The 72089-nt window shown below is 44.2% G+C and overlaps 2 protein-coding genes across 6 annotated transcripts in view; one reads left to right on the plus strand and one right to left on the minus strand.

The window, feature by feature from the left end:
• Nucleotides 1-23274: 23274 nt before the first annotated feature.
• Nucleotides 23275-55792, plus strand: LOC112263872 (microtubule-associated protein 1A). The gene is made up of 6 exons (XM_042314715.1): nucleotides 23275-23381; nucleotides 40805-40887; nucleotides 41092-41232; nucleotides 41522-49151; nucleotides 49425-49651; nucleotides 50894-55792. Exons 4-6 carry the CDS (start codon nucleotides 41684-41686, stop codon nucleotides 51047-51049), a joined length of 7851 nt encoding a protein of 2616 aa, XP_042170649.1. The 5' UTR covers nucleotides 23275-23381; nucleotides 40805-40887; nucleotides 41092-41232; nucleotides 41522-41683; the 3' UTR covers nucleotides 51050-55792.
• An 11591-nt stretch (nucleotides 55793-67383) lies between these two features.
• Nucleotides 67384-72089, minus strand: part of LOC112244410 (inositol hexakisphosphate and diphosphoinositol-pentakisphosphate kinase 2) — a gene marked incomplete at its 5' end in the record, with an annotated part of 14122 nt that continues 9416 nt past the window's right edge. For all 5 annotated transcript variants that reach the window (XM_042314720.1, XM_042314718.1, XM_042314717.1 and 2 more), the window contains 3 exon segments: nucleotides 67384-69139; nucleotides 69809-69922; nucleotides 70091-70228. In XM_042314720.1, the coding sequence (XP_042170654.1) occupies nucleotides 68499-69139; nucleotides 69809-69922; nucleotides 70091-70228 (893 nt within the window).

Below are 72089 nucleotides of genomic sequence, written 5' to 3' on the forward strand. Positions count from 1 at the left end.
GAGAGGGGGGCTTTGAGATTTACTTTCTTTGCTTTGGTTCCGTCCAGCCCCTTTTCCCCATATTACCGTGTAAAGGAATAAAGTCCTTGTAAACGGTACCACATTCTGCCTGTTGTCATTCTTACTTGCACCTACAGTCCATACCTTTTTCGCTTCATGGAGAGTTTAGTTGTAGCAGGGTGTTGCGTTCCCTCTTCATAGAGGCGTGCGTAACAACAGGTTTTTTCTCATTGAGAACATCTCTTTTCCAAGAGAGACCTGGTCCAATAGCAGCAGGGGGGACAACGTTTCAGACACTAACACAACATTAAACAAATCTATAAACACACATGCAGTACAACATACTGGCGGGCAACGTTCTTATCCCTTGCTTGCTAGCTAGCCAACTACGGCTAACTTTCGGCTACGTCAAAAAGTGCAGCCAGAATATCAGCAAAGTAGACTCATTTGCGTTTGTTTAAGCTGTTTTCTAGTGACATGTTTTGAATATATCCATAACAATGAGCTAATGAGGCGTGATTTTGCCCGGCAAAGACAATGTGCTCCCTTGTCAGTACACTGTTGTTCAGAGGAGCTAGCCAACAACACAGCTAACACAATCACATCAAACTGAAATTGGATAGACGTAAAACAACCTTTGTTTCGTTTGACCTTTTTTCAATTGACATTTCTTTATATATATATGTATGTATATATATATATATATATATATACACATATCTCCATGAAAAAGATGCCAGCTGATTCATGATTTCGACTGGCTGAGAAATGCTGCCTGCCTGTCTGTCTCGTCCCGACATGTTCATTACAATAGATCGAATTGAAATTATTAAACAATGTTGCAAATGTCAAAGAGACAGACAGCAAGGTTTATTCTCTGCTGTTGAAAACTAAATGTTAGTCTAAAAGAAATGTGAGATAATGTCTAGATGTTTTTTATAGTGGAGATCAAGTTTATAAATTGCCTGGCTGGGCTGATGAGACAGTGGATTGCGCAGTCAGATGGAACAGAGAAAATAGGCATTTTAAGGTCAGATTTAACCAGTGGTAACTTGTTGAATGGACACTGGCTGGAATGCAGTTTTAACCAATCAGCATTCAGAATTAGTCCCACCCAATGTACAATGTTACACACACTGGATAGGTGCAGTGAAATGTGTTGTTTTACAGGGTCAGTCATAGTAGTATGATAGGTGTTGTTTTACAGGGTCAGTCATAGTAGTATGATAGGTGCAGTGTAATGTGTTGTTTTACAGGGTCAGTCATAGTAGTATGATAGGTGTTGTTGTACAGGGTCAGTCATAGTAGTATGATAGGTGTTGTTTTACAGGGTCAGTCATAGTAGTATGATAGGTGTTGTTGTACAGGGTCAGTCATAGTAGTATGATAGGTGCAGTGTAATGTGTTTTACAGGGTCAGTCAATAGTAGTATGATAGGTGTTGTTGTACAGGGTCAGTCATAGTAGTATGATAGGTGCAGTGTAATGTGTTGTTTTACAGGGTCAGTCAATAGTAGTATGATAGGTGTTGTTGTACAGGGTCAGTCATAGTAGTATGATAGGTGTTGTTGTACAGGGTCAGTCATAGTAGTATGATAGGTGTTGTTGTACAGGGTCAGTCATAGTAGTATGATAGGTGTTGTTTACAGGGTCAGTCATAGTAGTATGATAGGTGTTGTTGTACAGGGTCAGTCATAGTAGTATGATAGGTGTTGTTTTACAGGGTCCCTTGGCTACATTACTGTTGTTCAGTTAGAAGCTTATTCTATCATCTATATTATGAAAAGACATGGCATCTAGGCACAGCCTTTTCCGAATCAGCCATCAGACTCCACTCAATTAATTTGTTAAAAATGGTATGTCCTAGCTCAAAACAGGGCTCTGACCAGGACTCTGACCAGGACTCTGACCAGGACTCTGACCAGGACTCTGACCAGGAACGTTGCAAAATGCTTTTTAACTGTGATTGTTAATGAGTTGGGCAATTCTGTTTCTTTAAAGCTTTGTTAGTTCCGTCGGTTGTAAATTAATAGGTGTCCATCACTTATCAGTCGAAGATATAAAAAGCCATTCAGGCTTACCACTCCAGGAAGAATGAAGCAGGTTGAGCTTCATGTTGTATTGTATAAAAATAAAAAACATTTCCTTGGATCCATGTGTCTTCCTCTTCTTCCTCCGACAAGGAGGTGAGGACACGAGGACTGGACAGTCAAGGAAAGACTGTTGCTCCAATGTCCGTCCCAGTATCAGGCCTCATAGTTCCCCTCAGACACATACATGTCGAGGGGATAGTAACTGTCCTCTGGGGCCTCAGATCACTGTCAGGAATCACAACACTGGCCCCTGGAACACTGTCAGAACACTAGGAAGTGTGACTAAACATGCCACAATTCCTTCAGAATGTTAGCCTAAGGCAGGTCCTATGAGTGAAAGTAATCAGGAAGTTACGTGATGTAATCGTGAAGTTAGTTGGAGATGGGGTTGTGGTTGGGCTAATCTGTGAGCTACGGCTTCAAACATTGTGTGTTCAATCCCCAGCGCTAGGCACTTCTATTTTAAACCTAACCCAAAACCCTAACCCTTAAACTTAATCCGCAAGATTAATTTCGGTTTCACGTTTGTGCATTTTGAATGACAGCTAACAGACGGCAAAAACAATCTATAATAAAAACGGTAGCTCACTCTGTAATCTCTGTTGCCTCCAAATACAGCTACCTTCTACGTCTGCATTGAAAAGAAACATCCCAGCATACTGTTATGGTGTTATGTGTGTGGAAAAGAAAACCCCGTTGAAGGACTTCTGACTCAAACAGTGGTTTGTTTACTCAAAGAAAATTGTAGAGCCTACACACGGTTAAGTGGTTTGGATCAGACATCATGTACAACTACAGTTGATTATTGATGTTTCATGTTACCGTGTCTGTTCAGTGGAAAATTATGAGTAAAAATGAGTGAGGACATCACTTCTCGAAAACCTTTTTTGGGCTTGATTTATTTATTTTTTTAAGTCTAAAAGTATTTGGTTTTTACATTTACCCAGAAAAATACTACTTGAGTAAAAAAAAAGTGTAAACATATTTGGTTTTTATATTTACTTATCAATTATACACGTAATTGCAAAAAGTATAAATAATTTCAAATTGCTTAGAAGATCAGACGGCACAATTTTTGTAGCTTTTTTTAACAGATATTTATTTACGGATAGCCAGGGGCACACTACAACACACAGACATCATTTACAAATGAAGCATTTGTGTTTAGTGAGTCCTCCAGATCAGAGGCAGTAGGGCTGGCCAATAATGTTATCTTGAACGTAGCGAAGTAAAAGTAGTCAACAATGTAAATAGAAAGTAAAGTACAGATACCAAAAAAACTATTTACTTTTAAAGTATTTTTACTGAAGTACTTTACACCACTGGAAACAACTGCTAATTAGGGAAGAAAAGGTACTTGACCTGTTTTATTAAGGAGTGCGGTCAGGTTTGCATCTAGATAGAAGAGAGGGGAGAGGGTAGAGAGAGGGGAAGAGAGAGGAGAGAGGGGAGAAGAGAGAAGAGAGAAGAGAGAGGAGAGAGGGGAGAAGAGAGAAGAGAGAAGAGAGAAGAGAGAAGAGAGAGAAGAGAGAGAAGAGAGAGGAGAGAAGAGAGAAGAGAGGGGAGAGAGGGGAGAGAGGGGAGAGTGAACCCATTGGATTCTCCGATTCCATTAAAGGAACCACAGGACAAAATACAAACTCTCCAACCCAAAAAGACCTGTGGTGTGGATACTATCCCAAATGATATGATAAAATATACTGACCACATATTCCATTTGGCTATACTTTAAACTCTTCAATATCATCCTCAGCTCTGGCATCTTGGCCAATATATATTCAACCCCAATAATTACCATGGGATATGCGTCAACAGCAGCCTTGGGAAATTCCTCTGCAATATCATTAACAGCAGACATATATTTCCACAGTGAAAACAATGTCCTGAGCAAATGTCACATTTATTATGGATCCCCATTTGTTCCTGCCAAGGCAGCAGCTACTCTTCCTGGGGTTTATTATGGATCCCCACGAGTTCCTGCCAAGGCAGCAGCTACTCTTCTTGGAGTTTATTATAGATCCCCATTAGTTCCTGCCAAGGCAGCAGCTACTATTCCTGTGTAACGAGTGTCAGGAAGCAAGTTCAGGGAGTGAGTGATTTAATCAGTAAATGAAACAAAATAAGAAACAGAAAATATGACGCCTGGGGAAGGAACCAAAGGGAGAGACATATATAGGGAAGGAACCAAAGGGAGTGACATATATAGGGAAGGAACCAAAGGGAGAGACCAAAGGGAGTGACATATATAGGGAATGAACCACAGGGAGAGACATATATAGGTAAGGAACCAAAGGGAGAGACATATATAGGTAAGGAACCACAGGGAGAGACATATATAGGGAAGGAACCAAAGGGAGAGACATATATAGGTAAGGAACCACAGGGAGAGACATATATAGGGAAGGAACCAAAGGGAGGGACATATATAGGTAAGGAACCACAGGGAGAGACATATATAGGTAAGGAACCAAAGGGAGGGACATATATAGGTAAGGAACCAAAGGGAGTGACATATATAGGTAAGGAACCAAAGGGAGAGACATATATAGGTAAGGAACCAAAGGGAGAGACATATATAGGGAAGGAACCAAAGGGAGGGACATATATAGGTAAGGAACCAAAGGGAGAGACATATATAGGGAAGGAACCAAAGAAAGGGAGAGACATATATAGGGAAGGAACCAATGGGAGGGACATATATAGGGAAGGAACCAAAGGGAGGGACATATATAGGGAAGGAACCAAAGGGAGAGACATATATAGGGAAGGAACCAAAGGGAGAGACATATATAGGGAAGGAACCAATGGGAGGGACATATATAGGTAAGGAACCAAAGGGAGAGACATATATAGGTAAGGAACCAAAGGGAGGGACATATATAGGGAAGGAACCAATGGGAGGGACATATATAGGTAAGGAACCAAAGGGAGAGACATATATAGGTAAGGAACCAAAGGGAGGGACATATATAGGTAAGGAACCAATGGGAGGGACATATATAGGGAAGGAACCAAAGGGAGGCACATATATAGGGAAGGAACCAAAGGGAGAGACATATATAGGGAAGGAACCAATGGGAGGGACATATATAGGGAAGGAACCAAAGGGAGAGACATATATAGGTAAGGAACCAAAGGGAGGGACATATATAGGGAAGGAACCAAAGGGAGAGACATATATAGGGAAGGAACCAAAGGGAGGGACATATATAGGGAAGGAACCAAAGGGAGGGACATATATAGGTAAGGAACCAAAGGGAGAGACATATATAGGTAAGGAACCAAAGGGAGGGACATATTATGGCTGCAATCCCGATACCGGGATCGATATGACAACTACCACTGAAAATAGAGGGTGCCAAATTCAAACCACAGAAATCTCATAATTACAATTCCTAAAACATACATGTGTCTTTTATCATTTTAAAGTTTTTCTCGTTGTTAAAAAAAGTGTCCGATTTCAAAGTGTCCGATTTCAAATAGGCTTTTCAGCAAAAGCACTACAAACGATTGTTAGGTCTCCACCAAACCACAATAAGCACAGCCATTTTCCAGAAAAATATAGCATTCACAAAAAACAGAAATAAAGATAAAATTAATCACTAACCTTTAATGATCTTCATCAGATGACACTCATAGGACTTCATGTTACACAATACATGTATGTTTTGTTTGATAAAGTTCATATTTATATCAAAAATATCTCTGTTTACATTGGCGCGTTAGATTCATTAGTTCCAAAAATATCAAGTGATTTTGCATAGCCAGATCATTCAACAGAAGTACTAAATGTAGATGATAATATAGTTATACACATGGAATTATAGATATACCTCTCCTTAATGCAACCGCTGTGTCAGATTTTCAAAAAAACTTTACGGAAAAAGAAACGCATGCAATAATCTGAGACGGCGCTCAATTTAAAAACACAATTTAAAAACACCACAGCCGCAAAGATGGCGTCAACATAAACAAGAAATTACATGATAAATATTCCCTTACCTTTGATGATCCACATCAGGAAGCACTCCAGGAATCCCAGGTCCACAATAAATGTTGTTTTTTTCCAAAAATGTCCGTTATGTATGTCCAAATACCTTCTAATTCTGGTCAGCGTTATATCGGACAAAAAGTGATATTACCGGTCAAAGAAACATTTCAAACTAAGTACAGAATCAATCAATAGGATGTTTTTAACATATAGCTTCAATAAAGTTCCAACCGGAGTATTCCTTCTTGTCTTCGTGAGCCGTGGAACGCAAGTGACTACCATGAGGAAAAAGCGGGATCACAAAATGGCTGCTTGATGGACAGCTGATATATTCTGCTCCCATTCACTCCCACAACAACATAGAAGGCTCATTATTATGTATATTGATGGTTGACATCTAGTGGAACCCCTAGGCAGTGCAATATCATTCATTTCATTGGGGACTCTGGTGAATACATACAAGCTCAGATTTCTGACTTCCAGTTTTGATTTCAACTCAGGATTTTGCCTGCCAATATGAGTTCTGTTATACTCACAGACATCATTCAAACAGTTTTAGAAATTTCAGAGTGTTTTCTATCCAATACTAATAATATGCAAATATTAGCAACTCTGACTGAGGAGCAGGCCGTTTGATATGGGCACCTTTCATCCAAGCTACTCAATACTGCCCCTGCTGCCATAAGAAGTTAAGGGCAGGTAACCAAGGAGGTGATGGAGTCCAGGTGAGTGTCATAATGCGCTAAAGCGTAACGATGGTGACAGGTGTGCACCATAACGAGCAGCCTGCCGACCTAGAGGCCGGAGAGGGACCACACGTGACAGTACCCCTTCCCCGACGCTCGGCTCTAGCCGCAGTACCCCCTCCCCGACGCTCGGCTCTAGCCACAGTACCCCCTCCCCGACGCTCGGCTCTAGCCGCAGGACGCCGAACAAGATGATGATCCCGGGATCAGGAGCGGACTAGTCACCTCTGCTAAGGCGCGGGATCCTGCCGATCCAGCTGAGGCAGCTTGAGCCCCACACTCTTTAACAAATATATACTGTAAATTAATTGGCGAGGGTACTAGAACTGTCTGCGACACCCGGCCACCCGGCCGAGTCAAATGTCTACCTATGTCTACCTATATCTGGTGATCTGTTGCGTCTGTCCCCAACCCAAGGAGGGCCTACAGCAGCACCTAGATCTTCTGCACAGATGCTGTCAGACATGACAGTAAATCTCAGTAAGACCAGAATAACAGTGTTAAAGTGTAAATAGGAAAGTATACCAGTATCATTTGAGGACCAGGATATTGACAACTGTGCCATACAGTTGGGAAGAGATTAGTTGGGAAGAGATTTTTGATGTACCTATACAGGGTTGATATATAGAAGTTGATATATAGAACAACGCAAGATTCAAGGCTTCGTGCTTTTCAGCTAAAATTATTATATATAATTCTTGCCACCAACAAAATGTTGAATATTTCGTGCATAAAATCATCAAAGCTCTGCAGATTTTGTTGTGAGGATACAGAATCGATAGACGATTTATTTTGGTATTGCCCTCAGGTAGCCTGTTTCTGGTCTCAGGTTCAGGAATGGCTGAAAATGCATAGCATTGATCTAAAATTGACCCTAGAAATAGTACTGTTAGGAGATCTGGAGAGACCGGTTCAGTCATTTACTAATATACTAATACTCTTAATAAAATAATTTATCTTCAAATCGCAATCCCTGGATTTAATTCGATTAGATGGATTGAAATTGTACGTTAAACATCACAGTATAGTTGAAAGATATGTGTTGCGTAGAAACCTGAAGTGGGTGGCCAGAAGAGATAGATGGGATGGGGCCGAGGGTGGCCAGAAGAGATAGAAGGGATGTGGCTGAGGGTGGCCAGAAGAGATAGATGGCATGGGGCTGAGGGTGGCCAGAAGAAATAGATGGGATGGGGCTGAGGGTGGCCAGAAGAGATAGAAGGGATGTGGCTGAGGGTGGCCAGAAGAGATAGATGGCATGGGGCTGAGGGTGGCCAGAAGAAATAGATGGGATGGGGCTGAGGGTGGCCAGAAGAGATAGATGGGATGGGGCCGAGGGTGGCCAGAAGAGATAGATGGGATTGGCTGAGGGTGGCCAGCAGAGATAGATGTGATGGGCTGAGGGTGGCCAGCAGAGATAGATGGGATGGGCTGAGGGTAGCCAGCAGAGATAGATGGGATGGGGCTGAGGGTGGCCAGAAGAGATAGATGGGATGGGGCTGAGGGTGGCCAGAAGAAATAGATGGGATGGGGCTGAGGGTGGCCAGCAGAGATAGATGGGATGGGCTGAGGGTGGCCAGCAGAGATCAAATCAAATCAAATTTATTTATATAGCCCTTCGTACATCAGCTGATATCTCAAAGTGCTGTACAGAAACCCAGCCTAAAACCCCAAACAGCAAGCAATGCAGGTGTAGAAGCACGGTGGCTAGGAAAAACTCCCTAGAAAGGCCAAAACCTAGGAAATAACCTAGAGAGGAACCAGGCTATGTGGGGTGGCCAGTCCTCTTCTGGCTGTGCCGGATGGAGATTATAACAGAACATGGCCAAGATGTTCAAATGTTCATAAATGACCAGCATGGTCGAATAATAATAAGGCAGAACAGTTGAAACTGGAGCAGCAGCACAGTCAGGTGGAAGTTGAAACTGGAGCAGCAGCATGGCCAGGTGGACTGGGGACAGCAAGGAGTCATCATGACAGGTAGTCCTGGGGCATGGTCCTAGGGCTCAGGTCCTCCGAGAGAGAGAAAGACAGAGACAGAGACAGAGACAGAAAGACAGAGAGAAAGCCTAACCTTGGGAAAATCCTCTGCATTATTATTAACAGCAGACTCGTACATTTCCTCAATGAAAACAATGTACTGAGCAAATGTCAAATTGGCTTTTTACCAAATTACCGTACAACAGACCATGTATTCACCCTGCACACCCTAATTGACAATCAAACAAACCAAAACAAAGGCAAAGTCTTCTCATGCTTTGTTGATTTCAAAAAAGCCTTCGACTCAATCTGGCATGAGGGTCTGCTATACAAACTGATGGAAAGTGGTGTTGGGGGTAAAACATACGACATTATAAAATCCATGTACACAAACAACAAGTGTGCGGTTAAAATTGGCAAAAAACACACACATTTCTTCACACAGGGTCGTGGGGTTAGACAGGGATGCAGCTTAAGCCCCACCCTCTTCAACATATATATCAACGAATTGGCGAGGGCACTAGAAAAGTCTGCAGCACCCGGCCTCCCCCTGCTAGAATCCGAAGTCAAATGTCTGCTGTTTGCTGATGATCTGGTGCTTCTGTCACCAACCAAGGAGGGCCTACAGCAGCACCTAGATCTTATGCACAGATTCTGTCAGACCTGGGCCCTGACAGTAAATCTCAGTAAGACCAAAATAATGGTGTTCCAAAAAAGGTCCAGTCACCAGGACCACAAATACAAATTCCATCTAGACACTGTTGCCCTAGAGCACACAAAAACTATACATACCTTGGCCTAAACATCAGCACCACAGGTAACTTCCACAAAGCTGTGAACGATCTGAGAGACAAGGCAAGAAGGGCATTCTATGCCATCAAAAGAAACATAAATTTCAACATACCAATTAGGATCTGGCTAAAAATACTTGAATCAGTCATAGAGCCCATTGCCCTTTATGGTTGTGAGGTCTGGGGTCCGCTCACCAACCAAGACTTCACAAAATGGGACAAACACCAAATTGAGACTCTGCACGCAGAATTCTGCAAAAATATCCTCCGTGTACAACGTAGAACACCAAATAATGCATGCAGAGCAGAATTAGGCCGATACCCACTAATTATCAAAATCCAGAAAAGAGCTGTTAAATTCTACAACCACCTAAAAGGAAGCGATTCACAAACCTTCCATAACAAAGCCATCACCTACAGAGAGATGAACCTGGAGAAGAGTCCCCTAAGCAAGCTGGTCCTGGGGCTCTGTTCACAAACACAAACACACACTACAGAGCCCCAGGACAGCAGCACAATTAGACCCAACCAAATCATGAGAAAACAAAAAGATAACTACTTAACACATTGGAAAGAATTAACAAAAAAACAGAGCAAACTAGAATGCTATTTGGCCCTACACAGAGAGTACACAGCGGCAGAATACCTGACCACTGTGACTGACCCAAAATTAAGGAAAGCCTTGACTATGTACAGACTCAGTGAGCATAGCCTTGCTATTGAGAAAGGCCGCCGTAGGCAGACATGGCTCAAGAGAAGACAGGCTATGTGCTCACTGCCCACAAAATGAGGTGGAAACTGAGCTGCACTTCCTAACCTCCTGCCCAATGTATGACCATATTAGAGAGACATATTTCCCTCAGATTACACAGATCCACAAAGAATTTGAAAACAAATCCAATTTTGAAAAACTCCCATATCTACTGGGTGAAATTCCACAGTGTGCCATCACAGCAGCAAGATTTGTGACCTGTTGCCACGAGAAAAGGGCAACCAGTGAAGAACAAACACCATTGTAAATACAACCCATATTTATGCTTATTTATTTTATCTTGTGTCCTTTAGCCATTTGTACATTGTTAGAACACTGTATATATATATAATATGACATTTGTAATGTCTTTACTGTTTTGAAACTTGTGTATGTGTAATGTTTACTGTTAATTTTTGTTGTTTTTCACTTTATATATTCACTTTGTATGTTGTCAACCTCACTTGCTTTGGCAATGTTAACACATGTTTCCCATGCCAATAAAGCCCTTGAATTGAATTGAATTGAATTGAAAGAAAGATCTTGTGTCCTTTACCATTTGTACATTGTTAAAACACTGTATATATATATATATATATGACATTTGTAATGTCTTTATTGTTTTGAAACTTCTGTATGTGTGATGTTTACTGTTAATTTTTATTGTTTATTTCACTTTATATATTCACTTTATATATTATCTACCTCACTTGCTTTGGCAATGTTAACACATGTTTCCCATGCCAATAAAGCCCTTGAATTGAATTGAATTGAAATTGACAGAGAGAGAGAGAGAGAGCGATATAGATAGATAGATAGAGACAAAGAGAGAGAGAGGGAGAGAGAGAAGGGTGGGTAGGGTAACTCCTAGAAACAGAGAGGTCAGTGGTGTCTCTGTGAGGAGATGGAGAGGGAGTATAATGATCTGCTTCAGTGTGACAGTAGAGGTCATGCTGGTGATGGACTCTGTTGGCTAGTGAGACAACCAGGCGTTAAACGAAAACCCACATCACATTTGATTCATTCCTTATTGAGTTCATTATTTTTTATTATGTCAAGCCTCTGGCGGTGTCTTTGAGATGCAACCAGCAAGGAAGTGGCCAAACATGATTAAGGGGACATAGTTCCTTGTCTCCTCTTACCGTCCATTTGTTGTCATTCTTTCTACTTCGGCTGGTAACGTCTAGGAGTGTTCCATGAGATAGCATAAACAACACCCCCTCATTTTAAATGATTTAGATTCATTTTAATTGACAGACAGCATAACTTCACGATGAAATGGACACCAGCACATCCACGTATGTAATCAACCTACCCGTCATCGTCTGCTCATTAGTAAGTGAATATCAGTCTACTGTATTACTTCCTTTACCATGGACTGACTGCCTGTGTCCCAAATGGAACCATATTCTCTATGTTGTGCACTACTTTTGACCAGGGCCCATATGGCTCTGCTTGTCAAAAGTAGTGCACTATATAGGGAATAGGGTGCCATTTGGGACATAACCTCTGACTGATGTTGCTCAGGGAGAATCTGGTAACATAGACAATCACTTACTGTCCTGGGGGAGAAGAGGGGAGGCAGGGGGAGAGAAGGGGAGGCAGGGGAGAGAGGAGGGTAAGCAGGGGGAGAGGAGGGGGACGCAGGGGGAGAAGAAGGGAGAGGAGGGGAGGCAGGGGGAGAGGAGGGGAGAGGAGGGTAGGCAAGGGGGAGAGGAGGGGAGAGGAGGGGGAGGCAGGGGGAGAGGAGGGGGAGGCAGGGGGAGAGGAGGGGGAGGCAGGGGGAGAGGAGGGGAGAGGAGGGTAGGCAAGGGGGAGAGGAGGGGAGAGGAGGTGGAGGCAGGGGGAGAGGAGGGGAAAGGAGGGTAGGCAAGGGGCAGAGGAGGGGGAGGCAGGGGGAGAGGAGGGGAAAGGTGCGAGGGCCAGGGGAGGCAGGGACGGTCTTCACACACACAGCTGTCACCCCCACACCGCTCAATGAATTAAGGATCAACAGTGCTACAGTACAGACTGATGGCGTAAACACAAAGCCGGGCTGTCTCCATCCTCACCGTTCTGGAGGAGTTCTCAGGGGAACTGGAGCCAATAGTGTCAGTGGAGCTCAATGCTGTTGGAGACGACATGTCTGGAACTCCTTCCCTAGGTTATCCACTAACTGATTGCATATTGAGGGATTGAGAGGTCGACTGATCGACTGTCTGTCTCTGTCTGTCCGTCTGTCTGTCTGTCTCTCTGTTTGTCCGTCTGTCTGTCTCTCTGTTTGTCCGTCTCACTGTTTGTCCGTCTGTCTGTCTCTCTGTCTGTCCGTCTCTCTGTTTGTCCGTCTGTCCGTCCGCCCGTCCGTCCGTCCGTCTGTCTGTCTGTCTGTCTGTCTGTCTGTCTGTCTGTCTGTCTGTCTGTCTGTCTGTCTGTCTGTCTGTCTGTCTGTCTGTCTGTCTGTCTGTTCGTCTGTATGTCTGTCTCTCTTTCTGTCTGTCTCTCTGTCTGTCTGTCTGTTCGTCTGTCTGTCTCTCTGTCTATCCGTCTCTCTGTTTGTCCGTCCGTCCATCCATCCGTCCGTCCATCCGTCCGTCTGTCTGTCTATTCATCTGTCCGTCTGTATGTCTGTCTCTCTTTCTGTCTGTCTGCCTGTCTGTCAGTTTGTCTCTCTGTCTGTCTGTTTCTGCCTGTCTGTCTCTATATCTATCCGTCTGTCTTTCTGGGAAATAAGGACCACTAAATCAGTGAGGAAGCATATTTAAAATGTTGAGATGCTACGCAATATGACACACACACACACAGCACCTGCAGTGCTGACTGGGCGTCTGAGGAATAACGGACACTGTAACCAGGGGAAGCGGCAGGCAGGAAGTGATGAGGGATGGATGGCCGCTAGAGAAGAGAGGCTGACACAGAAGAGCTGAGCTCCACATTTAAACCCCAGCTCATTAGAACACACACACACACACACACACACACACACACACACACACACACACACACACACACACACACACACACACACACACACACACACACACACACACACACACACACACACACACAGCCTTTAGTGAGGCTGCTGTGTATGAATTCACATATGCACGCATGCGCACACACACACAAAGCATGCATGCACGTACACTCAAGTACACACACAGACACGCAGAGACACAAACAAACACGCTCCTTTGGGAAGGCAGACGAACCTCACTATGTAACATGGTATCACAGTGTCAGTAAAGCTGTCTTTCTCTGGCTTTGAGATGTCATGTTTTAACACTGTGATCACACTTTCCTTCTACCTCTCCCTCCATTCTAATGTCTGATCATAATGCTGACCGGGTACAACGCCAGAATGATTCCTGCTCAATAGTGGCCGGTTCTTGTTTTTTCTATACAACATTTACATAGTGGTGTAAAGTACTTAAATAAAAATACTTTAAAGTACTACTTAAGTTGTTTTTTGGGGTATCTTTACTTTACTATTTTTTATTTTTTGACAACTTTTACTTTTACTTCACTACATTCCTAATGACAATGATGTAGTTTTAGCTACATACATTTTCCCTGACACCCAAAAGTACTATTACATTTTGAATTCTTAGCAGGACAAAAACATTGTCTAATTCACACACCTATCAAGAGGACATCCCTGGTCATCCTTACTGTCTCTGATCTCTGATTCAATAAACACACATGCTTAATTTGTAATGGTGTCAGTTGTGAAGTGTACACCTGGCTATCCGTAATAAAACATGTAAAAATGTAAATGGTGCCATCTGGTTTGCGTAATATTAGGAATTTTTAATGATTATAATTGTACTTTTACTTTTGATACTTAAGTATATTTAAAATCCGATACTTTTAGATTTTTAATCAGGAGTTAAAAAGGAGGCAAGGCAATAGGAAGCAAGGAATTGCAGAAAAATGGACTAAGAAAGAGCCCATGCCTTAGCTATTCATCCAAATACATGACGTAAAAAATGTCATGTAAAGCTCACTCATATCCACAGTGTATTTAGTGCTCAATTACAATCATATAAATCTACTTACCTCTACATTACCGTTACTGTAAGTTATTGACTACAGGCTATGGGGAAAAACCCTGGTCTAGGTAGTGCACTATAGGAAATAGGTTGCTATTTGGGACAAAAACATTATAGAGCATGCCGTTAGGTTTTTAATCATTGTTAAGTGCTGTACTGTCAAAAACGTATCACTCTGGTAAAATCCCAGTCCTCGTGAAGACATCATCAGTCTTTTCAGCATTATAATGTCTGATTAATAATTCAGAGTCAGGTTATTGATCTGCTCCTCTGCTCCCCTGCAGTCGACATGTGAGGAGGACCGAGGACCGTAGATCAGCAGAGAGAGTCTCCTCTGGTCCGGTCCCTTTGATCTGTTGCTCTGCTGGGTGCTGCACCATGCACACACACACACGCTAAAGTACGCATACACACATGCAGGCAGGCACACACGGATATACACACACACACAAATCCTACCCAGGTTCTGATGTCAGCCAGAGGGGTTGGGCCCAGTCAATAGAGAAATCTGATGGAAACAGAAGTTAAGATGTCTTTAGAGAAGGACAAGACCATATAGACAGACAATAGGATCTGAGCTCAGAAATAGCAGCTTAAGGGTCCTGGGGACGCATTTATAAAAACCTTCATCCATAGCAACAATGTGAATGAAATTGTGGGAAAAATTTGAATGAAATTGTGTAATTTATAAATGCTAATTTGTGAACAACACAACTTTATTCATCGGTGTATCCATTATATAAACCTGATTTTCTCATATTTTAAGAAACTATTGCACACAGAAAAGGTTGTATAAATCTAAGAACATTTCATAAATGAGACCCTGGGACAGTTGAACAATGGGCATATTCTATTCTGACTAAAGAATCAACATGAGTAACACCCACTTCGGTCAGTGACACTTTCTACAGAAGAAAAGACTAAAAGACTTCAGATTACAAAATGAATAGTTAACTAATCAAATCAAATCAAATTTTATTTGTCACATACACATGGTTAGCAGATGTTAATGCGAGTGTAGCGAAATGCTTGTGCTTCTAGTTCCGACAATGCAGTAATAACCAACAAGTAATCTAACTAACAATTCCAAAACTACTGTCTTATACACAGTGTAAGGGGATAAAGAATATGTACATAAGGATATATGAATGAGTGATGGTACAGAGCAGCATAGGCAAGATACAGTAGATGGTATCGAGTACAGTATATACATATGAGATGAGTATGTAAACAAAGTGGCATAGTTAAAGTGGCTAGTGATACATGTATTACATAAGGATGCAGTCGATGATATAGAGTACAGTATATACGTATGTATATGAGATGAATAATGTAGGGTAAGTAACATTATATAAGGTAGCATTGTTTAAAGTGGCTAGTGATATATTTACATCATTTCCCATCAATTCCCATTATTAAAGTGGCTGGAGTTGAGTCAGTGTCAGTGTCAGTGTGTTGGCAGCAGCCACTCAATGTTAGTGGTGGCTGTTTAACAGTCTGATGGCCTTGAGATAGAAGCTGTTTTTCAGTCTCTCGGTCCCAGCTTTGATGCACCTGTACTGACCTCGCCTTCTGGATGATAGCGGGGTGAACAGGCAGTGGCTCGGGTGGTTGATGTCCTTGATGATCTTTATGGCCTTCCTGTAACATCGGGTGGTGTAGGTGTCCTGGAGGGCAGGTAGTTTGCCCCCGGTGATGCGTTGTGCAGACCTCACTACCCTCTGGAGAGCCTTACGGTTGTGGGCGGAGCAGTTGCTGTACCAGGCGGTGATACAGCCCGCCAGGATGCTCTCGATTGTGCATCTGTAGAAGTTTGTGAGTGCTTTTGGTGACAAGCCAAATTTCTTCAGCCTCCTGAGGTTGAAGAGGCGCTGCTGCGCCTTCTTCACGATGCTGTCTGTGTGAGTGGACCAATTCAGTTTGTCTGTGATGTGTATGCCGAGGAACTTAAAACTTGCTACCCTCTCCACTACTGTTCCATCGATGTGGATAGGGGGGTGTTCCCTCAAGTCCACAATCATCTCCTTAGTTTTGTTGACGTTGAGTGTGAGGTTATTTTCCTGACACCACACTCCGAGGGCCCTCACCTCCTCCCTGTAGGCCGTCTCGTCGTTGTTGGTAATCAAGCCTACCACTGTTGTGTCGTCCGCAAACTTGATGATTGAGTTGGAGGCGTGCGTGGCCACGCAGTCGTGGGTGAACAGGGAGTACAGGAGAGGGCTCAGAACGCACCCTTGTGGGGCCCCAGTGTTGAGGATCAGCGGGGTGGAGATGTTGTTGCCTACCTTCACCACCTGGGGGCGGCCCGTCAGGAAGTCCAGTACCCAGTTGCACAGGGCGGGGTCGAGACCCAGGGTCTCGAGCTTGATGACGAGCTTGGAGGGTACTATGGTGTTGAATGCCGAGCTGTAGTCGATGAACAGCATTCTCACATAGGTATTCCTCTTGTCCAGATGGGTTAGGGCAGTGTGCAGTGTGGTTGAGATTGCATCGTCTGTGGATCTATTTGGGCGGTAAGCAAATTGGAGTGGGTCTAGGGTGTCAGGTAGGGTGGAGGTGATATGGTCCTTGACTAGTCTCTCAAAGCACTTCATGATGACGGAAGTGAGTGCTACGGGGCGGTAGTCGTTTAGCTCAGTTACCTTAGCTTTCTTGGGAACAGGAACAATGGTGGCCCTCTTGAAGCTTGTGGGAACAGCAGACTGGTATAGGGATTGAATATGTCCGTAAACACACCGGCCAGCTGGTCTGTGCATGCTCTGAGGGCGCGGCTGGGGATGCCGTCTGGGCCTGCAGCCTTGCGAGGGTTAACACGTTTAAATGTCTTACTCACCTTGGCTGCAGTGAAGGAGAGTCCGCATGTTTCCGTTGCAGGCCGTGTCAGTGGCACTGTATTGTCCTCAAAGCGGGCAAAAAAGTTATTTAGTCTGCCTGGGAGCAAGACATCCTGGTCCGTGACTGGGCTGGATTTCTTCTTGTAGTCCGTGATTGACTGTAGACCCTGCCACATGCCTCTTGTGTCTGAGCCGTTGAATTGAGATTCTACTTTATCTCTGTACTGACGCTTAGCTTGTTTGATAGCCTTGCGGAGGGAATAGCTGCACTGTTTGTATTCAGTCATGTTACCAGACACCTTGCCCTGATTAAAAGCAGTGGTTTGCGCTTTCAGTTTCACGCGAATGCTGCCATCAATCCACGGTTTCTGGTTAGGGAATGTTTTAATCGTTGCTATGGGAACGACATCTTCAACGCACGTTCTAATGAACTCGCACACCGAATCAGCGTATTCGTCAATATTGTTATCTGACGCAATACGAAACATATCCCAGTCCACGTGATGGAAGCAGTCTTGGAGTGTGGAGTCAGCTTGGTCGGACCAGCGTTGGACAGACCTCAGCGTGGGAGCCTCTTGTTTTAGTTTCTGTCTGTAGGCAGGGATCAACAAAATGGAGTCGTGGTCAGCTTTTCCGAAAGGAGGGCGGGGCAGGGCCTTATATGCGTCGCGGAAGTTAGAGTAACAATGATCCAAGGTTTTTCCACCCCTGGTTGCGCAATCGATATGCTGATAAAATTTAGGGAGTCTTGTTTTCAGATTAGCCTTGTTAAAATCCCCAGCTACAATGAATGCAGCCTCCGGATAAATGGATTCCAGTTTGCAAAGAGTCAAATAAAGTTTGTTCAGAGCCATCGATGTGTCTGCTTGGGGGGGGATATATACGGCTGTGATTATAACCGAAGAGAATTCTCTTGGTAGATAATGCGGTCTACATTTGATTGTGAGGAATTCTAAATCAGGTGAACAGAAGGATTTGAGTTCCTGTATGTTTCTTTCATCACACCATGTCTCGTTAGCCATAAGGCATACGCCCCCGCCCCTCTTCTTACCAGAAAGATGTTTGTTTCTGTCGGCGCGATGCGTGGAGAAACCCGCTGGCTGCACCGCCTCGGATAGCGTCTTTCCAGTGAGCCATGTTTCCGTGAAGCAAAGAACGTTACAGTCTCTGATGTCCCTCTGGAATGCTACCCTTGCTCGGATTTCATCAACCTTGTTGTCAAGAGACTGGACATTGGCGAGAAGAATGCTAGGGAGTGGTGCACGATGTGCCCGTCTCCGGAGTCTGACCAGAAGACCGCCTCGTTTCCCTCTTTTTCTGAGTCGTTTTTTTGGGTCGCCGCATAGGATCCATTCCGTTGTCCTGGTTGAAAGGCAGAACACAGGATCCGCGTCGCGAAAAACATATTCTTGGTCGTACTGATGGTGAGTTGACGCTGATCTTATATTCAGTAGTTCTTCTCGACTGTATGTAATGAAACCTAAGATGACCTGGGGTACTAATGTAAGAAATAACACGTAAAAAAACAAAACACTGCATAGTTTCCTAGGAACGTGAAGCGAGGCGGCCATCTCTGTCGGCGCCGGAAGTAACTAATGGTTAACGAATGATTAACTAATAGTTAACTAATGGCTAACTAACGGTCAACTCATAATTAATGAATGGTTAACTAATGGTTAACTAATGATGAACTAATAGTTAATCCGTGGTTAACTAATGATTAACTAATGTTAACTAATCAATAACTAATGGTTAACTAATGGTTATCACCAGAGTTGTATTTATAGTATATGGCTCTGGATAACGCACATATCTTTAAATATATTTATCTTGGGATTGTAAAATAAAGAATATCACACCACCCTGCCCCTTAACTCTCTGACCTGTATACTTGGAAGAGACAAATGACAGTAATTCCCCCATGGAATCACAGTTGATAGGATCCAATTACAAAACAACAGTTGAAAACTATTCTGATTTGACTCTACTGTTTATAGAGAGGGTGTTAATGCTTCAGCCTCTCAGAAACACATACACGCTGTGGACAGCCCACTGACCTTGGCCAGCTGCCGTGTGTGTGTGTGTGTGTGTGTGTGTGTGTGTGTGTGTGTGTGTGTGTGTGTGTGTGTGTGTGTGTGTGTGTGTGTGTGTCTGTCTGTCCTGTCTGTGTGGGCATGCAGAAGTGTGTATGTTGGAGGGATTGAGGGACGGTAAGGAGGGGAGGGAGGAGGAAGAAGGGTGGAATAGCTGAGATAATTCATAAAGGAGAGAAGCAGCATGTCTGTCTGGAGGAAAGGGTGTGGCAGGCAGGTTGATCTGTGCTCTAACAGTTGTCTGAGGTTAGAACTAGCCCATAACTCATTTGAGGTGATGCAGTTGTACGGTATTGTAGCCTATAGCCAGCCCTGGGTGTTGTTAGTACGCTGCATGAATTTCAAACGGGAGAGAGATGGGGTTATAGCAAAAGATTCGGTCCTACTGCTCACAATATACAATGTATATAAAATACTTTAACTGTAATTAACATGAAGTTACAGGCTACAGTAATAGTAATACCTCACTATTCTTTGCATCGATGCTGGGGTGATCTGCTGATAAAATACAGGAAGAACCAATAGAGAGATATTCATTGTAATTCCCAAGTAGTAATATAATTTAATATTGTCCCTCTGTAGGATTGCTTTTATTTCCCAGAACCCATTGTTGAAGACTATTTTTACATCAGAGAATAGTCATGTTATAATCCAGTCAAAACAGAGACAGTGTACAATGTCAAAACTGCCTTTCCTACTGTGAGACAGAGGCACTTCAAATTGGTCCAAGGAATTGTATTATCTCTCTCTCTTTCTTACACACACTCACACGTGAACACATACACAAACCCTCTCTCTCTAGCGTTATCTATCTCCTGCCTATGCGTATCTGTTCTCTCTCTCTCTCTCTCTCTCTCTCTTTCCCATACATCGCTTTCTCTCCCTTTCCCATACTCTCTCTCTCTCTCTCCCCCTCTATGCCAAGTGTAAGTGTGGATGTTGTGGCACTGTGAATCTATTTCAGTCTGGGCTGTCCCACCCAGCAGCTGCTGCTTGAGTCACAGCTGAAAGTCCCTTCACACTAGTCCAGCCCATCCCCTTCCTTCAGCATCACTCTACCCACGACAGGCCGTTTCCACTAGTCCAGCCCATCCCCTCCCTTCAGCATCACTCTACCCACGACAGGCCATTTCCACTAGTCCAGCCCATCCCCTCCCTTCAGCATCCACCCACAACAGGCCATTTCCACTAGTCCAGCCCATCCCCTCCCTTCAGCATCACTCTACCCACAACAGGCCATTTCCACTAGTCCAGCCCATCCCCTCCCTTCAGCATCACACTACCCACAACAGGCCATTTCCACTAGTCCAGCCCATCCCCTCCCTTCAGCATCACACTACCCACAACAGGCCATTTCCACTAGTCCAGCCCATCCCCTCCCTTCAGCATCACTCTACCCACAACAGGCCATTTCCACTAGTCCAGCCCATCCCCTCCCTTCAGCATCACTCTACCCACAACAGGCCATTTCCACTAGTCCAGCCCATCCCCTCCCTTCAGCATCACTCTACCCACAACAGGCCATTTCCACTAGTCCAGCCCATCCCCTCCCTTCAGCATCACTCTACCCACAACAGGCCATTTCCACTAGTCCAGCCCATCCCCTCCCTTCAGCATCACTCTACCCACAACAGGCCATTTCCACTAGTCCAGCCCATCCCCTCCCTTCAGCATCACTCTACCCACAACAGGCCATCTCCACTAGTCCAGCCCATCCCCTCCCTTCAGCATCACTCTACCCACGACAGACCATTTCCACTGTATTTATTAAAAGAGGTCCTATAGAGTCTTACATCTCTAACAATGTTATGATGACTATAGCTCTACAAACACTCCAGGAAAAGGAGTCCAGACTATTAGGTTATTGAGGTGATCATTATGTTTTTATTGAATATTATGTATTACTTATTTGTATTTTATCCAACACAGTGGCAGGATACAATATGTGTATCATTTAGATGATTATATATGAGCCAATCGCAGTGCAGGCTTTTCTCCTCCCCCCACCTAGACCCACCCATCCAGTTCAACAGAGTGGTGTGGGTAGGGTCGCTGCAATAACCAATAAGATGGTAATCAAGCCACCATGTTGCTGGGATGGGAAATTAAATGATGACCAGAGCCACCTGGGACTGGGAGCATTCATCAACAGGCAGATTGGATGTTTGGATATAAACAGGGTCAGGGCAGATTGGATGTTTGGATATAAACAGGATCAGGGCAGATTGGATGTTTGGATATAAACAGGGTCAGGGCAGATTGGATGTTTGGATATAAACAGGGTCAGGGCTCAGGGCAGATGTTTGGGATTGGATGTTTGATATCAGGGTCAGGGCTCAGGGCAGATTGGATGTTTGGATATAAACAGCTCAGTGCTCAGGGCAGATTGGATGTTTGGATATAAACAGGGTCAGGGCTCAGGGCAGATTGGATGTTTGGATATAAACAGGCTCAGGCTCAGGTTAGATTGATGTTTGGATATAAACAGGGCTCAGGGCTCAGGGCAGATTGGATGTTTGGATATAAACAGGCTCAGGGCAGATTGGATGTTTGGATATAAACAGGGTCAGGGCTCAGGGCAGATTGGATGTTTGGATATAAACAGGCTCAGTGCTCAGGTTAGATTGATGTTTGGATATAAACAGGGTCAGGGCTCAGGGTAGATTGGATGTTTGGATATAAACGGGGTCAGGGCTCAGGGTAGATATTTTGAGGCTTGATGACCAATCTTGTTTTCAGGTCCTTCAGTAGTTGTGTGTACCCACTCCAGCAGCTGATGCATACCAGCCATTTAGGGGTAATGAGAATGGTTGTGTCCCAAATCACACCCTATTCCTTATATAGTGCACTACTTTAGACTTGGTCAAAATAGTCACTGGTCAAAAGTAGTGCACTACATAGCTAGGGAATTAGGGTGCGATTTGGGACGCATCCAAAGATTGTTAATCTGACAGGGATTTGGAGAGCTGGTTTGTGAGGGGTTTGTCTGTCTCACACCCCTCTCTCCTCTCCATCCAGCCCAACATTTCATTGGCTGTATTGATCCAAGACTGACACACACACACACCAATATGCACACACATTTGACACATTTGCTCACTTGCATGCACTCACTTACCCACAGACAGACACATACAGACACACACACACAACACTGATTACTGAGCCTGTGGACTAATGCTAAATCCCCATCAGAAAGGGAATTGGCTGCCAACAGCACATCTGAGCAGATACGGTCTTCAGTACAGTAGCACACTGATGGAGGGAAACTAAAACACAGATATGAATACAGCAGATCAGAACCTTTGACTGGATCTGAAATGGGTGTCTCTGTTTCTCAGTATTTTTGCTACTTGGAATTGTCATCTTTGAAAAGCACCCTTACGGCAGATTATGAATGGTTCTCGATGGCGGTTCACTAACCTATAATTGAATATTTGATTGCCTCCCCTTTAGATCTAAGACCTGTGTTTGTTTCAGTGTGTTATAAAATGAAAGCCAGTACCACTAATGAGTTCCAGACTGTCATGTCCAAGACAAAACAAGAACATGAGGTTTAGTATATGGAAAGGAGGGACACCTTAACAGAAGTGTGTACTAAAAATGTGCCAGGGTCTGAGCTCATCTCTGATGGCCAGATTCTGACTAAATGACTCTAGGTTTTAGTTCTGGGTTAACCAAGATTTAGGCCCGGGCACACTGGGGCTTAGAGATATATAATAATATACATGTAATTACATGCTCTGATCGAGCCCTAGATACAAGACAGATAAGAATGTATTTCTGAAAATACTAGCTAGTCAATGGCCACACTCCTCTCTCTGCCAGTGAAAGGGGTTAAATGTCTGCTGGGGCACTGAGCTTGTCCCTGACCATCGGCCGAACACCGGCTCGGTTGTGTCAATGTTTTACCATACCGTACAGCCTTCTATCTACAAGTTCAATATTCTCTCACATTGGTGCCCCTCCCACTCACTCACTCGCCCACAGCCCCACGCACACTCAAATGACACTACGAGATTTCTCACTCCCCGTTCGCTGCCCTTCGTGCCGCGCGCTCTCCCCAGCATCACAGAAGGTAGGTGTCAGTGGAATATGTATTTTACCTCCATAGCCTATTTGTGTCATGTCATATTTCCGATGTTCTATACCTCGCGGGACTGCATGGTTCCTTCCTAAAAAGAAGAAGAAGGAATTAGCCTACTGGACAGTAATGGTAGGCTAGTATATTCTGTATTGATTTGGATTGCGTGTCAGTGAAGATGCCTTGTGTTCTCTATTTGTACCGTCAAAATGAAATACAACATCATTATATTTTGTAGGTTATTGTAGTAGTCTAAATTTGAAAAAGCAATCGGTACTCTGGCCCTGCGTATAGAGACCGTGGAGGAATCCCGAATCCGATTGCATAGGTAAGGAAGGATTAACACATTTGGGTATTTGCCAGTTTGTTAATTTTACACCCGGTTTTAAGAGCTAAAGGCCTGTATGAAAAACACAGACTAGGATGAAGCAGCTCTGTGTGGAAATGTGAATGATAGCCTATTTCACATAACAGGTCGATTTTAAAAGGGATAAAACGATGGCGATGTAGTTTAGGCTATGTGAAATATACCGATTTTGAAAAGCACAAAAATAGGCATATTCACCACCCTTTTTAGACACGAGCACTACAATATGTCGAAGATGTTGTGAAAGCATGATTAACGAAGTGTCAAGATATGGCGCTGTCTTGCGGGTAATTCGGACGAGAAGAATTGGGTGACCCAAATGTCGATGCGATTTATCCAACCGTCTATAAACAGCGTATCTGCCGACCAGTAGGCCCAGGCAGCAGCGGAGTTTCATTTTTTATATTTATTTTGGTTTCATAACCAAAATAAAAACCGAATGGTCTATGAATCACAAACCGAAGTAACCCACTGTGCATCAAAATGCAGTGTAGATGCTTCTTGACATGCTGCCATTCCTTTCATTCCACAGAAAGAATGTTACGTCAACACAGCAGCATATTTGTAGGTCTACACTACACGACAAGGCTACATTAATAGAAATGTCTTTGAGTTGGACAGGGCGCTTTGAATGACACTCAAATGCAACAATCACAGTGAAAACAAGGATGTGCATGGCTGAAATGGTTTCATTCTAGGTCTGGTACTGTAGTTATAGAGCCTGGATAATACTTTAGTATATACTAAGAATCATATCATTGTTATTATTGGAATTTAGACTGCACATCAATTCTGAATAGGCTTCTGAAACCAGAAGAAACCAATAGTGTAAAATGTCTATTTCCTAAAGGCAGAGACACACCTGAGGATCATACATCGCAGAGTCCATGTAGTCATATTAAATACAATGAGCAGGCCTAGTTTATTGCAGACATTTACTCATTAAACGTTTTCTTGCTTTTAGTGGAATTACCTTTTTTGAACATACATGGTTCATATCAGCTATGGGTTATTTCTCTCCTTAATAGAACCGTCATCTCAGGCCTATCTCAGTGTCCAATAAGCAGATACCATGACAGAGAACATAGTGACCTCCATAGGTGTAGGATCTCAATTTGATCACTCTTTTTTCACTGAGAATTTTCCTGCAGATGAACTTCATGATTTACATAAATTCACCGAAAACCTGCACTTACACATAGTATTGCACTTTTCATGTAGCCTAATTTTGGCCAGCTAATAGCCTAACCACTGATCAAACAATGTCATGGACTAAACATTTAAAATCCCGTTGTAGAAGTTTTATTTTGCTGCTACAATACTGGTGAAATTAAGATCCAACATCTGTATGTGTGTCCCATTTGGTGGCCTATATGAAAGCTATTAACTCTTGAGTATGCCACACCTGTGACACTGGGTCGGTGTTTCATAGTCTACATCCCAAATGGCACCATTTTCCCTAGTGCATCATCAAAAGAAGTGTACTACATAGGGAATAGGGTGCCATTTGCCAGACAGACATACTTTCAGTTCCAAAACCAAGATCTTTAAGGAGGGGCAAGATGTGCTAACTGGTTTTATATGTCTCATATTCAGAAACTTTGCAGCCTATCAACAGTTGTATTCTCTCTGAGCTATCCCACTAAGTGTCTTTCATGATATAAATGTCTGGTAAGTGCACTCTGACAAGAAAAATCATTGTAAACAATATTGTAATCGCCAGCACAGCTGATCTCAATTAATTGCTTCCAAAATTTCCTGCTCCCTAAAAGCTGAGCTTTACATTTTCACCCTCTACAGGGAATTATCTTTTAAATGATCAACAAACAAAAAAACCTGGTGATTGAGCAGACTCAAAGGTGATTTAGTTGTACAACTAAAAAAAAGTAATTTCTTATTTAAGACAGCATTTATACTGTGTTAATATCATCATACAGGTTATATCAATATCATCATACAGGTTATATCAATATCATCATACAGGTTATATCAATATATCATACAGGTTATATCAATATCATCATACAGGTTATATCAATATCATCATACAGGTTATATCAATATATCATACAGGTTATATCAATATCATCATACAGGTTATATCAATATCATCATACAGGTTATATCAATATATCATACAGGTTATATCAATATCATCATACAGGTTATATCAATATATCATACAGGTTATATCAATATCATCATACAGGTTATATAAATATCATACAGGTTATATCAATATCATCATACAGGTTATATCAATATCATCATACAGGTTATATCAATATATCATACAGGTTATATCAATATATCATACAGGTTATATCAATGGAAAACTCATATTACTTTTTAATTTTTAATTTATGTAATCCATTAATTACAACTTGTCTAATAAAGCATGGTCATTCAAAAAGGGAAAATAAAATATCCCTGAACTGTCCGCATATAAAATGTGGAACTAGATCAAGCCAATCGTGATTGAGTTATATAATCTATTTTCTAATCAAATTAAATTGTAGTCTAATCAAGTAGCATGGCAACAACAGGAGATCAGCTCATCTGCTACTTAATTTTTGTGGGTTTTTGGTTGAAATCAAGACGATTTTAGCATGCAGGTGCATGTAATCCCCTGTTAGTAGGGTTTTTTAAAAATCAGCGATAACACACAGCTTTGGTTAAACTCTGCCTGTTGGTTGCAATTGCCTCGCTTAGTTTTGCGTTGAGCGGTGATTAAGTTGACGGTGTTTGAGTTATTGATCTCTTACAGATATGAATCTAATCAGGATTATCGACACTAGGTCTGTGTTTATTCCATTTAAAGATGCACTATGCAGAAATCGTCCACCATTTCCTGTTTGCTAAAATTCTAATAACAAGTATATTCAATCATTGTACCTTCTAAGCCGCTGTGAAATATATTTTCAACAACCCAAGATATTATACTTCCAGCTGTTTGAAACTGGTGTACAAATCCGAAAAAGATGCAAAAACAAAACTTAAGAACAGGTACAATAGAAATTGTACACATAGAACAGATATGCCACTTCTTAGACAATAAGAATGCAGATCTATAACTCACATTTCTATGTGAATTTGGTGGGTCACCCAAAAAGTCACATATTGCAGCTTTAAGAATATAACAATTATGGCTGGAACAATTCATTTATAATCCTGTAACAGACGGTTATGGATGAAGATCGTCATTAAAATAAAATAACCATCATGACGGCCGGGCATTCATGAGGATGAGTCCGTTTCTGCTGTAACAGGAACTCTACAACGTTGCTCCTTGCTGAAACAAGCAAATTGTTGTAGAAAACAAGTCTTCGGCTGCCTAGGCGATGCCCCCCTCCCTGACGCAGCAGCACATGCAGTCACGAGCAGAGAAGAGGAGAAAATGTGCATGTTTTTGTTGTTGCTGCTATTCGAATGGTTTTTACAGTGACCGGATCATTTGTGGAAAAGGAGAGTAGTTGTACAACTGAATGCATTCAACCGAAATGTGTCTTCCGCATTTAACCCAGCCATTCTGGGGAGCTGCCTTAATCAACGTCCATGTCATCGGTGCCCAGGGAACAGTTGTTGTTGGGGGTTAACTTGCCTTCGCTGACCAATTAGTTGACTCAAGTGTGTGAGTGCTGGGGGGAGTACACTCCTTTGTTTACACTTGCAGTCCGTCATTGCTTTGCGTCCTAGTATGTGATTTCCCTGATAGTAGTCTCCCCGAGCTGTGTGTCCCCTATAGGTTCTCCTGAGCCAGCTAGTTATATGACAGGGTGATGGAGCAGGGGTCTAATTGATTAAGCAGAGAACAGGAGAGAATTATCAGGTACTCTGAATTATCCTGCTCCATACTGCCACTAAGAGGTAGCCACACCTCTGGTAGTGTGACACTTAGTAGGGGGTAAACCCAATGACTGTATGGATCCACCCCCTCATTCTTTACCCCCATTCCTCTCCCATCAACCCCCTATGGGCAGTGATGGACCCCTCAGGACCCCTCAGGTCATATCAAGGGCATGCCGTTCATCAATGCTGCTAGTGTTATGATATAATATGTGACTGGAATATTAAGTATTTGAAAGGCATACCCACACACTGATATAGGGAACGTTAATGGGAATTTGACCTAATGTCCAGGGAATGTTTTTGGTTTGCTAGGTATGCTGCCAAAAAGTGACATTTTCTTTTTTGATTTAGTGAGCAATGGCAATGTTTTGACCTATGCCTGGTTTTCTGAGTATTGTATTCATTCAGCAAATATTGTCATATTGTCACACACACACACACACACACACACACACACACACACACACACACACACACACACACACACACACACACACACACACACACACACACACACACACACACACACACAAACTCACAAATGTAGACATACACACAAATGTATATACACTGAGCATACCAAATATTAGGAACACCTTCCTAATTGAATTGCATGCCCCTTTTGCCCTCAGAACAGCATGGACTCTACAAGGTGTCCAAAGCATTCCACAGGGATGCAGGCCCATGTTGACTCCAATGCTTCCCACAGTTGTGTCAATTTGGCTGGATGTCCTTTGGGTGGTGGACCATTCTTGATGCACACGGGAAATTGTTGAGCATGAAAAACCCAGCAGCGTTGCAGTTCTTGACACAAAATGCTGCGCCTGGCACCTTTTGTCTTGCCCATTCACCCTCTGAATGCACACTATAGACAATCCATGTCTCAATTGTCTCAAGGCTTAAAAATACTTCTTTAACCTGTCTCCTCCCCTTCATCTACACTGGTTGGAGTGGATTTAACAAGTGACATCAATAAGGGATCATAGCTTTCACCTGGATTCACCTGGTCAGTCTATGTCATAGAAAGAGCAGGTGTTCTTAATGTTTTGTATACTCAGTGTACAAATGCACACACAAATCCTCTTGCCTTTGCTGCCAGGCCAAATGCTCACAGTTGACATCGCTCAGGTGGCATAAGAGCACATCAAGAGTTGCTGGACTCGACTCAGCGATGAGTGGGCAGAAAAATGCATCTCTGCCAGCTAGCCAGGCATCTTGTTATTGTTGTGCATTCCAAAAGGCACCCTATTCCCTATATAGTGCACTACTTTAGACCAGAGCCCTATGCCCCCTGTTCAATAGAGGTGCACTATAAAGAGAATAGAGTGTAATTTGAGATGCAGCCTGAAGCTCACCCATCAGCCATCAGCCATCAGTCAGAGGCTGAGATAGCTCTCTCTCTCTCTCTCTCTCTTTCTCTCTCTTTCTCTCTCTCTCTCTCTCTCTCTCTCTCTCTCTCTCTCTCTCACTTATCCCTTGATGCCTTGTGGAGGGCCGTTGCTGACTTCCCCACCCGCCTTCCCATCACCCACTCACTCTTAGACATCTCACTTGTGTTTATCAAGTGGTGAGTCCAAGGCTTTGGCTGGATTTTATTGCTCTTTTAAAAAGAGAAGGGCATGAGATGGAGCCAGCAAAACGTTGTTTTGGTAACACATCCTTTTTATGTCCATCAGCATGGCAGTGAAGACACAAAATGGCTTCCTGCCTGGCCTGTAATTTACTGGATGAATTAGGGCAATAATTAGCTAGAATGAGATTGATCATTTGCAGCTTTTATGAAAGGAATGTTATGGAAGTCTGACTGTGTAGAGTTCTTTCAGAATGATTGCATTGCTACTCAACCAATAGAAGACAGCTCAAATATAAACCTCTATCACCAACAAGGATATATGTCTGTGTTTTTAAGCATTTGTATACAATACTTAATTGCTAAATATTATTTCAGCTTTTGTCACAGTAGAAAATGACACAATCTGTGCATGAATTATTTAGTAATAGAGCCCAGTGTCTTTCACATAATGGTATGTCTCCTTCACACTTTGACTCAGCAAAATAGCCTAAACTGCTTCCTTGGCTATATTCTATTATGTTTAGTCATCAAACAACTCTGGCAAACAACACACTGTCACATCAGAAAAGCCTTACACATGGCCTAGTACAGTCATCCTGTGCTCACACCTGTCACGTTCTGACCTTAGTTCTGTTGTTATATCTTTGTTTTAGTATGGTCAGGGCGTGAGTTGGGTGGGTTGTCTATGTTAGTTTTTCTATAATTTGGGATTTCTGTGTTCGGCCTAGTATGGTTCTCAGAGGCAGCTGTCAATCGTTGTCCCTGATTGAGAATCATACTTAGGTAGCCTGGTTTCACTTTTGAGTTGTGGGTGTTTTATTGTCAGTATTTGTGCCACACGGGACTGGTTCGTTTGTGTTGTTTATTCACGTTTGTTGTTTTGTATTTCAGTGTTCATTTTGATTAAACATTATGGACACTTACCACGCTGTGCATTGGTCCTCCGATCCTTCTCGCTACTCCTCCTCAGAAGAGGAGGGTGAGATCCATTACACACCCTCCAGTTCCTGAAAATAACATAAATATCTGCTCACTATTTGGCTCATTTCAGGAATAGAGTACCTTTTGGGCAGAGTAATTTTGTAAAATAACTCTTTATTTCACCTAATTTTGTCATAAAATTTTGTCTAATTTTGTCATTTATGACATTCTGTCATAAAGAGCACATGTTCAACTTCATAAAAACATTTCCATCTCAAGAGGTTAAATGAAGAAAATGACGATAAAAAGTGACTATGAAAGTGATAGGGTTGAACGTAACAATATTAACTTTAATCAGCCATAACTTCCCTTGTGATGCGACGTAAAGAATGTTGCAAATTCCGCTGTCCTGTCCATGGTTCTGAAAGTGAGAGGAGCAATATCTAATGAGGGGCATTTTGTTATTTACAACAAAAGTACTCATGTTATGATTGAGAAATAAACTAATGCAGAAACTTTAAGCTGCCCTCGAAAAGCAATTTATCTGGATCCCACAAATGATGATAATCATTTTTAATGGACTTTAGCTGTGCAGATAATGCAGTTTTGAGGGATTAAATGTTTACCTACTAGAAAGCCAGCTATTTCTCTTTGGGGATGGATTAGGAAGAGCTTGGCACTGAGCTTTACATCTCTGGATATACAGCAGTATGGCTGTGTCTTTCAATCAGAAAAAAAGATTGAATCTCCAACCCACTAATCTGGCCAACCCAGAACTAAAATCTTGCGCCAGCTATACAATTTAGTTCTGGGGAGGTGACATATTACAAAATATACTAGAACAAGCAGCAGAAGCAGGGCCTTAGCACCACCCCCCTCTCTCTGCAAGTTTCTGAAAAGTCTATGGACCAAATGTTCCCTTCCCTTCTGAAATTCAAAATTGTGATTTGTCCAAATGATCAGTGACGAAAATCCAGCGGAAAAATGTTTCTCGTTAGTTGTCGCATCGCACAATCTGTTGAAAGACGCTAAAATATGCTACATGTGTCTGTCCACGAGAGATTAACAACCCAAAAACATCCAAAAGGAATACTGGCAGTGGCATAAGTAGGCTATGGTAGATATGGTAACTTCCAAAATAAAGTAAACACTTGAGTAAATGAGGGATGCAAAGTATATTGAAAGCAGGTGCTTCGATACAGGTGTGGTTCCTGAGTTAATTAAGCAATTTAAACATCCCATGTGTCATGTAAGAAAATGCCCAGTTGATCGTTATTTTGGCTACCATGGCTAGAAAAGACATCTAAGTGACTTTAAAAGAGGGGTCTCAAAGAAGCATAGAGGGTTTAAAGGGTGTGTGTATCTCAGTCACCAGATTTCAACCCACATGAACACATATGGGAGAATCTAGATCAGTGCCTGAGACAGCGTTTTACATCACCATCAACAAAACACCAAAATGAAGGAATTTCTTGTGGAAGAATAGGTTCATATCCTTCCAATAGAGTTCCAGACACTTGTAGAATCTATGCCAAGGCACACTGAAGCTGTTCTGTTGGCTCGTTGTGGCCCAACGCCCTATTAAGACACTATGTTGGTGTTTCCTTTATTCTGGCAGTTACCTGTATTTTAGGTCGTATAAGACCTAAGCTATATATTATTGTTACACTGCCCATATCATGTGTCATGATGTCACAACACAGTGAGCGGAGGAATGGAATTATGCATATACAGTTAATCAAAACATTGTTCTCATGTAAGTATTTTAGTGGGCGTGTTGACGCCAATAGTTCACATTCTTGGTTGTTGTTATGAAATGTTTTGGAGAAATGTTTTACTCTGCACCACACACACACACCACACACACACACACACACACACACACACACACACCCTCGGAGTGTGTTTACTATACATTGTTAGAGTAGGGTGTTAGCTGGACAATAGGATCCGCTCTGAGCCTGACACCATTCTAATTAGACCCTCAGTACGTCCCAAATGGCACCCTATTCCATACATAGTGCACTACTTGTGACCAGAGCTCTATGGCCCATGTTAAAAGTAGTGCACTGTACAGGGGATATGGTGCAATTTGGACACAGACATGTTTTCCCAGAGCCATAAGAGGCTTCGGCCTATAGAATGGACCCACTACTACCCACCCCATATTTACATATCATTTATTTAACAGATGCTCTCTTCCAGAGTGAGTTATCAAGCTACGGAAAGATGAAAGCATCTGCTAAACATAGTCAAGAGTTCCAACTGAGTAATAAAAGCATGAAAGTATTCACCTGTAGAACAAATACTGTTGTACTCCATCTAACAGTTGTACTCCTTGCTTTACTATAATGTTCTGGGTGACAGTTACCCACATGGACAGATCTATGATCAACTTACTCTTCCACAATCCCAACCTTAACCATTAGATGGGACAATTGAAAGCTGACCACAGATCAGCATACAGATGTAGGATCTTAATTTGATCACTCTTTTGTTGTTGAGAAGTTTCCTTGCAAACTTGTAGTGTATTTTAATTTAAAGTTCTAAAGTTTGTTATTTCCACTTTGAAATTTCAGACTTGATATAGCCCAAAGAAAAACGTATCAATCCTTACAAAAATGTGCATTATTTATAATCCACATAATAATTCAAATGTCCTGTTGCTGCAGGATTATTTCCCTGCAGTGGCAAACTAGCTGAAATGAAGATCCTACATCTGTATAAGGGTTACTTCATCCTACCCCTTTATTAATATCAGACCGAATATCAGAGCCTGAAGAATGTGTTTGATGGGCTGTGTGAGTCTGTATGCTCCCTTCCTCCCTTCATTGAAGTAATCATGTATTAAACATGGTTTTACAGGTGAACACAAGGGCTTCACCACAGATTTCACCTGTCCAGTCCTTTCTAGTCAGTGGTTATGTCAAAGAAGGGAGGAAGGAAGGATACACTTTCAAATAATGTGGCTGTCTCTGCAGGCTGATGTGGGGGCGAGACCTGGGTTCGAATTCTATTTGATATCTTTTGCTCTAGCCTGCCTAAGGTGCCAGATGGGCAGGTATAGCAGTTCTGGGACTATTCTATTGGTCCATTAAGCCAGACAAGGTGAAAGAAGCATAGATAACGTATCTGAAATGATTTGAAATAGAATCTGAACCCAGGTCTGGTGTAGGCTCACAGGCCCATTTTCCATGAAGAGGAAGAGGCTTAGCTGGAGATTGTCCTTGGACTTGATAATTATTGGGTTGGAAATGTTAATGAGTCTTTTGGACTAATCAGAGCACGACATCTTTCAGTAGCCCTTCACACCCGTATGCGGGTTCAAAATGGCAGATTTGGAACGTAGTGGCTGTACAGAGCTCAGGCTCTGCGCTTCACAGCTCTGTATGTGTTTTGACTGACTGCTGTTCTGAACTTGAGCACCGCGCCTCCCGCTAATTGGGCACCTTTTTATTGTCTGTGTGAGGGTAAATGCTGTAAATGAAGAGGACTCGATGTATTTTGAAAGATGAGACGTTGAGGATTATAATAAATACCGCTTTGATGTCATACAGTTCAAAAGTGCACTTCACATTTCCTAATAAAAAACCAAATGTCATATACAGTGTCAACGTTTATAATCACTATGTTTGATGTTCAGTTACAAGATGACATGGCGTCATACCCTGGGTTGTTCTGAACACAACGAACCAATGTTTGTTTATTGTGAGAGAAAAATTGCAGCACCTGAATGCACTCATGACATGACTAATTTCTATGTGCACCAAAATTACCATCTGTTTCTCTGAATTTAGTATTTTCTGATTTCGTTATCAACAAAATTCTGCGAAAAGTACAGAAAAGGTCAAATGCCCATAAAATCAACAGTGTAATGTTTGGATTCAGTCTCGTGTCAGGTGAACTGTTGTGTACTCACCTTTGGTCTAATCATTTCCCCATAATCTCCAAACTGTTCCCTTTCAATTGCTACCATGGTTATGCATTTGCTTTTCATTTTTCTTCTGTAAGAAAAATGTCAATTTATCCCTAAATCAAATCAAATCAAATCAAATCAAACCAAACCTATCCATATAGGTCAATTCCCAGGAGTGTAAAAGGTTAACATCAGTATGATGTTATTATGATGTTAAGCAGGTCCTTGTTTTTTTGCATTATATAAGTGTTCTCCTCAGTAAGCATATTTTTTTGTCTCTCAGATGTTTTGGCAATCAGCATATCAAGTAGATCCAGCTGGAGGAGGAAGTTGAATGTTAATGTTTGAAAAGCGTGACATTAATATTCAGACAGTCAGCTCAACCTCAGTACCTGTTGAATCTCAGTCAGATGCACTTCTAACACAAAGGAATGAAGAGGGAGACAGTGGTCGTCTCGCCTATTACACTCCCATGTTTGTTACAGCAGCTGAATTCGTTACAGCCAACAGCGCCATTGTCAGGCTTCTCTGCCTCCCCTGCAGCCAAGCCAAGAGAAAATGGAAACCGGCATTTTAAAGGATATAGAACTGGGGCTGTTGCAGTGGCCGTATTACCGACACACCGGCAGTCATGAGTCATGACCGCAGAAAAATTCCATGTGACTGTTGCATTGGTAGCACCCAACTTGCTAATGACCGTCAGGTCGCTAATGGCATGGTACTCAGGGCTCTATTGTCCATCCAATAGGTCCTAATGGCCGGGTACTCGGGGCTCTATTGTCCCTCCATCAGATCCTAATGGCCTGGTACTCAGGGCTCTATTGTCTGGTACTCAGGGCTCTATTGTCCCTCCAATAGGTCCTAATGGCCTGGTCCTCAGGGCTCTATTGTCCCTCCATCAGGTCCTAATGGCCGGGTACTCGGGGCTCTATTGTCCCTCCATCAGGTCCTAATGGCCTGGTACCCAGGGCTCTATTGTCTCTCCATCAGTTCCTAATGGCCTGGTACCCAGGGCTCTATTGTCCCTCCATCAGGTGCTAATGGCCTGGTACCCAGGGCGCTATTGTCCCTCTATCCACCTCTAACCACTCTGACATCAATGCAAATGCAATTCAGAATCACATCAAACACTTATCATCACAACCGTATTTTACTTATAAAACTTACCTCGCTGTGATTGATCAATTTGAAGAAAGAAGTTCAGTAACGGGTTGAAACTGAGAGGAAAACATGGTCGTTATGGACGCTGTTTCAGAGCCTAACTAAATGAAATGGATAGTGCTTTCTAAGTTGATGATTCATTCAAAACACACATACAGTGGGGCAAAAAAGTATTTAGTCAGCCACCAATTGTGCAAGTTCTCCCACCTAAAAAGATGAGAGAGGCCTGTAATTTTCATCATAGGTACACTTCAACTATGACAGACAAAATGAGGAGAAAAAAATCCAGAAAATCACATTGTAGGATTTTAAATGAATTTATTTGCAAATTATGGTGGAAAATATGTATTTGGTCAATAACAAAAGTTTATCTCAATACTTTGTTATATACCCTTTGTTGGCAATGACAGAGGTCAAACGTTTTCTGTAAGTCTTCACAAGGTTTTCACACACTTGCTGGTATTTTGGCCCATTCCTCCATGCAGATCTCCTCTAGAGCAGTGATGTTTTGGGGCTGTTGCTGGGCAACACGGACTTTCAACTCCCTCCAAAGATTTTATATGGGGTTGAGATCTGGAGACTGGCTAGGCCACTCCAGGACCTTGAAATGCTTCTTACGAAGCATTACGCACACCTGGTCCCAATTTCCCTGATTGTAGTTGTATAAATGTGCCCTTTGGTTTCCATTGGGCTGTCGATTATTGTTCCAATGTCTGTTTTGCCTGTGAGTACCTGTGCCTTGTTGTTTTGGCTTTCGTGCCGCTTGCTTTGCGCAGATGATTACGGGTCTCGTCCCGTGTGGTATCATTGTGCGCTTGTGTATTTATTCGAGCTACTCCTCGCTCTTTTTTTGGGGTCTGTATATGTGTTTGTTTGGTCTTCGTCCCCGTGCTTTTACATGGCACGCTGTAATTTGGGTGAAATAAAAAAACTATTACGCATTCCTGCGCCTGTCTCCCGATCCTTCACCCAACGTGACAATTCCTTTCTCAAGCATGCAGAGAGAGGGTCTGTCAACAGTTTAACAAAATATGTTTTGTTGTGAAAACATGTTACTATCGATGTTCACGAACAGATTTAACTTGGTTTCCCAAATTAAGCACTGGGTAGTTTCAGTAACATGGTTGGAGAGCCCATGGCATACAGAGTTTGGGTGGAATATCACCTGAACCATCCCTCTGATTTGATTACAGCAAAAACATTCCACTGACATGAGTGACCAGTGGCTCAATGCTATGGATAATGGCAACTGCTTATCATGGTCGTCTCAAATAACTAATCTATGTAAAAATAAAAATAAAAATATGCATGCATGATCAGAAGGATAGCTAAATATTTACCGGGAAAGATTCTTAAGCAAATAACCCAAGCATTAATTGGGAGTCAGGTGACCACTGTTCTGTGTTCTGGAAAAATGCATCAGCAAGTGAAATTAGGAGGCTGCAGATTGCACAGAATAAAGCAGCAAGGATTGCTTTAACGTGGAGATATGATTATTCTGTTGTAGTCATGCACAATGCTCTTAGGTGCTCATTAATCAACAAGATAATACAACAAAAACATGTTTCTTTCCCCCATTTAAAACGACCAAACTCCATTCACAACAGTATTCAGTTGGTAAGAGACAGACAATACTAGGAATAGATTGTCAGTCATCTACTGTATGTGTTATCCCAGGAGAAAAGAGAAGTGGGCAAAATAACATTTAGATTCAGAGCATTAAAGAAATGGAAGAATTTAGCAAACCAGAAACATTTCAATATATACATTCAAACAATACTTTAGAACCATTTAAATATAATAAATTGGAAGGTTGTGCAGGACCATGGTAGATGAAGGAACCAATCTATCTTTTCAGACGGAGTATTTATCTGTTCAATATGGCAGGGTATTATGTCTGCTGTTTGTAACAGTTTGTTATATGAGAAAATGTGATTGTATTATAAATTCTATTTTAATGTTCGAGGACTCTTGGAAGATTAGTCCGAATGAGGACTAAAAGAGATCCTAATCAAATCAAATCAAATCTCTGCTGTGTCTGTGGATTACATTGTTGGACATTTCTATCTCTGTGTTGTCTTCATTCTCAATGTCAGTGGGTGAGAGTGCTTTTCCGAGATCAGGAAGTGATGCTATTGTGCGCTTTCTATTATTCTCTGTGAAGAAGACACATCTGGAGGTCATACAGTGGCCGAGCTATCCTGGTGATTTTCAATTTGATTGTAGAGATAAGGTTGATCCTCTCAGATACAGGGCCCTGCTCATTGAATGAGACCCCTGGGCAGAATAACAGACAGGGAATGTTATAGACCCTATGTGGGTAAGGAAAAGGCTCAAAGCATGATTGTGTTTCCTCATGCAGCTTAACCTCTTGGACCCCTGGTATGTCCCTTGTAACAGAAGACACAACATGAATGAAGCAGCTTTTTAGAAATAGTGAATACATTTTGCCTCTAATGTAAACTCACGTAAACTCGTACATCGCCTTCGTCCGTACAATTGCCCTTATTCTAGCGACCCAAAAATGTACTGCTTCCAGATCAACTGTAATGTCAATACCATTGTAAAGCACAATTTCTCCCCTTTCCAACAGAATCAATTACATGACCTAAACACTGCCCGTTTCTGCATAATTCAAGCAGGCAATGAGCCCCGTCGGGTCTTTTTAAAAATGGCGGGTGGGGAAGCGAAACTATTGCGTGATAGTGAGAAGGAGAGATGTCGTGTGGGAAAATTGTTTTTTTCACTCGATCTGTCCAACTTATCACCTTATCGCCTCTAAAATGTAAATAAAACACAATAAAGAGTTTATATAATATGTCATTACATACCTATTTGAAGGTTTGTGTCGAATTTGAAACGGGTTTTTAGGGCGGTGCTAAAGTGATCTTAGAAGTAAACAGCTGCTTTGAGAATGATGATCGCATGCAATGATGACGCAAAAAATGACTAGGTACCCCCCTTACCCCCGTCACTGTCCATTTCTTGTTTTTAAAGGATGAGAGAAATGCTACACCTGGTGGAAAGAGGTTGTAAGACAGAAATAGTTGCTTTATGCGTGCTGTACGTTACGCCATGACACGTCTAGATGTAACGGAGGGTCCGTTTTTTCAACTTTTCTCCAATACTATAGAGCCATTACCATGTCGATCAACGCTTGAATAGAAACCTAGTTCACACCCCCGATTTTGAAGTCAACACAGTCGCTACATTCCCATTAGTTTTCTTTGAAGCCTCGTTTGAATGTTGCGGTTAAGCACATTTGTACGGAATGGGGTGAGTTTACGTTATATACTGTACCTTGAGTTCGTGAGCCCTTTGTAACAGAAAAAGGTGCGGGTGCATGTGTATTTGTGTAAGGTGGGTGCGTAATACTGTGTATGTGATTTAAACATTTACCAGTTAACTCAATCCCCAAAGACATTGCCACTCATAGTCAAAAATTGTAGGTTATTGTATCCAGTGTTAGTGTATTGAGAGTTTGATGGGTAGTTTTTGAGAATTAGCCCTCAGTGAACATTACCAGGCTCCTCCAGTATCATTGACATTCACATTAGAGAAGTTCCACGCTTCATTTGAAAAAGTCAAAATGTCTGATTTGTCACTGTTGTTCTTTCTGTAGTGTATTCATCCAGCATGAAAATGTACACACATTGGCCTTTCCGCTGGCATTGTTATTCTAACACTAACAATCCCAACATAAGTCCCAAATGGCTCCCTTTTCCCTATTTACTACTTTTGACCAGAGCCTTATGGACCCTGGTCAAAAGTAGTCAACTATATAGGGAATAGGGTACCATTTTGGACGGATCCCCAGTCTCCTGAGGTTCAACACAATTCATTCCACTCTATTTACTTTCTCGGCAGCTGAGCAAATTACAGCAGTTAGCCTTTTTTGGAGCCGAACGTGAAACTAAAACTACAAATAAATCTCCAAAACTAGGCCAATATGTGCTGCTTACTTGCTAAGTACACACTACAGAGCACATTCTGGTCATTTGTAAGCACAAACTAGCTCATAATTTGAGGAAGTCATCAGCTGGTACTAGGCACAGATGCTGAAAAAGCTATTAGTGTTAAATGTCATCCGTGGCGGTAGCTTGTGCATCTTGTTTACGTGGGTGAGGTGTATTTTTTTGACCTTACACGTAACCCCTGGATAACAAGACGTCATTCTCCTTCCGTGTTCCATCTATTTACCTCCTAATGCCCTTGCTTCCCCTCTGCAGTGAAGAAAAAAACACCCATGATATTAAACCCCTTTCATATTCGTCTAGTTGGAGATGAGCCAGTAAACCATTTTGTGCTAAAAATAGTTTCCCTGATGAAGCACCTGCATGGAGGATAAGGATGCTGCTTCTACTGCTGCCTTGGCAGTTGCTGTCTCCTCCTGTGTTACTCTGCTGTCTATTCTCCCATGCAGCACGTCTGGCCCTCCCTCCCTCCTGTCCCTCCCTCCCTCCCCCTCAGAAATGCTGCAATGCGTCTCCCATAGCCAAGAGTGGGTCAGTGTAACTCAGCCAGCGGCAACATAGCTAGCTAGCTTAGCATCCCCATGGCAACAGCCAATGAGGTTTGCAGGCTGCAGCTAATCAGGCTTTTGCAATATTGTTGTTGTTTACGTGGCATGGAAGAGAATGTATATACGGGTTCAAGACATTAACAGAGAGGAAATAGGATGGCGAGTGAGGGGACCTTGGAGGGAGGGGAAGCCTGTGTATGGCTCACAGTGTTAGTCTGCAGCTAATTGTGTTTGACTAATGCTAGAAGCTCAGATGTTGTATTATCAGTAATCGGTTTCAGCCATGTTTTCATACAGCCCCAGCGTTTTGGTGTTTTTGTTAATTGGCTTGTCTAATATGCGAAATTCACAGACAGCCCAGTCTGCTGTGATGCCGCTGTAGAGTTGCAGTGCACCCTGGAAGTGTCCCTGTCAGACACTGTAGGAACACTCATCTTATAGCAAGAATAATAATCATCGTCATCATCATCATCATCATAATCATAATAATCACAATAATTATCATAATAATAATAGTAATACTACTACTACTAATAATAACAATAATGATGGGCCACAATACTTATGGCGTCTACACTTCCAATAATATTAAAGCACGGTTGCAGAGGATCGTTCTGATCCATGTTCTCTGGTTTTGCTTTCCAATGGTTTTGTACTGTCATTTGACTAAGTTACTCATCACTGCAGTACATTTCTAGCTATCTCCTTATCATGGAAAACATGAGGTCTCACATGTTAAACTGCTGGTCATGTTCCTTAATGGACCCTCAATGCTTAAGGCTTATCACATCACCACATAATACAATTCCTCAATTATAAGTCTAGTCTATTTTCACATGCTGCATTCTAAGCAGCATTATAGTGAACAGTGGTGCAGGGGAGCGAACCCAGGTCACTGGCGAGAAAGGCAAACACCCTACCAATTGCATCATTAGGGTTAAGCCACTTGGTGGGAATTGTAACATGGCTTATGTTGCGAGGATCGTTACAATATTTAGTATTTCCACGCACAGAAATATTGTAGGAACTGCGACTACTGACTGCACTGTTGTTTTAGTTGTTTAATCATTCTTATCCCTGTGTTTTGTTGTGTTTGTTTCCTCTCCAGGACAGAGGACCCTGCAGTACAAGAGTGATGTCCTTGAGACAGTTGTGTTGGTGAACCCGTCAGAGGAAACTACTGCTTCAGAGGTAGGTGTGACCCAGACATACCTGACAACTGAGGGCTTTTGCCTTCACAGAAATCACCTTTATAAACAAAATATGGTACGGTTGATGTTTCTCAATGGAAACCTTTTTGAAAAGATACTGCTTACTGATGAGGTCAATCAACTGTGATGATAATCCACTAATGTCATTTTTTCTTCTATTTGTCCCTCTCCTCCTCCCGTCCAGATCCGTTCTCTGGTCACTGACTCTGCTGGACACAAGCTACTAGTCCTAAGTGGCCAGAGCTCTGAGCAGGGAGGTGACATCACACTGCAGGGTGGAGCCTTCACCTGGAGACACTTCTCTGACATCATCTCTGATCCTGGAGTAAGATCAACTGTTCATCAACACTTTACTATAAGTTGACGTTACACTGTATAGACTACACTGTGTAGTTACTCTGTTGTTATGTTAGTAGTATCCAGACTGGACTCTCTCAATCAATATGTGTGATGCTTTTATTTTAGGGAGGGGTTGATTCATTTAAATATGTTCTTGTTATATGCTCAAATAAAATATTGTTTTGATGAATAGGTATACTTGCTATTAAAATAGGTTTCTTTACATAAGCTATGTCTAACAGTATGTTTATGTTGTGTTGTGGTCCGACCTCCAGGTGACTGAGGTCCTGTCCAACTCATCATCGGACCAGCGGCCCAGGCTAACAGTATCGTGCCTGGGAGACGGGGGCTGGAGCTCACTGGGCCACAGCCAGGAGCAGCAGCACCTCCAGAACCTTCTGGAATACCGCCTAAACCCTGAGCCCACGCTTCCCGACATGGAGGGAGTCGCGGAGTTCACAGAGTACGTCTCGGAGACGGTGGACGTCCCGTCGCCCTTTGACAACCTGGAACCGCCCACCTCGGGTGGTTTCCTGAAGCTATCCAAGCCCTGCTGCTACATCTTCCCTGGAGGGAGGGGTGACTCTGCCCTGTTCGCCGTGAACGGATTCAACATCCTGGTGGATGGAGGGTCCGAACGCAGGTCCTGTTTCTGGAAGCTGGTCAGGCACTTGGACAGGATAGACTCAGTCCTGCTGACCCACATTGGGGCGGACAACCTCCCAGGCATCAACGGGCTGCTCCAGAGGAAGATTGCTGAGCAGGAGGAGGAGCAGTCCCAGGGATCTGGCGGCTCCAACACATACGGTGACTGGATGAAGAACCTGATCTCGCCTGAGCTCGGTGTGGTGTTCTTCAACGTCCCCGAGAAGCTACGAATGCCTGAGTCCACGCTAAAGGTCAAACGGAGCATTGAGGAGGCATCCCTCACACTGCAGTATCTCAACAAGCTTGGCATCAAGTCAGAACCTCTTTACAGGGTCGTTAGCAACACCATTGAGCCCATCACGCTTTTCCACAAGCTGGGCGTTGGCAAGCTAGACATGTACATTCTGAACCCTGTGAAGGAAAGCAAGGAGATGCAGTTCCTTATGCAGAAGTGGGCTGGGAACAGTAAGGCCAAGACTGGGATTGTGATGTCCAATGGAAAAGAAGGAGAAATATCCGTCCCTTACTTGACCTCAGTAACAGCTCTTATCGTATGGATCCCACATAGTCCAACAGAGAAGATAGTCAGGGTGCTGTTCCCTGGAAATGCACCGCAGAACAAAATCTTGGAGGGGCTTGAAAAGCTGAAGCACCTGGACTTCCTGCGCTACCCAGTAGCCACTCAGAAAGACATATCCTCTGGGGCCCCGCCTCCAATCATAAAACAAACAAAGATGAGATCAAGAACAGAAAGCAAGGAGAGCCTGAAATCTTCCACCAAAACACAGTTGGCCTCAAAAGCCAGCAAGAAGGAAGCTAAAGGGCTGGAAGAGGAGTCCAAGAATGACTCGGCTAAAGAGAACAAAATTGAAAAGAGAGAGGAGAAGAAGGAGAAGAAGGTGAAGAGTGAGAGCGCCAAAGCTACCAAAGCCACCACCAAACAACAACAAAACAGTGAGGCAGCACCCGAAGCAGCCAAACTGGAGAGAAAGAAGCTGTCCAAGGAGAAAACACTGAGGAAACACTCCAAGGAACGACCATCTAAGATGGAGGAGAAAAAGGACAAAGAGAAGAAAGAGATCAGTAAAGTAAAGAAAGAGGACAACAAACGTGAAGTGAAGAAAGATGATACTGCTAAAAAAGAGGAGAAAAAAGAAACAAAAGCAGTGAAGGAGGAGAAAAAGAAGGATCTGAGTAAGCCAGAGCTGAGGAAGATCACCAAACCAGACCTGAAACCCTTTACCCCAGAAGTCAGGAAAACCCTCCATAAGGCAAACAAGACACAGGCCAAACCCAAGACGGACAAGACTGACAAAAACATAACAGCCAAACCGGTCAAAGAGAAAACAGCCGAGAAAAAGTCTGTCCCAAAGAAAGCCCCCCCAAAATCCGCTGCTGCTTTGGCAGACGGGTCCGTTGTATCCTCTCCAGAAGACCTCACCAAGGACTTCGAAGCTTTAAAACGAGATGAGCTCTCGAAGCTAGGGAGTGAACCCATTCAGAATGATGTCATGTCTGGATGTCCAGCTTTCACAGACTCCAAACTCCCTGATGAGGGAATAACAACTAAATCCCCAGCCAATCTTGGAGAGAAGTTTGAGGATGAGGGTGCTGACATGGATGATGGTGATGATGATGGGGAGGAGTACAAAAAAGAGAGTGATGTACTAAAGAAAGGTGCAGATGTCGGGAAATGGCAGGACATTAAAAGAAATGCTGGCATGGATAGGAAATATGAGGATGAAATGGAGAAATACGACGACGACTACTCTACTAAGGGAGACATGAATTCGAAGAAGAGTGTCAGCTCAGAAGAGGAGGGTGACGTTATCGAAAAAGCAGATCTGGAGGGAATTGAGGATTATGAGGATAAATACAACTCAGAAAAAGATAAAAAAGAATGGGACACCAAGTCAACTGACTTTAAATCGTTTTCAACCGCAGTCGCCTCTGGACAAACCACTACCGCTGCCTCTGAGCAAGTGTCCTTCATCCAAGATGAGACTATTCCCGCTTATTCCGAAACGGAGCAGACCATCTCCGATGAGGAGATCCATGAAGAACCCGAGGACAGGATCCCACACCTCCGCTACGACGTTGCTTCCTGCGACATCACTGTTCCCGACGTTCCAGGATCCTTTGACTCTGTGTATGGTGTTAGGGAGATGAGAGCCTCGGCTACGTCTGACGCCTCAGACTTCAAAGCCAAAGGCTTTGTGGGAAGACATGACCCAGTGTTGGCAGCCTATCCAAGCATCATCACAGCTCCGCTCGCCGAGGAAGAGCACATCTCCTCAGCCACGTCCATCACAGAGTACGACAAACTGTCCTCGTTCGCCACTTCCATGGCGGACGACCAGTCCATCGCATCTGTGACCGCCCCGCAGACAGAGACAGAGACAGGGAGGAGCTCTCTTCACCTGGACACGGTCAATAGCATCCCCTACCGCACCGAGGCCACCCACGGGAAGGACTACCTCCACTCGGCTGGAACCATCTCTCCCACCTCCTCCCTGGAGGAGGACAAGAACTTCAGTTCTCCTCCTTCAAAGGAGTACCAGCCTTTTGTTACCGAGATGGAGGCTGGGAGGAAGACCAAACCCGTCCATGAGGAGTATGACGAAGAGGAGGATGAAGACGAGGACCAGACTCCCAACGTTGATATCCCCTTGGGGAAACTCCAAGAGGGCTACGAGCAGGCGACGGCAGCCATGTTGCTCCAGGACAAGGATAAATCCCCCTCCACTGCCTTTGCACCTCCCTCTCCTCCCTCTTTCTCCAGCGGGTTTAAGCCTAGTTCCATGTTTGAAGGTGAAGAGAGATGTCTTAGCCCAGGCGACAGCACCGTGAAGCTGGCCTCACTCACCCAGTCGGTCCCCATCAGCAGTGGCTACTCCCCCACAGAGGAGAAGAAAAACAACAAAATGGACAAAACTGAAACTGAGCTCCAGAAAATGGGGCTTTCTGGTGACAAGACCCCCTTTGAAGAATCAGATGAGGATGATGATGATGACTATTATGAGAAAAGGGATCTCAAACCCTGTGTTAAAGCTAAGTATTTGGAACAGAAGGAGGGTAGGTTCTTGGACGATGAATCACCTCAAGAAGAGAAGCTATCTGAGAGGGACAAAGGACTTGCAGAGGATGACATCAAGTCCAAGTATCTGCAGAATAAACCGGGGTCGACAGACGAGACACAGTTCTCTGGTTACATGGAGCAAACAACCAAACCCCAGATCATGCACTCCGATGAGCAAGACGAGGTGGAGGAAGATGATGTTGTTCAACCAAGTGGAACAGGGTCTAGAGCTTTATCAGTAGAGCAAAGTAAATTGCACTCTGAAGATGACAAAAAGGATGCAGCATTATCCAGAAAAAAGGACCATGTAACTTTGAAAGAGCCAGAGAAAAGTGTCCAGTTCAATCTGTATGACTTCCCGGAGCGAGAGAGTAGAGAGAAACGCTCAGAAGAAGAAATAAGACAGGACACCCCATATGTACACGGCAAGACTTTCTCTTACAGTGATATCTATGACAACAAAAGCAGTTATCAGAAGGACCAGTCAGAAAAAATGGGGAAGGACAGTATGAAGGAGACAGACACACAGAAAAAGGACTCCGCTTTCCCCTCAGACAAGGAGGGTTTCACTAGCTCTCATGGAAAAGATGTATCTTCCTCCTCCTCTTCCTCTTCCCCCTTTCCATGGCTCCATGGCTCTGAATCTATAGAGAAGATAAGTGAGCCACGTGGATACAGCAGAGAGAGCAGATTCCCATCAATGGCTGATAGACCAGAGGCTTCAACCACATCCTTATCATCAGAGAGAGACTCCTCCCCTTATAAAGTTCACAGTGATTACACCTCTGTAACAGGTAGTGCTGCAGCCAAACCCTCTTCAATGAGCTACCATGACAAAGAGGTGGAACTGGAGATAGACATGAGGAAGCTAACAGCCAGGGATGAGGAAGACTACGATGATTATGATGATGAAGATGATGAAGAAGAGGATGAGGACGATGAAGAGGAGGATGCTATTGACTCAGACATGGAGAAAGGTGCCAAAGAGAAATCGGAAAAGGAAGTCAAATGTCCATTCATCGATGGTGTGAACTCAAAACAGCCCCAGTTTATGGTTTCCATGGCTGGCTACGGTTACAACAGCCAGACAAAGCCGACTTCACCAGACAGCATGAGCACAGAAGAGCCAGAGTTTATGGTTTCCATGGCCGGCTATGGTTACAACAGTCAGGCAAAACCGACTTCACCAGACTGTGTGAGCTCAAAAGAGACAGATTTCACAGACTCCAAACTCCCTGATGAGGGGATAACAACTAAATCCCCAGCCAAACTTGGAGAGACGTTTGAGGACGAGGGTGCCGACATGGATGATGATGATGACGATGATGATGATGACGATGATAAGGAGGAGTACAACAAAGAGAGAGATGTACTAAAGAAATGTGCAGATGGTTACAATAGTCAGGCAAAGCCGACTTCACCAGACCGCTTGAGCTCGAAAGAGCCAGAGTTTATGGTTTCCATGGCCGGCTATGGTTACAACAGCCAGGCAAAGCTGACTTCACCAGACGGCATGAGCTCAAAAGAGACAGATTTCACAGACTCCAAACTCCCTGATGAGGGGATAACAACTAAATCCCCAGCCAAACTTGGAGAGAAGTCTGAGGACGAGGGTGCCGACATGGATGATGATGACGATGATGACGATGATGAGGAGTACAACAAAGAGCGGGACACACACAGCCAGGCAAAGCCGATTTCACCAGACGGCATGAGCTCGAATGAGCCAGAGTTGATGGTTTCCATGGCGGGCTACGGTTACAACAGCCAGGCGAAGCCGACTACGCCACCTTCTTCCACCACCTGCAAAGGTGACATGGGCGCCACAGCGTTCTCTGGGTACTCCTCTGGGTTTGATAATTCTTACGGTGGGGAGAAAGACACATTTCAGTCCAGCCAGATGAAGGACAAAGAGGGAAAAGATGACTATTTCCACAGTGAGAGAGCTGATGGTGGTAAGAAAACAGGAGACACAGTAGGAGTCTCATCAGGCTTCCACTACACCACCACCTCTGCCACGGCATATTCATCCTCCTCTTCCTACAGCTACTCCTCCTCTACGTCCGGTCCGTCACTCTCCACCAGCCGGCAGTTTGGCGAGGAGCTGGAGACCCCAGCCAACGCCTCCGACCACATCTTCAAAAATGATACAGACAGTGCCGGCTTCGAGTACTCCTCCTTTAAAGATGAACACGGCTCCTTTAAAGATGAACATGCCTCCTTTAAAGTTGAACACGCCTCCTTTAAAGATGAACACACCTCCTTTAAAGATGAACACGCCTCCTTTAAAGACAAACACGCTTCCTTTAAAGATGAACACTCCTCTTTTAAAGAGGAACGCTCCCTGGCCATGGACTCCTCCCCCTTTTCCAGTTCCTGCGGGATGGTTAAGAACGAGTACCTGGAGGTTTCGGAGAAGCAGATGACGATGGCCACCACCACCACCGCAGGATCCACCTCCAGTCTGGCCCGCTTCTCTCCTCACAGCCCCTTTGAGGAGATCAAACCTTTCCACTCACACTCCTCCGCTTCCTCCTCGGAAGACAAAAAGGAGCATGTTGCCTCGATGGAAGGAAGTGTTGTGAACAAAAGCCCCCAGTCGGACTGCTTCTATAAACCGGAATGGGCGGATGAGTCCAAGCTGCAGGCTGCAGGGGGTTATGGGCCTTTCTCCCAGTCACCCAAGGAGAAGGATGCCATCGCTATGGGTTTGTTTGGTATCACCTCGTCCCCAAGGCCCGACTCAACAGGCAAGCATTACTTTGAAAACTCTGACAGTACTGAGGAAGAGGATGACGAGGAAGGTTACATGCGTGAGATGGGCCTGTCCTTCTCCGAAAAACACGGCAGCAGCACCACCACCTCAGGTAAGATAGATGGCGCTGGTCTCCCTGATGTGCTCACCTCGTACATACCCTCCTCTCTGCTGCCCACCAAGCCAGACACAGTCAATGGTCCCATGGAGGTCAGCAGCATGAGCTCCCCCATCAGTGCAGGGCCGGCAGCCAGCTGCGTGAGCCCAGGTCTGGGTACAGCTGAGGAGAAAAAGGTGAGGGGCTCCTATGAGTGGAACATGCAGAAGCCCCAGATGGACATGGTTCCTGGCGACTCCCCGCCTCATTACCGCCACGAGGACGAGTTTGAGGAGGAATGCGAAATGGAACCAGAGTGCCCCGCCCGCCCGCTCTCCCTCTCCTCCACTGATCACACCTTCGGCTCCCCTTTCTACACGGAGGCGTCGTGCCGAGGAGAAGCAGGAGGAAGAGATGATGATGATGACAGCGACCTGGACCTCCCTCCTGAAATGGGCGCCTCCTCCTCCACGTCCTCCTCCAAAGCCTCCCCTGGCTACTCCTCCTCAGAACACAGGCACCGCAAGGGAGACCTCTCGCCCTCCTTCATCAATCCCAGTATGCAACAGCAGTCCAGCGATGAGGAGGACGAGGAGCGGGGACGCAGGAGCGACCAATCGCAGGAAGGGGACGAACATGACCTGTCAGTCAAGAAGAGAGCAAACAAACAGCCCCACCACCCCCACTTTCAGGGTGGCTCGTTCCCCCACGCTGGGACGGCTGGGCTGGGGTTAGCCAGAGAAGACACCCCCCCAACCTCCATCAGCGAGTCTATACCTTCGCAGTCAGATTCAGACGTTCCCCCAGGGACAAAGGAGTGCCCCTTCATCACGGGCAACAGCAACATGGACTCTGATGAGGACACTGAGTACCTGCCTGTGGATAAGTTCTCCACCATGGGAGGGGGCCACCATCACTCCTCTTCCTCCTCCTCCTCCAGGATTAGCCCCCGGGATCCCCCTCCCGCCCCCCTCATGGACCCCTTCCCCAACCCCCCTCACCCCGACGTCTGCATGGTGGACCCCGACGCTCTGGCCAATGACCAGAACCGGGCAACCTCAGAGTCGCCCCTCAAGAAGGACCCCAAGACGAAAGGCGTGCGGAAGACAGGGAAACCCAAGTCGGCATCTCCGGCTCGCCGCAAGCGGTCCCCCATGCCAGTGAAGCAGTTGCCATCCCCTCGCAGCGCCTCGCTGAAGAAGAAGGAGACAGAGAAGAGCTTGAGGATGTCCCATCTGTCAGACGGACAGGGCTCCAGAGACGATGACCTCTCCAGGTCCAGCTACAACGCCGGCAGGGTGGCCAACGGAGTTAAGAGCACCTCAGGTAACAATGGTTCTCATTATACAGTATATTTATTCAACAATCGTATTATTATGTTATGCATAAAATGACTAGTAGTATACAGTACAGTGCATTACACATTGCACAACATAGCACAAACAGATCTGGGACCAGGCTAAGTCAAGGCTGCTAGGCTGTGGAAAGTGATTGGGGAAAGGAGGGGAGAGAGAGGAAATAAGCAGTTGGAGCACAGTTTAAACCAGCGACCTTGTGGAAAGCATCAAATTGCATGGAAACATCTGTCCTTCCCCCTAGGCTCTCAGAGGTCCAGTTCCGTGGTTCCCCAAGGCCCTCCTATCTACGTAGACTTGGCCTACATCCCCAACCACTGCAGTTCTAAGAACGTGGACCAGGAGTTCTTCAAACGTGTCCGCTCTGCATACTACGTGGTGAGCGGGAACGATGTGGGCAATGACGAGCCCAGCAGAGTGGTCCTGGATGCTCTACTGGAGGGCAAAGCCCAGTGGGGATCCAACCTACAGGTAACAAATCACTACCATAGAATTAGATGGAGCTCAATCATTCAGTTGATGGATCAATACATCACCTGTGCATGACATTCACTCCCTATGCATCTTAATGAACTAACTAACTAGCACACCAGACTACCTGTGGCGCTCAACTCAAACAGCGGAGTGTAGCCTACTGTTGCTCCTTGCAAATGAATTCAAAGCCTCTAATGTATTACTCAGGATGGAACCAGTGCTACTATTTCTGCCATGTAATGGTGTTGTTAAAACAATCAGACAACCCCATAGTAGAATAGTTGACCTATTTACCTGGACGGCTTGTTGTTGTGTGTTCTATGTAGGAGAAATATTCCTCTCGATGAGCATTTAAGTTGCGAGAGCCATAGGGAGGGAAACGTATTCTGACAAGCAGTCAATGCACAACCATTGTTAATGCAAGCGTGGGGAAAACACTTCAGAAAGCAGTTTTGGCTTTTGTTTAAAGAGAGGGGAATCCCAGCTTTCCATTGCTGACACATTTATTTCCCTACTCCCACAATTGCCAGTGTGGCATCATTTAAAAAATGCAGTTACAACCTGAGTTTCAAGCATGGTTTAGGCACAGCTGTGCAACAGAGCTTTTAAAGGGGCAATGGCATACTTTGCAATAGAAACCAAGAAATAAAACAGATTTTTCCAATTTAATAATAATGAATAATTATTAACAATAATTATAAATAATAATAATATCAATCAGGATGTTGTGTCCAATGGGGTAAATACAGATGGATAAACCCCATACCTCAGCCTATGTACAGTATGTGTAGACACTATGCTGCATCAGGTGGGCCACAGGTGATAAAGCTTATTGTTAATAGCACATCTGGTAATATAGACCAAGGGACAGGACCTTTTATAGGCCTGCAGATCAAGGGGACTAGAATTGGTCAAACTCGCAGTTTAATACATGTTCAAAATGATCCTCTTTCCATAAAAGCACGATGGTCATGACTTTTTACATGAAAGGGGAAATTAACTTGGTCCCAGACAATCCATCTGAGATGGACTTCAGTTTCAGTCATGGGATTTTTTTGTCTGCTTTAACACCTGATTAAATCACCATCTCCCATCTTTCCCCCTACTCCTTTTCATCTCTCCCTTCTCTCTCTAATGCTCTACCCATCTTCTTCTCCTCTGATTTCCCTCCTTTCTTCCTCCTACCTCTATCCATTACCTCAATCTCTCTGCCTCTCTCTCTTTCTCTCTCTCCTGCAGGTGACGTTGATTCCCACCCATGACACAGATGTGACTCGGGAGTGGTACCAGCAAACCCATGAACGGCAACAGGAGCTAAACATCATGGTCCTGGCCTCCAGCAGCACCGTGGTCATGCAGGATGAGTCTTTCCCCGCCTGCAAGATCGAATTTTAAGCCCCACCCCCCTCTCTTCCCCTCTGTAATGGGACAACACACAGCTCCCCTGGTTCAGTCTGTCTGTTTAAATATTTTACATCTGCCTTTCCTTTGGATTTATTTCTTACAGTAAAACATAACAGTACATCTCAAATTACACCCTATTGGTCTTATTAGCTACCATCTCTTGTCTAAAGTAGAGCACTGGGCTGTATGTGGAGTAGGGTGTCATTTTAGACACAGAGATATTCAACAACCACACGTTTGATTATGGTTAGTGTCATTGTTTGTATTATAAAGGTGCTCTTCAGACTATAACACTCCTCTATTATAATTATAAGGTTTATTCAAGGAAACAAGTATGGTTGTGCATACGGTAGAAATCCAGGCAAAATGTCCAGGCAATGGTTACTGTTTCCTTCAAGTTAAGACAGATTTTCTTCTAATAGGCATAACTCATGCACAAGTATGCCCTATTATAATGTTAGAGTCATCACAACAACAACAGACTTAATCTTTGTTTAAAGAAGTTACAACACCAAAACACATTTTGTACTTTAGTGTTTATATGTTTTGTAGAACTGAATACACCATGCTAATGCCAATGGTACTTTTCTCATCCACGTGCCACTCATTGAACTTTGTGCCTAATATTGACACATTGACATAGATGATATTCTAAGTAGATTGTCTCTAAGAGTCTTTTAGATGTCGAATAATTATGTTTGTAGTAGAATAGGGTGGAAAAAACAAATCGAGTCATACTCAAAGGTTTTGTGTGACATTCAGTTTTCATGTCATTTCTGCCATTCAGTTTTCATGTCATTTCTGCCATTCAGTTTTCATGTAATTTCTGCCATTCAGTTTTCATGTCATTTCTTCAAGGTGAAATTCACTTTTAATGGATTTCTCAAGCGCCATACTGCGTACAGTAAATCCTAACTATCAGTGTTGTCTGGTTGTAAAGTGAAGTCTTTTGAGAATGTTCCCAGCCAGAACACATCCAGATCTGTTGAACAGGGCTGGTGTATATTGTACAATATACAACATGCACAGTAGATTACCCTTGCATTTATTTTCCAGGCTTGCATCCACAAACATATCGTGGATCCAGCCAACGTATGCTATTGTGTGAAAGGAAAGGAGAATACTCTCATTGCAACATTTTAATGACTGTATGTCAGGTTGCTACATTCAATGTACTACTTCCTCGTCATAGCATTTATACGCATGTATAACATACTGTAAGCATTACACATTGGCTTGGAATAGTGTGGCTTATTAAATGACAAATAGCTTAAGCAGCTTGTTTGTGTTCATGAACTCATTGATAGAAAGGAGGCTGTCAGGTTAAAAGATGTTACGCAACTTAAAGACAATAACCCTCCGCTATTTAACTGCAGAGCTACAGAGCAACACTGTCTGTGAACTGGAGTAGGTCCACACTTTGGGAAGGTATCACAGATCATATGATTATTCTCACATTTAGTATTGACCCTTTAAGAGACATGGGTGTGATTTGGGATTTGTGTAAGGTGAAGATAGTGTAGACTAGTGGTATGTACTCCAGCTATGACCATCATGGTATCGTCCCAAATGGCACCCTATTCCCTATGTAGTGTACTTCTTTTGACCAGAGCCTTATGGTAGTGCACTGCATAGGGAATAGGGTGCCATTTGGAGCAGTCATACCTAACCTGGTTATGACTACAGCAATAGGACCATGTGGTTGTGAGCTCATGGCCCATCACCTGTACAGGGTAATAGTTTGATTGAGTGTCTGAAGACTTGTCTGTGAGGTGTTTGCGCCGTGCATTAAGACCACGTTGATGAAACGTTGATGAACATTGTGGGGCGGTTCCATAGATGATAGAGGTTTGACTGTCACCCACATGTGCCTTTCTGTCCTGTCGTGTGTTCAAGGAAGACTCGGATGCTTGCTTGAAATGGCCCTTGTGGCAAAGCCATAGATATTCAGTGTTCGGCAAACACCGTTTCAGTCTCAGAATTTGAACGGACGCCATGTTGGCACTGAAAGCTTCAAGATGCAGATTAGAATGTTCTCATAATGGCATGTTTGGTGCAGACATGGAGGATGGGTTGCCATGGTAAAGTAGTGGCTAGGTGGGCAGGTCAGTGTTGTAGTATGATCACTAAACTAAAAGCAAAGGTCCAAAAATATGATTTGCACATCCTACTAAGCAAACTAACATGGTTCGTTTACCAGTCAGTGATCACAGGGTCTGATATTCTCTGTCGGCGATAGTGAACATGAAGCACAAATGATCAAACAACTTAAGAACCAACTGTGATCAAACCCTTATTCTAAGAACTTTTAGGCCTACTCATATGAAAATACTTTAATTTGGGATTTCTACCAATTGTGTTTATGTTCTTTAACACAAAAGCAGTCATTCTTAAATCAGAAAAAGAGAGCTTTGTTGGAAATGTTAACTCACAGACAGACGTGTTATTTCCTATTGAGTTGTATTATTTTCTTAATCCTTATGATGCCCATGGAAAGGGAAATAGGTGTTCTGCTCTAGGGCTGTTGTAGAACCGTTAACTTTGGGACCAGAGGCCAAAAGGTTTTTGCTCTACCACAATCACCTTGACTCAATGCCTTGGAATGTTTTTTAAAGACAAAATGTACAATTTGCTTTTGATTTTATGTGATTATAGTCAGTGTGTCTAGAATGTAATTTTCAGTGTTATTTAAGATGGGTTTTAATTTGTGTGCACAGTTTAATTGTATCCTTTAATCTTACTGTGAATTGGGACTAAGTAGATTGTTAGAAATTTAACTGTTAGAAAACGAGACATGTTTTAATTCCATTTTATTACATCAATGACATTGAGTTTGAGGCTTACAAAGAACAAATTATAACATGCTTTGTTCGAGGGTCTAGACAAATTGTACCATTGCGCAATCTTTGAGGCCAATCAGAATATTCAGCAATGTATTCCAGTTTTTCTGAGACACATATGGCACACACACGTAAGTAATATCATAGAGACAAAGAAAATAGAATGAATTGTCAAATGCTTTCAGTAAACATGCTTTGAATCCTGCAATGTCTTTTTCTTCTCGTTGCCGATGCTCAAATGTACCGGACCATGTAGATTATCAGAGAGAGTAGTTCTGAGACAGAACTGCTCTGTCTGTTAACCAGGCTGCGATAACAATACTGAGAGGTTTAACCAGGCTAGTTCCGAGACAGAACTGCTCTGTCTGTTAACCAGGCTGCGATAACAATACTGAGAGGTTTAACCAGGCTAGTTCTGAGACAGAACTGCTCTGTCTGTTAACCAGGCTGCGATAACAATACTGAGAGGTTTAACCAGGCTAGTTCTGAGACAGAACTGCTCTGTCTGTTAACCAGGCTGCGATAACAATACTGAGAGGTTTAACCAGGCTAGTTCTGAGACAGAACTGCTCTGTCTGTTAACCAGGCTGCGATAACAATACTGAGAGCAGCGTTCAGTCTGGTTTAACCAGGCTAGTTCTGAGTGATCCAGCTGATCCGAATGTGAAGAAGCAGATTAACCTTTACGTTCTCCGTGGAGGACATTGATATCTTGGTTGCCTTGGTGATATACTAGTTAGTAGTTGTATATATTTCTGCTCCATCAACTCAAAAGGCTTGTCAGTCAAAGTCACTGTCTCCTCTATTGTGTGTGAATACAGTGCATATCAAACTTATTTTTAGGGCAGAATGTCTGTTATTTTATTTCCTTACTCTTGTCTGAAGTCTGTCTATTTCTAATGGTTGCCCTGAGAAACGAGTGGAATTAATTAGTCAGCGATTGATTAAAGAAAGCTGGACAAGTTCTACATTTTCAGAGACTGATTTTTGACCGTACAGGTAACTGTCTTACTAACAGTCAAAGGCAAACTAACATGCCTGCTATATTGTTTAGCTGAGAGAACATTCTGTATAACAAATATTGGATCATTTTCCAGTGCTTGCAATTGGCTTTCATGTAGAGAATGGGATTCAGAACAACAGTATCCCTTTATATCTCTATGAGAAGACGCTCAATCTTCTTGTGCTGTAATTTAACCAGTTTTCCTGTGGTCTTTGACTTCAAGGTTGTCTTAACAGAGACATCAACTGTTAACTCATGTCAGTGTCATTCTGAAGACTAGAATTAACATTGTATTCATAGACATACACAAACCACAACACACAAAACTGACTGCCAGATAGTGACTCGGATCACTATATCAATACATTTTATATCTAGGGTATTTATAATGGTTCACACAGTGAATTTTTCCAAATAAAAAAAAACTAACAGAACAAAAACAGTAACAATGTATTGTGCAAAAATAATAATTCCGTTGAATTCTCCAAAACTCCTCAGAATCCTGATGTAGAAAATCCTCATGAAGATTGTCCATCATTCCAATAAACTGCTTATCTGTGCATGCTACCTTATTGGTTCTAATCCTGTAGGTAATAGTTTAAAAATGAATAAAATAGCCTTTCTATTTTAAAAGATGCATATTTAAAAAGCTAACTGTGGATGGTATGGGGAAGGCTGGTGTAAGGTCGTCGTCTTGCCTCCACTGGCTGTGCTGGAAGGAAGGCGTTGGGATCGCTTTCCTCTTTCTTTTTGCAAGCTTCATGACTGTTCTTAAATCTTTGGTTTTAAGTGCAATATACTTCTCTATCTTTAGGAACATAGAACTTCAGCAGATTTATTGTCAAAGGGGGAAAGTGTGGTGATCATCAATAAAACATGTATTGAAGAATACAAAAAGCCTCAACTGTGTCTGATTTCAGGTAACTTCTGAAATGACTGCCTGGATACCTTGGCAGCAGCTAATGAGGATCCATAATAAATACAAATGTTGAATTCAATGCCTAGGTTTACCTCCACTGTACTCACATCCTACCATACCCTTTTCAGTACATTATGCCCTAAATCTATTCTACCACACCCAGAAATCTGCTCCTTTTATTCTCTGTTCCCAACGCACTAGACAACCAGTTCTTATAGCCTTTAGCCGTACCCTTATGCTACTCCTCCTCTGGTGATGTAGAGGTTAACCCAGGTCCTGTAACTCCCAGTACTACACCTATTCCCCAGGCGCTCTCATTTGTTGACTTCTGTAACCGCAAAAGCCTTGGTTTCATGCATGTTAACATCAGAAGCGTCCTCCCTAAGTTTGTTTTGTTCACTGCTTTAGCACACTCCACCAACCCGGATGTCCTTGCCTGGTCTGAATCCTGGCTTAGGAAGGCCACCAAAAATTCTGAAATTTCTATCCCCAACTACAACATTTTCCATCAAGATAGAACTGGTAAAGGGGACGGAGTTGCAATCTACTGCAGAGATAGCCTGCAGAGTTCTGTCTTACTATCCAGGTCTGTGCCCAAACAGTTCGAGCTTCTAGTTTTAAAAATACAGCTTTCCAGAAATAAGTCTCTCACTGTTGACACTTGTTATAGACCCCCCTCAGCCCCCAGCTGTGCCCTGGACACCATATGTGAATTGATTGCCCCCCATCCATCTTCAGAGTTCGTACTGTTAGGTGACCTAAACTGGGATATGCTTAACACCCCGGTCGTCCTAATCTAAGCTAGATGCCCTCAATCTCTCACAAATTATCAAGGAACCCACCAGGTACAACCCTAAATCCGTAAACATGGGCCAACTCATAGATATCATCCTGACCAATTTGCCCTCCAAATACACCTCTGCTGTCTTCAACCAGGATCTCAGCGATCACTGCCTCATTGCCTGCATCCGTAATGGGTCCGCGGTCAAACGACCACACCTCATCACTGTCAAACACACCCTAAAATACTTCAGCGAGCAGGCCTTCCTAATCGACCTGGCCGGGGTACCCGGGAAGGATATTGACCTCATCCCGTAAGTAGAGGATGCCTGGTTGTTCTTTAAAAGTGCTTTCCTGACCATCTTAAATAAGCATGCCCCATTCAAAAAATGTAGAACTAAAAACAGATATAGCCCCTGGTTCACTCCTGACTTGACTGCCCTTGACCAGCACAAAAACATCCTGTGGCTTACTGCATTAGCATCGAATAGCCCCCGCGATATGCAACTTTTCAGGAAAGTCAGGAACCAATCAGTTTGAAAAAGCTAGCCTTTGCTTTCCTAAAAGAAAATTGCATCCTGTATCACTAATTCCCCAAATTTTCCCAGCTGCCCACTGCACTGAGGCTAGGAAACACTGTCACCACAGATAAATCTACGATAATCGAAAATTTCAATAAGCATTTTTCTACGGCCTGCCATGCTTTCCACCTGGCTACCCCTACCCCGGCCAACAGCTCTGCACCCCCTGGATCAACTAGTCCAAGCTCCCCCCGCTTCTCCTTCACCCAAATCCAGATAGCTGATGTTCTAAAAGAGCTGCAAAATCTTGACCCCTACAAATCAGCTGGGCTAGACAATCTGTACCCTCTCTTTCTAAAATTATCTGCCACAACTGTTGCAACCCCTATTACTAGCCTGTTCAACCTCTCTTTTGTATCATCTGAGATCCCTAAAGCTCTTCAAAAGGAGGAGACACTAGACCCATACTGTTACAGACCTATAGCCATCCTGCCCTGCCTTTCTAAAGTCTTCGAAAGCCAAGTTAAACAGATCGACCATTTCGAATCCCACCGTATCTTCTCCGATCTGCAATCTGGTTTCCGAGCTGGTCATGGGTGCACCTCAGCCACGCTCAAGGTCCTAAACGATGTCATAACCGCCGTTGATAAAAGACAGTACTGTGCAGCAGTCTTCATCGACCTGGCCAAGGCTTTTGACTCTGTCAATCACCGCATTCTTATCGGCAGACTAAATAGCCTTGGTTTCTCAAATGACTGCCTTGCCTGGTTCACCAACTACTTCTCAGATAGAGTTCAGTGTGTCAAATCGGAGGGCCTGTTGTCCGGACCTCTGGCAGTCTCTGGGGTGCCACAGGGTTCAATTCTTGGGCCGACTCTTTTCTCTGTATATATCAATGATGTCGCTCTTGCTGCTGGTGATTCTCTGATCCACCTCTACGCATACGACACCATTCTGTATACATCTGGCTCTTCCTTGGACACTGTTAACAAATCTCCAAATGAGCTTCAATGCCATACAACACTCCTTCCGTGGCCTCCAACTGCTCTTAAATGCTAGTAAAACTAAATGCATGCTCTTCAACTAATAGCTGCCCGCACCCACCCGCCCGACTAGCATCACTACTCTGGACGGTTCTGACTTATAATATGAATATGTGGACAACTACAAATACCTAGGTGTCTGGTTAGACTGTAAACTCTCCTTCCAGACTCACATTAAGCATCTCCAATCAAAAATTAAATTTAGAATCAGCTTCCTATTTCGCAACAAAGCATCTTTCACTCATGCTGCCAAACATACCCTCGTAAAACTGACTATCCTACCGATCCTGGACTTCGGCGATGTCATTTACAAAATAGCCTCCGACACTCTACCCAGCAAATTGGATGTAGTCTATCACAGTGGCATCCGTTTTGTCACTAAAGCCTCATATACTACCCACCACTGCGACCTGTATGCTCTCATTGGCTGGCCCTCGCTACATATCCATCGCCAAACTCACTGGCTCCAGGTAATCTTTGCTAGGTAAAGCCCCGCCTTATCTCAGCTCACTGGCCACCTGTAGCACGCGCTACAGCAGTTATATTTCACTGGTCATCCCCAAAGCCAACAGCTACTTTGGCCGCCTTTCCTTCCAGTTCTCTGCTGCCAATGACTGGAACAAATTGCAAAAGTCACTGAAGCTTCCACAGAGCAGCTTACCGATCACTGCACCTGTACACAAGCCCATCTTTAAATAGCGCACCCAACTACCTCTTCCCCATATTGTTATTTTTTTACTCTTTTGCATCCCAGTATCTCTTCTTGCACATCATCATCTGCACATCTATCACTCCAGTGTTAATGCTAAATTGTAATTATTTCGCCACTATGGCCTATTTATTGCCTTACCTCCCTAGTCTTACTATATTTGCACACACTGTATATAGATGTTTCTACTGTGTTATTGACTGTACGTTTATTTATCCCATGTGTAACGCTGTGTTTTTGTCGCACTGCTTTACTTTATCTTGGCCAGGTAGCAGTTGTAAATGAGAACTTGTTCTCAACTGGCCTACCTGGTTAAATAATTATTTTTTAATTTTTTAAATGGCGCAAATCTGACCTTGTTAAATCCATGTGAGAAAGTGCACATTTCAGGAGATGGGGGAGAATTGGGACACAGCCATAGCCTTGTGTATAATAGCACTGGCTGAGGACCCCACGTCTGTATCCCAACATGCCTGTGAATTTGGGGATGATGTCATGGTGAATTCAGGATGATGTCATGGTGAATTTGGAGATTATGTCACAGTGAATTTAGGGATGATGTCATGCTGTGGTGATGAAGGGGAGACTGAACCCTGAATAATCTCCCTCTGCATATGAAAGGAGGTCTGGACAGGGGGACAATGTGCAGATTGGCCAGCATTGGCAGCACACCAGTGTGTCTTTAGGAGGGTGGGGAGAATTTCCACAATTTGGGCAAGGGATGTAATGTTGAAGGCAGTAAGGCCCTTTTTTCTACTGTCACTGAGATCAGTTACAGTGATGAGTGTTTGCATTGTAAAACTGACATGGTGGAAAGATACAGTTAATCTACAACAGAGCAGTTATTCTATCTGTATAATTAGTATTTGGAATAGGTCTAGATTGTGCCTGAATTGATCTGATCAAATACTCTGCCACTGTGCTTACACAATTTATCAGCGATAGTCGTGAGGCAAACTCGGGGTACAATCCGTGCTTTGAGCGGCTGGCGAATGAGCAGCGATCTGTTGAATACCCCAGCTGGCACACGCTGAATGGCAACAATTATGACATCATCCGCAGGGTCACATGAGCTCGATGTAGTAGGACCAACAGATGTAGCCAGAGCCTGTTCTTCCTTTTCTCCTCTCTTTTCTGAAATGGAATGAATGTGGAGCAGTGTTCTGTGTGTTTTGTGTTCCAACTGCCAGTACTGGGCAATGGGGTAATATCGGGTGGGGGCCAATTGGTCCAACTGTAGCATTTCAGATGTTTATCTATTCCATGGTTGGCCCAAATCTCACTGAACAGTTACAATGCCATTTTGAAGGAGTTTGTTTAATTCACGTTTTTAGAACGCTCTTAGTCTCCTAGAGGTTTTTATCTAGTTCCCGGCTCAGGATGTCCCTAAAGACCTTTTTAGGATGTTTCCAACACATCATTTTCCCCTGCTGAACAGAGTATTGAACTGGTTATCAATGATAAAACATAATGCAAGTCCTTTATACTGCTAAACTTTGTTTATGCATTGTTAAAAGAAAGTAATTTTGCTACCATATTTGGAATTGGAAAAGTACATTTCTTTCAAAATTCCATAGCAATTGAAGAACGACCCACCTGACTACTCTCAATGGAGCAATGAGGACAATACAGAGCACTAGACGGAAACTAACTCACCTCCCCTGCTGTTAACACTTATACAGTTAAATGCATTGGACTGCTGAGTCAGCAGCTGACAGCATTTCAAGGGATAAAGGCTTTTATTGATATTAAATTGGACGATGTCGTGGTTATTTTTAATGTAACCTTTGTTTAACTAGGCAAGTCAGTTAAGAACAAATTGTCATTTACAATGACGGCTCAGGAACAGTGGGTTAACTGTCCCTTGTTGAGGGGCAGAACAACTATTTTTACCTTGTCAGCTCGGGGATTCGATCTAGCAACCTTTCGGTTACTGTCCCAACGCTCTAACCACTAGGCTACCTGCTGGTTACTGTCCCAACGCTCTAACCACTAGGCTACCTGCTGGTTACTGTCCCAACGCTCTAACCACTAGGCTACCTGCTGGTTACTGTCCCAACGCTCTAACCACTAGGCTACCTGCTGGTTACTGTCCCAACGCTCTAACCACTAGGCTACCTGCTGGTTACTGTCCCAACGCTCTAACCACTAGGCTACCTGCTGGTTACTGTCCCAACGCTCTAACTACTAGGCTACCTGCCGCACCTAATAACATGTTATTACTTTCCCTCCCTCCAGCGTTTGTACAGCGGTCTACTCCGACCTCTCTATAGTGGCAGCAACGAGCGAGGGTTAATGTCATAGCAACAGATTAATGCTGGATTGGTTTCTGAGTCATCATTGAACTTGTGTAAAGAACAAAAAGAGCTAGCTACAGACAGTAGCTAGCTAGCGCTGCTGGCCTTTACCACCAGATGGCCTCTCGCCACCCCTTTCTCGCCATTTCTCTCAGGCAGGAGACAGACACAGCCTTAGTGGAAATCATTATGAGCAGTCTGCCTCCTGCTAACACAGCCTCAGATAGACAAAGGGAGCCGAGGCAATCAATAGAATCCCTACTGCAGCGTTCGTGATTTACACTTCGATTAAAGAACGTCTCACAAGCTTCCACTTTCTTTTTCAGCCAAGTCACTCAGAGGCCTTAGCCTCCATATGCAGATTTGATTGTATAACGGGGTAAAGCACACAACAAAAATGGTCTTCGCACTGCCAGCATGCAGTGTTTGAATGAGTTCACATGTTGAGTTATTGGTTTTACCAGCCTCCTCACTTCCGTGGACACAGCTCTGTAGAATGTATCTGATCAACAGCATGAAGGAGGATATTGTCGGCTCTATTCTGGGAGGTTGCATTCAGAATGAGACAAAATGTTGCTTTTTTTAAAGATAGTTTGCTGCAATTCTACACATTTTGGGAAAGGGGGGGATACCTAGACAGTTGCCCAACAATGTATTCAAGTGAAATATGTTTTCCGCATTCAACCCAACCCCTCTGAATCAGAGGTGTGAGGGGGCTGCCATAGTAGACATCCACGTCTTCGGCACCTGGGGAACAGTGCCTTGCTCAGGGGCAGAACGACAGATTTTGACCTGGTCCCCACGCTGGTTACTGTCCCCACGCTCTAACCACTAGGCTACCTGCTGGTTACTGTCCCCACGCTCTAACCACTAGGCTACCTGCTGGTTACTGTCCCCACGCTCTAACCACTAGGCTACCTGCTGGTTACTGTCCCCACGCTCTAACCACTAGGCTACCTGCTGGTTACTGTCCCCACGCTCTAACCACTAGGCTACCTGCTGGTTACTGTCCCCACGCTCTAACCACTAGGCTACCTGCTGGTTACTGTCCCCACGCTCTAACCACTAGGCTACCTGCCGCACCATGCGGCTGAGAACACGTTCAGTTTTAAAGCCAATTTTCTTCAAAAAATACACATTTTCTCATGGCTTTGCCTTGTTCTTAGAGAATCTGAGTGACTCAGATATGGGAACAAATTCAATGCCATGACATTTTTTACATTTTAGATGAATCCTGATCATTTGTTCTCTAAGACTATCGTATTTAAAAAATGTAATTGTTCCATTACTTTTTTTTTCTGGTTTTAGTTGTTTCATTTCAGCTCATGAAAATGGGACCAACACTTTACATGTTGCGTTTATATTTTTGTTTTGTGTACATGACAATGGTACATGAGACAACACATTTTTTATCAGAACATTCTGTTTCGTTGAACAGGCCCCTGTTGCACGAGGCATCTGGCAGTTGTTACCCCAATGACATTACTGGGCTGGATGACACCATTAACAAAATGCTAGTGCTCACATCACTGACCTACTGGGGGATGGGAAGTACCCCTGTAGACCCAATCAGTCAATAACCCACCGCTCGCTGCCACCAACATACCAATTCAAATCACAATTTAGATTTCATAAAAATGTATATATGATTTGAGCCATGTTATCTAGACATAAGTATTGTCAATGTAAACCATATTGTTATCTGCTGGTAAAGGGTTGCGATGTACTGCAAGTACAATCCACCATACTGTCTTTTGGTTGTTGTGGAATCGTTGTGTCCCGTCCAGATGCTCACAAACATAAAACAGGAAAAGCCTGGTTATATGAACAAAGGCCAGTCATTCCTCAGACAGCCATGTACTCACATGCCATGTAAGTCAAATCCACACAGTGGGAGAAATATCATTTCACAGGACATTTTATTCAGAACATCATTTAGAGAAATAAAGCTGCATTTGTAGAAACCATAGAGCCATTGAGCCGATTACCCCACACAGCAAATAGCATAGAAATTAAAGCAGAGTGCGTTTTCTCAGCTGAATCTTTTAAGTTAAAAAGGCTGAAATCACTGAGAGCTCCAAAAGCATTTAAGTGCATTTTTCATTCATAAAGCCTTCATGAAGAGTTTAGAAGTGCATAGCAGCTAAACAGGGAATTCTTCATTATGCTATTTCATTTTATCTACTCACTTTCCATCTCTTCTTCAAAATGAGTCACTCTTTCCAAACCAAACAGATACAGCACTTCAGTGTAGTTTAGCATCCTGAATTGCAGATGAAAGTTGCAAACACTTTACAACAGACAACACTAACCACTACTGTAGGCCAGAGACACAGACCAGAGGTATTACACACAATCAGATATAGTTTCATTGTTTAGTTTGACACATCTGTAAATGTCCACTGAAACAATGACAGATTACAGTGTTAATGTTGCTTCTATGCAGCAGCAGTGTTGTTCATTCTTTGACTGACATGACAGAATGACAGGTTACGTGACAGAAATAATCATCTCTACAGTACATCACGATACGACTGTACCAACCCCAATAGTCAAATACAGAATCTCATTTACTCTCTCTCACACACAGATAACAGTCCACACACAGAACAGGCCCTGCAACAAAAACTGTCTAACGCAATGGAACCACAGAGAACCATCCAAAAATACCCCGACCTCTTTTGTTCAGTGAAAAAAAAAAGATTGCTTAATACAGTAATGTTTGAGGTGATCTTTTACAAAAATATACAGTTGCTATGATACAAGTTATAACTGTTAATAAATCTGATGGCTCTGCATTAAAAATATCACCTCACTAGGAGTCATTCAAAGTTAAATATAGATCTCTCCTCATATGGTTTCTATAGGATTACTTATATTAAAGTGGTAGTTGAGGTTTAAGGAATTTGGCAAAAAAAAAAGCAGTGCACAAGTTGTGATCGAATCAAACGTGGATTATTTTTACAGTCAGCAGAGTACTGCTCCCTCCTATATGCAGGTCCTTCAGGGGCTAGGGGAAGTGACTAGGGGCTAGGGGAAGTGACTAGGGGCTACAGGGATAGTAGCCTGGTGCTACAGGGATAGTAGCCTGGTGCTACAGGGATAGTAGCCTGGTGCTCCAGTCCGTTTGTGCTTTAGCCAACTCCTGTGTGTTTGCGTTCATTGTCGTGACAACATGTATGGCTTGACAACAATAGAAGAGCTAGCTACAGCACATAGATGTAAGATCTTCATTTGATCACGATGTTGCAGGAGATGTAAATTGTGTAGTGTATTTGATGTTTAAAAGGGATTCTGAAGTTTGTGATTTCCACCTAAAAATGTATCAAATGACTCCCTACACAAATGTCCATTAATAATAATCCACATTTCCAGTTCCTGCAGGATGATTTTCCTGCTGTAGCAAACTGGTTCAAATTAAGATCCTACATCTGTGCAGTGGGGGACCAGGCTAGGATTTGAGTATATTGAATCTCAAAAGAGGAAACGGAAATAATAAATCTCACCACACATGTAGTGGAGATCTTTACCCCTAAGAAAAGACCTCAGCTGCTAGTCAGGAGTTTCTAAGGCCTGTTCTCTTGATTGGCACAAGGTGTGGAGCGCTGCTTGGTCGGGTGCAGCGCAAGATCAGAGTTACAAGAAAGAGCCTACCGTGGCCATTGTTGGCTCGATGCAATACAGTTGTGGCGCATATCAAGTGAACAGACCTTTACGGTGTTACAGACCATCACAGGGAGAGGAGAGCCTAGAATAGGAGAACTGCAGAGACACACAGGGTGACATCTTCTGTTTGATGAAATGTCACAGACCAGTCATGTGGTGCATTTATCATTTCAATGTGTGACAAGACCATGATTTCAATATACTGCAATAAAGTAGCCAACTGAAAATGCATTTCAAAACGACTTGATGACATTTTGACATGTACATTTCCCAGCAGGAAAAATAAATGTATTACTCACACTACTTGAAATGGGATGTCTCTCAAACCATCTCCTTTTACAATGTCCATGAGTTGGTGGACATGCTGCAATTCTAGCTATAGTAAATGGTATGTATGTAGCGATGTACATGATGCAATATGTGAGCCCACCTGTCAAATTGAAATGTTGTTTCAGTTATTTTTGGCGAGATCGCCACAATGGTGCACACTGAGGGCTGTTCAGTGGCTAGAAGATGGCGCACACTGAGGGCTGTTCAGTGGCTAGAAGATGGCGCACACTGAGGGCTGTTCAGTGGCTAGAAGATGGCGCACACCGAGGGCTGTTCAGTGGCTAGAAGATGGCGCACACCGAGGGCTGTTCAGTGGCTAGAAGATGGCGCACACCGAGGGCTGTTCAGTGGCTAGAAGATGGCGCACACCGAGGGCTGTTCAGTGGCTAGAAGATGGCGCACACCGAGGGCTGTTCAGTGGCTAGAAGATGGCGCACACCGAGGGCTGTTCAGTGGCTAGAAGATGGCGCACACCGAGGGCTGTTCAGTGGCTAGAAGATGGCGCACACCGAGGGCTGTTCAGTGGCTAGAAGATGGCGCACACCGAGGGCTGTTCAGTGGCTAGAAGATGGCGCACACCGAGGGCTGTTCAGTGGCTAGAAGATGGCGCACACCGAGGGCTGTTCAGGCTAGAAGATGGCGCACACCGAGGGCTGTTCAGTGGCTAGAAGATGGCGCACACCGAGGGCTGTTCAGTGGCTAGAAGATGGCGCACACCGAGGGCTGTTCAGTGGCTAGAAGATGGCGCACACCGAGGGCTGTTCAGTGGCTAGAAGATGGCGCACACCGAGGGCTGTTCAGTGGCTAGAAGATGGCGCACACCGAGGGCTGTTCAGTGGCTAGAAGATGGCGCACACCGAGGGCTGTTCAGTGGCTAGAAGATGGCGCACACCGAGGGCTGTTCAGTGGCTAGAAGATGGCGCACACCGAGGGCTGTTCAGTGGCTAGAAGATGGCGCACACCGAGGGCTGTTCAGTGGCTAGAAGATGGCGCACACCGAGGGCTGTTCAGTGGCTAGAAGATGGCGCACACCGAGGGCTGTTCAGTGGCTAGAAGATGGCGCACACGAGGGCTGTTCAGTGGCTAGAAGATGGCGCACACCGAGGGCTGTTCAGTGGCTAGAAGATGGCGCACACCGAGGGCTGTTCAGTGGCTAGAAGATGGCGCACACTGAGGGCTGTTCAGTGGCTAGAAGATGGCGCACACCGAGGGCTGTTCAGTGGCTAGAAGATGGCGCACACCGAGGGCTGTTCAGTGGCTAGAAGATGGCGCACACTGAGGGCTGTTCAGTGGCAGAAGATGGCGCACACCGAGGGCTGTTCAGTGGCTAGAAGATGGCGCACAGAGGGCTGGTGGCTAGAAGACACTGAGGGCTGTTCAGTGGCTAGAAGATGGCGCACACCGAGGGCTGTTCAGTGGCTAGAAGATGGCGCACACCGAGGGCTGTTCAGTGGCTAGAAGATGGCGCACAGAGGGCTGTTCAGTGGCTAGAAGATGGCGCACACGAGGGCTGTTCAGTGGCTAGAAGATGGCGCACACCGAGGGCTGTTCAGTGGCTAGAAGATGGCGCACACTGAGGGCTGTTCAGTGGCTAGAAGATGGCGCACCGAGGGCTGTTCAGTGGCTAGAAGATGGCGCACAGAGGGCTGTTCAGTGGCTAGAAGATGGCGCACACCGAGGGCTGTTCAGTGGCTAGAAGATGGCGCACACCGAGGGCGCACACTGAGGGCTGTTCAGTGGCTGCACACCGAGGGCTGTTCATAGAAGATGGCGCACACCGAGGGCTGTTCAGTGGCTAGAAGATGGCGCACACAGTGGCTAGAAGATGAGGGCTGTGGCTAGAAGATGGCGCACACCGAGGGCTGTTCAGTGGCTAGAAGATGGCGCACACTGAGGGCTGTTCAGTGGCTAGAAGATGGCGCACACCGAGGGCTGTTCAGTGGCTAGAAGATGGCGCGAGGGCTGTTCAGTGGCTAGAAGATGGCGCACACCGAGGGCTGTTCAGTGGCTAGAAGATGGCGCACACCGAGGGCTGTTCAGTGGCTAGAAGATGGCGCACACCGAGGGCTGTTCAGTGGCTAGAAGATGGCGCACACCGAGGGCTGTTCAGTGGCTAGAAGATGGCGCACACCGAGGGCTGTTCAGTGGCTAGAAGATGGCGCACACCGAGGGCTGTTCACTAGAAGATGAGGGCTGTTCAGTGGCTAGAAGATGGCAGGGCTGTTCAGTGGCTAGAAGATGGCGCACACTGAGGGCTGTTCAGTGGCTAGAAGATGGCGCACACTGAGGGCTGTTCAGTGGCTAGAAGATGGCGCACACTGAGGGCTGTTCAGTGGATAGAAGATGGCGCACACTGAGGGCTGTTCATAGAAGATGGCGCACACTGAGGGCTGTTCAGTGGATAGAAGATGGCGCACACTGAGGGCTGTTCAGTGGCTAGAAGATGGTGCACACTGAGGGCTGTTCAGTGGCTAGAAGATGGCGCACACTGAGGGCTGTTCAGTGGCTAGAAGATGGCGCACACTGAGGGCTGTTCAGTGGCTAGAAGATGGCGCACACTGAGGGCTGTTCAGTGGATAGAAGATGGCGCACACTGAGGGCTGTTCAGTGGCTAGAAGATGGCGCACACTGAGGGCTGTTCAGTGGATAGAAGATGGTGCACACTGAGGGCTGTTCAGTGGATAGAAGATGGCGCACACTGAGGGCTGTTCAGTGGATAGAAGATGTCACCCATTATAGACTGTTTACACCAGCAACATCAAAGGTTCACTTCAGAACAAGTGGCTTTCTATCAGACACAGGGACAAAAACATCCATACATGACAGTCATGATAAGGATGTTGTACTGTACTCGGTGGTAGTTCTATGGTCACACTGAGTTCTCCTACAACGGCTGGTTCACAGACAGCTGTGGGATAGAGACTGGGGTCGTGTTCATTATGGCATGCCACGGAAAACATTTTAAAACGGAAATGGAAAATGTGCGTATCTTAATGGACAAGTCCAGGAAGTCCTCTCCCTTTTTCTCAGTTTCTGTGTCTCATGAACACAACCAGGGTAGAGAAGTACTAAGAAGCAGCAGCCTGATCCACTATTCACCAGACATAAGTTACAAGCCACAGGGCCTTGGTCTTAGACTAGGTCACTAGAATGCTCCACTGGGGGTTCACCACATGGAACTGGCAGAGGAGAGACTTTGAAGGGCTTCCTGGAAGCCTCCTTCCAGCCCCCTAGAAGTTCTACCTTAGTTCCTTCTAGCCGCTTAGAAGACCTAGGCTCCTTCTCGCCGCTTAGAAGACCTAGGCTCCTTCTCTGGTTCTCTGAGCCCCCACCTAGGGCTCTGACGCATGAGGGGCTCCCACCTCAAGTGGCGTCCCAGGATGGGGGAGGCTCCCCGTGCTGCCCCTCCACATCTCCGTCGTCTCCTGGGTGTCAAAGAACTCGTCAGGCCCCTCTGGGGACTGGGGCGTCTGTGCGCTGGATCCTGCCTCACTGCCGCTCTCTCGGAGCTCCAGGAGCACCGGGAGAGAACCGGGGAGGTATCCATCCAAAAGGCCCAGAGAGAGGTCTGCCAGTGGGGAAGATGACGGGCTCAATGGGCTGAGGTCTGGAACTTCACCGCAAGTGGCCTCAGTTGAAGCAGGGGACTCGCCTGGCTGCTCCTGCCTTGATTCAGAGATTCCACTCAGGGGCAAGTGGCTGGGGGTGGCTGGGGCCTCAGGATTGTCTTCTGGGGGTGTCTGGCAGGGGGTGGTCGGGTCCTCCATGGGGCTGGTGGGATTGGAGAATTTGGGGGTTTGGGGGCCAGCAGTAGGGGCCTGCTGAACTGTGTTGTGATGGCAGGAGTGGATCTCCTCGCTGTTCTCGGGGGTGAACTGCGTCTTGTCGCTAAAGCTAAAATGGGGGGAGGCGTCTGCCGTGGTTGGGGAGGAAGGGCCAGCGCTGGACACTGTACTGGACGGACCGCTGCTGTCTGCAGAGACCAAACAAATGATCAATTAATCAATGTACCAAGCAATCAGTCATCTATCAATTCAATTATGTTTACTAAGGTAATGTTAATCATATTGAAATTGTGGCTAATAGGTTACAATAGAGTGCAGGGAAAGACATGACCAGAGAGGAAAGAACTGTGAGCTAGTTAGCACATAAAAAAGCCAAACCTACCCACCGCTAAGGAAAATGGTACCTGGGGGTTTCACTTAGAACAAAACCACCATTAAAACACAGAACGTTTCTGTCCTTGATCACACCTCTGAAAATCAGGAAATAAGTGGTTTACAGAAGATGATAGAAGACAGCGGTGGGAGAGGGTTGGAAACCCAGATAGTCAACACAGGCTGTGGTGGGCCACTGTAGTAGTAAATCACTTTAAATAGCCCACAGACAGTGGAGCCTAGGGATACTGTGGTAGGCAATTACATGTAAGCCTTAAAATGAGAAATTTCAACTCCAACTTCTAATAAACACTTTTTGGAATGTGCATGTACACACACCAGAATAAGACCTACTGACAGTCATTTGATGCTAGATACCAACCCAAACCAGCACTCTCAAATACTCCCCATTGCAACTCTAAAAACAACTTAACTGGTCAAACTAAAAAGGTAAATGAATTATATGAAAGAGAATGGACACTCACACCAGGGAGGTCTGTCAGAGCGCTGTCGGGGGGATACGGAGGAGGAGAGGACTCTCTGAGGCATGTAGGAGTCCACCGACGGCTGGTTCTGAGAGTCAAACATGGCCGACAGAGCTGTGAGGAGAGAGGTTGACACAGGACTGTGAGGAGGAGAGCGGTGGACCCAGGGCTGTGATCCAGTAAGCGTTTCATTAACCAGTGATATCTTATATCTGTCAAGTCAAGACATTCCATGTGGTTTTCCTGTGTGTGTGTGTGTGTGTGTGTGTAACAGTCCATTACCTCTTGTGGTCCTGGAGTGGGCATCTCCACCAGTCTCACACACGGCGGTGATGAACTCATCCACCTGCTTGAGGGACAGCGAGTTGTGCAACGTCTCCAGTGGGTAGATGGAGGGCACCATGGAGCAGCCTTCAAAGCCTGCAGTCAGAGAGGGGAAAGACCCAGGCCCGCAGCCCCACCACCCTTCAGTCAGACTGGGCTAGGAGAGGTGGTTAGAGGGGTCTCTGGAGCAGGCAGGACCACTACTACAGCCAAAACCACCTCCCCAGTCCCCAAGGCCAGTCACTCACCCTACTGCAGTCATCACCGGCCGTCCTAGTTCTGTGGAGCGCTTTGTTCCAGCCCTGCACTATCAGCTGATCACAAAGAGTTCCATTTGTTTGTTAGTGCTGGGCTGGAACCAAAGCCTGCACACCGGGTAACTCTCTGGAACTAGAGGTGGAAGGTGAACACTGCCCTAATATTACATTGTATTTCTGCTACGGTTGGTTTCCACACAAACAATACTGGGGGCAGACACTGGACATGTCTGATTCATGTAACCACATACAGGATGAGTCAAAAGTTTGGACACACCTTATTCCAGGGTTTTTATTTTTTACATTGTAGAATAGTGAAGACATTAAAACTATGAAATAACACATATGGAATCATGTAGCAACCAAAAAAAGTTTTGAACAAATTAAAATGTATTTCATGTTTGAGATTCTTCAAAGTAGCCACTCTGTCTTGATGACAACTTCGCACACTCTTGGCATTCTGCCAACCAGATTCATGAGGTAGTCACCTGGAATGCATTTCAATTAACAGGTGTGCCTTGTTAAAAAGTTCATTTGTGGAATTTCTTTCCTTCTTAACGCATTTGAGCCAATCAGTTGTTTTGTGACAAGGTAGGAGAGGTATAGAGAAGATAGCCCTATTTGGTAAAAGACCAATTCCATATTATGGCAAGAACAGCTCAAATATGCAAAGAGAAACAATAGTCCATCATTACCTTAAGACATGAAGGCCAGTCAATGCGGAAAATTTCAAGAACTTAGAAAGTTTCTTCAAGTGCAGTCGCAAAAACCATCAAGCGCTATGATGAAACTGGCTCTCATGAGGACCGCCACAGGAAAGCAAGAGTTACCTCTGCTGCAGAGGATAAGTTCATAAGAGTTACCTCTGCTGCAGAGGATAAGTTCATAAGAGTTACCAGGCTCAGAAATTGCAGCCCAAATAAATGCTTCAGTGTTCAAGTAACAGACACATCTCAACATCAACTGTTCAGAGGTGACTGTGTAAATCAGGCCTTCATGGTCAAATTGCTGCAAAGAAACCACTACTAATGGACACCAATAATAATAAGAGACTTGCTTGGGACAAGAAACACAAGCAATAGACATTAGACCAGTGGAAATATGCCCTTTGGTCTGATGAGTCCAAATGTAAGATTTTTGGTTCCAACCGCAGTGTCTTTGTGAGAAGCAGATTAGGTGAACAGATGATCTCTGCATGTGTGGTTCCCACTGTGAAGCATGGAGGTGGTGGTGTGGGGTGCTTTACTTGTGACACAGTCTGTGATAAAAGTAGAATTCAAGGCACGCTTAACCAGCATGGCTACCACAGCATTCTGCAGCGACGCGCCTTCCCATCTGGTTTGCGCTTAGTGGGACTAGAATTTGTTTTTCAACAGGACAATGACCCAAGCCACACCTCCGGGCTGTGTAGGGGCTATTTAACCAAGAAAGAGAGTGATGAAGTGCTGCATCAGATGACCTTGCCTCCACAACCCCCTGACCTCAAACCAATTGAGATGGTTTGGGATGAGTTGGACAGCAGAATAAAGAAAAACCCTTAAATGAGTAGGTGTGTTCAACCTTTTGACTGCTACTGTACAAGACAAATCTCATTCAAGACTGTACAACACAAAAAGCATCCCTTACCCCAGGACACTAACAGGAGAGTAAAGATGTGATCACACGGCACTACGTGAGTATTAATCATGGCTCAGCTATAT

Source organism: Oncorhynchus tshawytscha, unplaced genomic scaffold (assembly GCF_018296145.1).
Source record: "Oncorhynchus tshawytscha isolate Ot180627B unplaced genomic scaffold, Otsh_v2.0 Un_contig_3664_pilon_pilon, whole genome shotgun sequence".
Taxonomy (NCBI): domain Eukaryota; kingdom Metazoa; phylum Chordata; class Actinopteri; order Salmoniformes; family Salmonidae; genus Oncorhynchus; species Oncorhynchus tshawytscha.

Coding starts and splice junctions, on each gene's coding strand:
- LOC112263872 (XM_042314715.1), top strand. CDS start 41,684: ATGGAGGGAGTCGCGGAGTTCACAGAGTACGTCTCGGAGACGGTGGAC. Junction 49,152..49,424: donor CGGAGTTAAGAGCACCTCAG/GTAACAATGGTT, acceptor CCTTCCCCCTAG/GCTCTCAGAGGTCCAGTTCC. Junction 49,652..50,893: donor AGTGGGGATCCAACCTACAG/GTAACAAATCAC, acceptor TCTCTCCTGCAG/GTGACGTTGATTCCCACCCA.